The sequence below is a fragment of the Odontesthes bonariensis genome, chromosome 6 (genome assembly GCF_027942865.1).
Source record: "Odontesthes bonariensis isolate fOdoBon6 chromosome 6, fOdoBon6.hap1, whole genome shotgun sequence".
Lineage (NCBI taxonomy): Eukaryota > Metazoa > Chordata > Actinopteri > Atheriniformes > Atherinopsidae > Odontesthes > Odontesthes bonariensis.
The window spans coordinates 18,482,547-18,543,494 of NC_134511.1; the positions used below are offsets into that span (position 1 = coordinate 18,482,547).

At 42.6% G+C, this 60,948-nt stretch overlaps 1 protein-coding gene and 1 non-coding gene across 3 annotated transcripts; one reads left to right on the top strand and one right to left on the bottom strand.

The window, feature by feature from the left end:
* Positions 1–4,309: 4,309 nt before the first annotated feature.
* On the top strand, positions 4,310–60,243 carry ptch1 (patched 1). Of its 2 annotated transcripts, none has more exons than XM_075467740.1 (24): positions 4,310–4,460; positions 7,375–7,567; positions 24,545–24,734; positions 25,066–25,135; positions 25,254–25,345; positions 26,728–26,926; positions 27,071–27,192; positions 29,277–29,424; positions 31,436–31,567; positions 31,766–31,921; positions 35,662–35,760; positions 36,860–36,985; positions 40,088–40,206; positions 40,629–41,316; positions 41,936–42,245; positions 43,284–43,426; positions 48,573–48,756; positions 50,392–50,672; positions 52,200–52,337; positions 52,564–52,706; positions 56,252–56,351; positions 56,478–56,834; positions 56,930–57,476; positions 57,577–60,243. In XM_075467740.1, exons 1-23 carry the CDS (start codon positions 4,458–4,460, stop codon positions 57,473–57,475), a joined length of 4,539 nt encoding a protein of 1,512 aa, XP_075323855.1. In that variant the 5' UTR covers positions 4,310–4,457; the 3' UTR covers position 57,476; positions 57,577–60,243. The 2 variants fall into 2 exon arrangements, with proteins under 2 accessions (XP_075323855.1, XP_075323854.1); XM_075467739.1 differs by lacking the exon at positions 4,310–4,460 and adding an exon at positions 5,362–5,911.
* trnas-cga (transfer RNA serine (anticodon CGA)) lies at positions 9,237–9,318 on the bottom strand. The gene has a single exon. It is a non-coding gene; the product is annotated as a tRNA-Ser (tRNA).
* Positions 60,244–60,948: the final 705 nt, after the last annotated feature.

Consider the following 60,948-nt stretch of genomic DNA (forward strand, 5'->3'; position numbering starts at 1 on the left):
AACTAAAATACATTCTAGTTGGAAAAGTATTTTGCAGACGGGACCTGACTTGTCACCCACTAAACTATAAATGCAGTTGATATCCTGAAAGAGTCTTTAAGGCGAGTCATGTTTTTCTAACTAAATGGCTTTTAATGACCTGACTTAACCATGGCGTTTGGGTGTTTCAACATAACCAACAAAAGTGAAACCAAACGTTAAGTTTAAAAACACCTCATTGGTCTTGTGGATAGCAATCATATGTGCAACCATACCCCTCAACCTGCTGATATAGGCTTTTGAGCCTTTTAAAACCGGTAAAGATGCTTTGTGATGCTTTTACCAAATGCCTCATACAACTAGCTACTTCTGTGGCGATGTACACAAACAAACAGGAGAAAGTTGTGTCCTGTCACATGAAAAATAAGATTACTTTTCGTGACATATAAATAAATAGCTGTGAAACTATTGCTCTCAAAAAATTGCTCGTTTGGGTGAAGAGCGAAATTGTGCATGAATTATCCGCATGAATGCTGTTACTTTTTTAAACGGAAAACTATTTCCATGTTCAGGCCTAGCATTCATATTAATCCAGCATTTAGTCACCTTTTTGGAAAAGGTATGTTTGCAAACTATAGTAATACAAACACTGATACTTTTGGGCACAAAAATGGAGACACTAGTTTTTTTTTAAAAATGCACAATTCACCTTGGTCTCCAAGCAGAGAGGTTACCCCTGCTTCCCGGTTATACAGCCAAATTTATACAAATGCTCATATGATGTGAGCTCAAACACCCACCTAGACACACAATCCGTTTCCATCTGCAAGGATCAAATTATTTAAGTTTCGTGATCATTTTTCCAATTTACCATGAGATCAGTCAGCAAAGAGTCTCATACACGCAGACAAAGATCTGTGTCCTCATTGCAATGGTGTGATGCATATTTCTTACCACCAGCACTGTGCTGCTTAAGTCACATGGGTTCCATATAAGCAATCTGCTTCACTTAATGAATAGAACACATCACAAAGCACAAAAACCCCTCACTCCTTCTCCTCTCCTCTCTTATTTATTGGTGTAATGAAGGAGAGACAGAAAGAGGGAGAGAAGACATTCTTACTTAATTGGGATCTTGAGCACATTTGTTTTCAATAAAGAGGTGTGCTTTGTTTGCATTCTCTCACTCGCTTTTTCTGTTGTTTCCTGCCCTTTTCTGTATTTATTTTTTAAATGCACTTCACCGAGTGGCTTGAAATGAGAGTGATGGGCTGCACCAACACTTAGTCTTACTGGCAAATGCAAACAGTTCCATTCATAAATGCTTGAGTAGTCATCTTCATTTGGAGCTTCATCTCAACAATGTTTTATAGCTTTACAACTAACTTTCCTTTACAATGGAAATTCATTTGACTCCAAATGCAGAAAAAGAATATATTCAAATGATTAATGTGAGTCAAACGTTAATCATTGGTTCAAGCAATCGAAGTGGTTAGGAAGAGGACTGGATAATCATGACAAACAATCGTGCACTGTAATGCTTTGCACTCTTTCACTGATATTGTAAATCCATGTTGTACTGTTCTCAACACAGTCATCGCCACAGATAGGTAGGATGCCTAATTCTCTTGACCTCATGCACTGTAAACAACACTTTATGATTACTATCGCATATTGTTGCATTATGTGCTGCCACCTCTGTTGAATGTTTTGCCACTCAGGGAACGTATCTTGTGCGAACATAAATACAAGGTAACATTCAGAACTTTTCAGTATCTCATGAAAATAAGAAGGGTTGTGTTTTTGTTAACTTAGAATGAGTGATTTCTATACAGAAAGCTGCTTTTCTTTCTCATGGTCCACCGTGTCACACCATCGTGTTTCTATGGTATCCTAGAGGGGAAAAATGGAACAGTTTGGCTGACACTTGGGCTGTGTTCATAATGTCCACTTGTTCAGTATATGGTGTACCATGTAGTAAGCCAACCATTTTCAAGTTCAGTCTAAAATTTCAACTAAAACTTTTTATTCACTATAGTGCATAACACACTCGTCAAGTAGCATACCAAAGGTTGTGTAAAGAAGCTGTATTCTTCATTGATCGACATGGACCGCCATGCATTGGGACCTGAAGTTAGGAGCTGCACAAGTGTGCAGTCACTAGCTCGTGCTGACAATTGCAGCTTCTTATTTGAATTTTCTAACCCAGTGAGAACGCCTGCTGATAAAAAGATTCATTAGACTTCTCGACATGGCTTGTCTCTTTTTCTGCGTCTGAGACACAGGACTTGGAAAATTTTAGGTGTTTACTAATATATTTGAAAATTAAGGTTTTCAGTCTAACAAGTACACATGTATGGGGTAAGCTGTAATGTAGCTCAATTTTGAACTATTTTCACGTGTGGTACGATCCACCGTTGTTTACCAACAATTGTTATGTGTTGATATGTCGAACTGCATTTTGGGGTAATATGAATAATAAATATATTGATCTTTATAATTGGGTTGCATGGTGGTGTAGTGGTTAGCACCATTGCTCTAGGTTAAATTCCCAGCTGGGGCCTATAGTTGTGGAGTTTGCATGTTCTCCTGTGTATGCATTGTGTCTCTCTGGGTACTCTGGCTTCCTCCCACTGTCCAAAAGCATGCATGTTAGGTTCATTGGTGGCTCTAAATTGTCCCTCGGAGTGTGTGTGTGTGTGTGTGTGTATGTGGTCATTCGTCTTGTTTGTCTCTATGTGGCCCTGTGATGGACTGGCGACCTGTCCAGGGTGTACCCTGGCTCTCGCCCATTGACGGCTATCCTAGCCGTCATTGGAAGGAAGGTTTTTCACTTGGTTGAAACCTGCAAATTCACAACAAATACACAATTCTTATTTCTATAGTCAATAAGACTAATACTTACAGTAGACCTCGGGTTAACCTATACTTAATCATTCACAGTATATTACTATGCATTTGAATATTAGGCTTCAGAGTGTGTGGGGTGATTAAGATGCAGAGTTAAAAAAACAACAACAAAGAAGTATTTCATGGTAGATGCAAACATTAAACAGCTGATGAGTTGACCTTAAAGAAAATAACTCACAGACTTGTTCTTTTTACAGTCCTGCCTGTACTACTCACAAAACGACTGTGTTCCCGATATAAAAAAATAATAAGATTATTTGGAGTTGTTTCTCCCTAAAGTAAGCAATTAGTCCATCTGATCCATATGGTAAATGAAAAGGAAATATCCTCATGTTTGGTCAAGGGTGTTTTGGCATCATATGTGCATACGTGTTTCATTAGTTCACACAGATGCTTGCAATATAATCTCCCAGAACATTTTTACAGGCATATCTTTACAGCCCCTACACTACAGTATTTGAAGGGGTGGACCATTTTTCACAATGACCCACGGCACTTTAATGGAGTCCTACAGCGTTACTGTCATGACAACAACATGAACATGTCTAGTTCAGGATCTCGTGCAGGAGTTATGACTCTTGCTTCCAGTAAAAGCTTGTTCCGCCGAGACGAGCTTAATTCTATTCAGGGGCATTAGGGGGCATCGCAGCTTTACTTTGTTCCTCCTTTGGATACTTTTCCCCACTCAGACACCAGTGATCTCTGACGTCAGTGAAGTGATATTATTGCTTCCTCCAGGTGGTGGCTTCACCGTGCCAAGCCTTGCAAAGAAAATAAGAAAAATAAACAATGTTGACAGAACTGAAAAGATAAAAATCAAAGGATTTATCTGCCCTTTTCTGAGCTTTCCCGGAAGAAAAACATGTTTTCACCTGAGTGGTGTCAATCAAAACAAAAGGCTACCAAATTAGAAAAAGAAAAAAAAAAAAGATCTGCGGGTGATCAGTTTAATGTCTTCATGTTTATGATAGCACATGTAATTTTAGAAATGGTGACTTGATTGAGCAGTGCGCGTCTGTTTGTGCTTGCCTCACATGATTTCCAGTGTAATCTACATTTGTGAACAAGCAGCTTTATGGTATTGGCACATCTGTCAGAGCCTTTATGCACCCCGTGCGCATTCACAATGTGGATACCCGTAAATGAATGCATGCACTCATAAGCAGCCTACACAAATAAAATGTGCAAGTCAGAGTGCGCCTATACATGTACAAGTGTATGACGCCCAAGCTGCAGTCTATGCATGAAAGGCTCCTGCGTATGCACTGATAAGCTACAGTTTACAAGTTTGGAAATGATCAGGAGGCAGTCAAAAGGCCCTGTCTAGGGAGCGAATGGGACCACCCACGTGGCCAAAAAGAAACAGCCGTGATTGAGCGTGAACCCTTTCCGACGCAGATCAAAATGACTCCGATCAAGACGGACAACACTGCGTCATTCTTCATCCCTACCGAACTGAGCTGTTTTTTTTTTAAAATTTTTATCCCATCTCAACTGACTCCCTTTTTACACTCCGCGGGGGCGGATATCAGGGATTTCCTTTGGAAGCTCTCCCCACCTGGAACGTGATGGTAAGGCTGGCACGCAGTCGAGCCGCTGCTGAGCTCTTTTGGGTCGGGCGTGCGCTTTTGTTGGTCCGTGAAGTGGCTATACCTTTAAAGTGTTAAACGGTCAGCTTTGTTAAACCACTGTCCTCTATAGCAAAATATTTTGCCTGTTTTAAAGATTTGATTAAGTTTTCAACTTGCACTCATTCTGGCAGCTTGAAACTAAAGCGTGCGTCAATCAAATGGCAACCTGGCTGCTTACATTGATCAGGTATGTCTACTAGTGAGGGTGTTTCTCCACTTGGTCTTCATTCAAATGCACGTGCATGCATGGTTATCTCCACGAACGACTTCATGAAAAAAAAAGTCAAATAAATATATTTTTGCAAACTCTAAAGATCAGCCCTCTCCCTATAGAGCGTCTGACATTGTAATGACAATATAGCCTGCTATAGGACCTCCCCTTGCACCGCTGTAATTTGAGGCTCAACTGCCATAATGGTGGTGGTAGAGGGGGGAAAAAAAGTTAAAAACTTCTCTTCTGACATTCCTCGGCGCTCCTCCAACACACAGACCGAGAACCTCAGATCTCAGGTCCTCTCGGGGAAACGCTTTATTCGAGCTACGGGCTGCTCTGCTGGAACCCAAACGCGCCAAGCGGTTCGGGCTCTCAGAGCGCCTCCCCTGAAGTCGGAGATGCACTCATGAGGTCTGTCTGCCTGGGTGGTCTCTCTACTTTAGTGAGCTGTTGCTAAGCAGCTAATAATAGTCGTGTTTGCTGAGTAATTTTTGCCCTTCTGCAACCAATCAGATGCAAGAAAGTCCGGCAATCTGACAGCCCAGAGGCGGGATCTCGAGCCTTTTCTCTTTTTTTTTCTTCTCACCCCTCCTCCTTCTCTGCCTCCAAATGGAGAGAGGTCTTTTTCTCCCCTTCTATTGAATCTCAGAGTTGGCCGTGACGCGCGGCCCTGGGGAAGACCACATAGATCTCACCAGAATGCTACGACCATCGAGGTTTCTTACCCGCGACTCGTGTATGGGAATCACTTTGCGCACGTAGCTTTTTGAAAGAAACTTACTTTTTTTTTAAGAGACACGGTGAATGCGGTGAAAGCGGTGGAGACCTCCGGATCACGAAATGTGGGGATGGAAGGCGCAGACTTTGACTCGCCGTCTCCAACAGGAGTATGAAGCCCTACTTCACGGGTGTGAGAGTGAAACTCTGTTGCCTTGGGATATCGCTACACGCTTTCGGGGAAATACTATAAAGTGGGAAACGGTAACCACATCGCTGTCCCCGCAACATGGCCTCGGCTGCTAATGCGCCCTCCGAACAGGAAAACAGAGACCCCGATCGGCCGAGGATAACGCGGAGGAACAGGGGGGACTATACCCGCAACACACCGCTGGATTTGGAGTATTTGCAACGGCCAAGTTACTGCGATGCGGGCTTTGCTCTGGAGCAAATCTTAGAGGTGCTTATTTCTCGTCTTTCGCCAGGCAAGAGCTGCATGGTGCTGGTTTCATTGTATCTCCCGAAAAAAAGTGGCCAAACTGTGTCTAGTGCTCGCTAGATAACGGGACGTGCTGAACAGGAGGGGGGGAGCATAGGAGTTAGGCAAGGTTGTTGAAAGTCCAAAGTTAGGCTTAATTCATCTTATTCAGGCTCCCCTCGAGCGGCTCTCTTCAGCTTCAGCATGTGTAACAAGTTGCTGGTCCTGTTTCCCATTGCAGACACTGCCGCATCCCAAACACTCACACACACACAAGGCAAAACATGCAGTTTTCACTCTAACTCTAACTCTACCGCCGACCGTTTCATAACTTCTTTCCCGGCGAGCCGCGTTAAAGCTGGAAACGGAAAGGTTGTTGTGACGGTATCAACTTGGGTGACTCGCGAAAGGAGAGAGGAGGGAAGAAAAAAAAACATGTGGCTGTACTCTTCCGTTCACAAATATTGTGTGTCCCCCTGTGATGGCTTCTCCATCGGAACACACGGGCAGCAGGACGCGGTTCAGGGGTTGTCTGTGCATGTGTGTGTGTGTGTGTGTGTGTGTGTGTGTGTGTGTGTGTGTGGTGATATTTGGGAGTCTTACCACACTAATCTTTTCTGAGTGTTTAATGTCACCGCTTGATGTGTGGGGTGTGAGTGGAAGCCCCTTCTTTGACTGCCACCCCCCAAATCTAAGAGTCTGTGTGCATTTGGGAAGCATTAAAGACTTTATGGACATTTTTCAGTTTATTTATAGGAACTGTGTGTTTATTACTCAAGCATTACGCCTCTAACTCAGAATCTTAAGACCTTGAAGGTTATTTTGTGTCGTGAAGTTGGCTCATACACAAGACAGGCATATTATCAAAATTCCAGCAAGTGATTTTGACAGTTATCTCCTGTTGTTTACCTCCGTCCAGCCGCAGACCAGTTTTAACTCATCACTGTCGTGGTCAAATGACAGATCTGGCCCATGCTACATACAGAGGATAAAGTTATCGTTTCTTTGCATCTGTCGAGCTAAGGTTGCAGTCTATATGTTTCACTGATGTGACAAAAACCCGTGGCTCTCACTCCTGGGAGCCCTCTGTGGTTTCTAAGCGGTCCCCAGCACAGCAGATGCATGTTTCAGGCACTTCAAGTTTCAGGTTAGCACAGTCGGACGGTGAATGAATGTGTTCACTATTTTTGATCACAGCTCTTGTTCTGCTTAAAATTTTTGCGTTCAGTCTTATAGTACAGCTCAGCAGTTAGTGTGCACGGTTTCCTCAGGGGAACTATTTGAAAGCTTTTTGACATGAATACATTTTGGACCACGTGTGGGAGTCATTTCTTTGCAAGCATGATCTCTCTAATCTAATTCCACAGCCTCACCTGCTCAGGTAAGTGAAGTGTTTTTGTTGTGCTTTAACTGATAGTAACATTAGGACTCTTGTCTTATCATAGGGGAAGGCAACTGGGAGGAAAGCACCTCTGTGGCTGAGAGCGAAGTTCCAGAGACTTTTATTTAGGCTTGGCTGTTACATACAAAAGAACTGCGGAAAGTTTTTGGTCGTGGGCCTCATGATTTTTGGAGCTTTTGCCGTGGGCTTAAGGGCAGCTAATTTGGAAACAGACGTGGAGAAACTCTGGGTGGAAGGTAAGACACTGATTTATCATTGGCTTTTTTGATATGTTGTTCATTTTATCTGCATCTCCAGGATGTGTTTGAATTTAACCTGCTGAGTGTGTTCTTCATTTCAGTGCCTCTGAAGCCGTACAGTTTCCCATTTTGTGCTTGAATGGCTATTTCATGATTTAGATTGGAGAAAGAAATGGATAGTGCTACTACACAAATCTAATGGGATTGTTTATCTTTCAGGCCCTGGAAAAAGGCCAAGCGAAACTCTGGAATAAGTTCATGGTTCTCTTTGTAGCTCCTCAAACTGCATTAGACGCACACACAAGATCTGTAAGAAGTGACTGAAGAAGGTTGTAATTAAGCTCATAAGCAGCTCTTGGGGTAGAGGAAATTTTTTGTCAAAGCCGCCATTTTGTGAGAGTGTGTGTGTGAGTGTGTGTCCGCCTGCCCCCAGCAGTTGAAGGCTCAGAGGCTGTGTGTGGTCCCGTTTTGGACAGCTCTCAACTTTCCAAAAAGATTTGTCTCCGGCTGCAGGGAAAAAGCGGAGTGAGGACAGGAGCTTGTGTTAGAAGGGTGAATGTGCCACTCGTTTCTTTTTCTTTTTTTCTTTTTTTCTATCCCGAACAACTTACAAAGAATGAAAAATTGAAAGGAGGAAAGAGACTGTGCATATGGGTGGTGCTCTGGGGGGGTAAGGATAAGGGGCTGAGCTTTTTTTCCTTTCCTTTGATCTGCATTCCTGTACTTATGGCTCGAGTCGGCTGCAGGAGTCATGAATGGACGAGCAGATTTTGCCAACGAGAAATGGAACTGAATTTGAAGAAAGTTCTCAGATTTATTTATGTCCATCTGTTTGCCTTTTTTTTACTCGCTCCACATTTCAACCATCCACTCGAGTAAAAAAGGGAAAAAAAAAACATGTAGTTTGTGAGCTCAAGCATCAAAGCAGACAGATCAAACACCCCACCTCCTCCGCGGGTTGGCTGTTCTCTCCTTGCGTGCTGCTGCAGGGGTCTGACAGACAGCGTGTACTTCTAATCTGTGGCGCAGGCGCAGTTGGCAACAGTTTCAGCAGAGTGGAGTCTCTTCAGCATCGGATTCCGGATTGTACTGAGGGGATCACTTTGTTTTCACACCCTTTACGCATGCCAGACCGTGGTCAGATTGACTACGGCAAGGGGCACCGTATGAAACAGGATATTATAACAGAGTCAGCAGTGCATCCTTTACAACTGCACCCTGGAGTTATAGCTGAAATTGATTGACAGAAAAGCAATGGCTAACTAATTGAATAATTATTGCTATTTATTAAGTGTAATAAACTAAGATTTGCTTGAATTTGTTTTGTGTATTTGAGAGACACTTTTATCCAAAGTGCCTTACACTGGTAGGCAGGCAGAGCAGGGGGTCTTGCCTGAGGACCCCTACTGGAGGTAGTACCACAAAGGGGATTTGAACTCAGGTCGCCCACATGAAAGATAGCAATCTTACCACTACACTATCTGACTGGAGGTAGTAGCAGTTAGTCTGCACATTTGTTTCCTCAGGTGAACTATGAATCACTCCTCAGATAGTCCCAAGCAGGGGATTTTAACTTTTTCTCATTATATTTGAAGAGTTTTAGCATCTACTGTCATAAGAAGCCTGAAATTTTAATGGTCTTGGGTGAAAACTTTAACATTTTGTTCGCTGTGAGCAGGGTTTGAACCTGCGCGGGGAAACCCCATTGGATTTCGAGTCCAACGCCTTAACCTCTCGGCCATCACAGCTGTGTCTATGGCAGGTTTTTATCAGAAAATCGATTAAAGCTACGGTAACTGGTCAGCGGTCAGCTTTTCTCTTACTCTCCTGAGTCACCCTATTGCCATTTTTGGAAAAGTGCATTTGGCAAAAGCATGCTGGACATGCAAAAGGACATGCTTTTTCTACAGTTTCCAAGGATGCTTTGATCCTTTTTGGCACCAGAAGTACACTGGAAGTGTCACAAATATAAGCTGCACGTGGCAGAAATTGTGTTATTGCAGTTCCAGGTTTGCCTGTTTTTTTAATCAAAATATACCTGTCCAAAGTTTGTTCACTTGTAATTGTTTTTGTTAGTATTCTTATATGACTGATGTACAAAATGGCCCTATTATACAGATGGCCAAAATCAAGTAGTTTATCGCCTTTCTTGTTGCTGGCTTGCACCTTTTATTCTATTGTCACTAATGTTACACCAGTAAGCTGCATTGTCAGGACTTGGCTGACACTTTCAGACTAGTGACCTCTGGGAGAGTTTTACGATATACTGTTATACTGGTTCATAGCGATAAACAGAAACCTGCTCACGCACACACATAGATGCTGTCAAAGAGACTGGGCTGCGGTGGTTTCCTAGGTGCCGGTACATGAGGGGTTCCAGATGCTGGTGGGGAGAGATCTGTTTGTTTAGATTAGACTGCACAGCTGAGGGATAGCTTAGTTCTGCCTGGACCATGGAACGCTGTGCTGGGCTGTGCTGGGGGACTGGCCCAACGTCTGAGAGGAAAAAGAGGAGCGAGGAAGAGAAGATAGAGCGACTGTTTATGTTTCATCTGGAACTGCCCTCCACAAGCAACTAGTTGACGACCCCTCCTGGAAGCTGTGTGGCCTCTGGATGTAGATACAACACAACCAGCTCATATTAGATCTCTCAGTTCCTTCGGAATTGACTGGAGCCACTTTTGTGATCTCATTTCGTGTCCGTCGTCACCTGCTCTGTGGTTGTGCCAGAGCGGCTGAGGCCTGCAGCAGACCACCGTTAGTTGCATACCGGAGTTGTCTAGTATGTTTATTCTACAAGCTGTCACGTACTACAGCGTTCGCAGGAATTGTCTCTACTCACTCTGTGCTCACTCAGCAATGTTTAGATATACTTAGACACAGGAAGGTTTGTTTATTAGACAACGTGACAGAGATCAATTGGGAGTGAGACACATGCCTGCACAAAGAAGCAATTATGTCAAACTTCTGAGGATGCATGGAGGGTTTTACTCTGTTAAACAATTAGGGACCCATAGTTATAGTTTTTAAGTCCTTTTTGCTACTCAGAAAACAGTAATGTGACGGCGGTGTGAATTTAAAGAGGATTGCATCCACACTGCAGAGATTCCGTGTTTATAGTCACTGCGATGCTCACAGGAAGTGATTAGCTCAAACAGGAAGCTGTAGTATTGTGGTGTCCTGTCTTGAGTTCCATACACAAATGAGGGTCGAAGTCCTCTGTAGGCTTTGCTCACCGGCCTGTCGGCTTGGGTTGGACTTCACATACATCCTCAATTTAGAATTCCAGATGATTCTAGATGATCTTGCGATGATTAACTGTAAGCCACTTTCAGGGAACGGAGATGTGGACTCGAGGAACAAGAGCCCTTTACGGTTCCTCCTGGCTGCACATGGAAAGCGGAGCCATCCCTTGGCATTCTGGGTTAAGGCAAACACAGGCCAAATTGTAAAGAAAATAAGAGCACTGCCTGCCTCTAATTAAAACAGTATCACATAAACACAGGCCTTCCTGTAGGACAGCCCCTCACTCTTTTGCTCCTGGAGGGGGAAGATTATGTGGCTGGGTTGATGGAGAAGAGAAGGTATGGTAAGGAAAATGTTTAAAAGATTTGGGCAAGAACTGATGTTGAATCTAGAGGTGAAGAGGATGAGCTGGCAATGTGTTGTTATCTGTGCTAAGTCTCTGTTCGTCAACATCAGAAAGAGGACAGGGGCTACAGCTTTTATCTTGAACAGTTATGGACATGTGCTTTAAGGAAATGCATATGAACGATTGCTGAAATGAGTTTATTGTCCCCTGATTTATGGGCTGGACTGGGGCACAGGGCTATGGATTGTAGTCTTGAGGCCACAGACAGAGGGGAGGCCCTGGGTCCCGGAGCACTTTCTTGGGGTGCATAAGTGCAGAGGCCAGGGGCCACGGGCATGGACCCCAGGGACCCTGAGGTCATCACGTAGAGGCCCCGCTATTTAAAACCTCACCTGATACTCACCCTGTGGCCTGGGTGCAGAGTGAAGACTCGCAGCAGAGAAGAGCGGGGGAGTGTGTGTTGGGGGGCTGGCTGGAAGAAATGCAGAGGTCGCAGCTGTCACCAGTTGCTGTTTGCCTCCTGTGTTATGTTCACATGTGTGCACATGGATGCCTACTGTACATGAGACCATCTCACGAGCCAGATGCTGTTGGTAGTAAATGCATTGTTTCCGAGTTGTGTCACCTTTTCATTTAATAAGTATGTGTTTAACCATTTGGAATTACTTCACCAGCAGAGGGCAGTGAATCTGTGGCATTTTTTTTAAATTTCACATCTGACCAAATTCTACATTTGTGTGTCATCTTTCATGTTTTAATGACAGAATATATTGACACGACAAAGAAAAGACATTACAGACATATTCCAGAATTGTCACTGCTTGTGGTCCCTTGCACTGGAAATTTATGGTCATCAGCTTTTTCCTGAAATCTGTTTGGCAACAGTTAAAATGGTGCCAGCTGATGTTTGTGTGCATCCCGAGCTTGATTTATTCCAGTCATGATGGAACCACAGATCTCTTTTTTTTTCAATGGCAGCTCTTTCCCTCTCTTGCCTGTCTGTTTTGTATCTAGTGTGATTAAGAGAGTTGAACGAGTTGGTGGTTGTTTTGCTCACGATGGCAGAGAAGAAGGGAGCAGTATGATACGAATTGCATGCAGACGAAGCTTCAACATCCTTTCTTGTGGATGAAGATGAGACGGAGGACGAGTGCTCTGAATTTTGCGTCCTGAGAGGATTGTGGTTTGTGCGATTGAAAATATTCAGCTATTGATGTATGGAAGCAGCGATACATGTATGTGCACACAAACACACACAAATACACACATAGGGCCACGTGTAGAGAGGCTTTGGAGTTTTTGGTTTTGTGAATGAGTATATGGTTGAGCAGGCCTGGCCCTGGCTGGCTAATTTGATGTGCCTCTCTGTGCTATTTTCTCGTCTTTATTCATCTCTTTACGCCTCTTCTCTTGCACTTTTATTCACTGTCACACTTTTTCCCCAGCAGCTTTCATTCATCGGCAGTGAGCAGTCAAACACACCCAAAAATCTTTTTACCAGTTAGCAGAGAATATGTTACATAGCCATTCCTCTGTCCCTCTTCCTCTGTTTCACTCTCTCACGCAGTAGTAAGCAGTTCGCACACACATGGACACATGTACAAACTGCACTCAGTTAAGTGTGTGTTTATCAGTTAGCTACAAACAGGATTAAACCTCTGTTTAAGGAAAAACATTCCAGTCTGTTGTGTTAAACTTTACGAGTTGATGAAAAGTGCAGGCTAACTGGTGAAGGATTTAGTGTGTAGAAACACCGTGCCTCCGGTACTGTACACAGACTTGCAGTGCTGTTTTCTCAGCTCTCAGCTCTCCAGTTTTTCGAAAACACTGTTGTGCATATTAGCCCTACCTGGTGAATGTAAAAGTGCATCAATGTTTAAGCCTTGAAATTATCTGTATTGAGTATCTGTGTGTGTGTGTGTGTGTGTGCTCTCAAGGCGAGCGCACTCCCATTCACAAACAACTTCTTGAGATGCCTCCAAGCTCTCTGTTTACATTTTGCATTCTTTCAGGCGCTCTTATTCAAAAACCAGAGCCCTGCGAATGACCGACCACAGGAGACTGTGGAGAGAATTACCCTCCCCCTCTACCTCCTTCTTTTTCTCCTCTATCCCTCTCTTTTCCCCTCTGCCAGAAAGGTCTCTCTCTTTACCCAAGCCCCCCCATCCTGCCTTCCCTCCACCACCACTCCCCCGTCCCTGGCTGGAGAGAGTGGCCTCAGAATGCCAGATGTATTACAGAGTGAGCCACGGCAATGTAAACACTCAGCCCTGCCATGAGAGCAGGGTGGTCTGGCCTCCCTCCCTCCCTCTCTCTTCCCCTTTCCTCTCTCCCCTCCCTCACAGCACTGGCTGCCAGAAGGGTGGAGAAAGTACAAAACAGCAGAGAGAGACTATGTGTGTGTGTGTTGGAGTGGAGACAGAGTGAGGGAAGAGGCAGGAGCATAGTAGCGGTAGTGTGTTTGTGTTTTGGCTGTCGTACCAACCGTACACTAGGAGAGATTGGGGTGTTGATTGATGCTTCTCAGACTGCAGCGCAGAAAACTTTTCTTGAAAGCATATCCAAAATCTATGGGTGCGTGTGTGTGCGTGCGTGTCTCTGGAAATTTTCAGCCCCTTTGGCTTACCGCAGTTACATATGTAGCCATATAGTTCATTGCAATTCCTCCAGCACGTCGTCATAGAATCTGGCAGTAACAGCAAGTACCACACACGCACACACAAGGCATAAAGGGAGACAGCATCTCCTATCATAGATGATTGAGAAGTTTGGAGCTCGAAAATATTGATTCTTCCAAGGCTTGATGTCGTTAAAAAAGATAGTAAGGGACACATTCTGACATTGCTATATTTTCACGAGATCCAGGATACCAAATTTAAGTGTGTTCGTGTGTGAATCAGCGGGGAGTCCATTTTTTATCCCAAAGGGTCCTTTGTGCATTGCAGGAAGAAAATGAAACAAAATTTAGGTTAAAAGAACATGCAACATTTAGCGTTTGTGAGCCCAGTTGCATGTGAGATGTAAAAATGGCGTTTATTAAGGGGACTTGGTGTGGTACAAAGAATGTATATGGAAAAGAAACACTTGAGAATGACATGTGGTCCGACGTTGAAACTCATATGAGTAGGGTTTCCCTTCTGCCACTTGCAGGGGCGGTATTTTACAGGACACCATTGTGGGTTGTATTTAGAGATAAGAACAAATGACCTATTTGGTCATTTTTATTGGAGGACTTATTGTTTTGAACATGTTCTTGTGAAAAGTTCATACTCATGCAAATATTCCATAACACCGGATCCGAAAGCTGCTAAAATGGGCTTTTCCCATTGCTGCAGTGAAATTTTCATCCAACTGAAAATAAATTAATTTCAACAAGTTTAATTCCAGGAGAACTGTGTAAAATATATGTACAAGATATAAATAAGAAGACTGTGTATGGACTCACTTTGTCCGACAGCCATATACACCAGTCTGATCCTGGTTCCTCTCAATGGGCCTCATGCAAGAACATTTTCGTATTTTTATTCTAAATTTCTCTTACTTTTTTCGTACAAAGGTCTCGTACGAACACGCCACGTCAGATTCAACAAGCGCTCTTAACTTCGGAAAAAGTGTGTAAAGGACCTGCGTAAATGATGAATCCCACTCGTGCATATCTAAGTTCACGTGCACGAGGATAGTAGATTTGCATACTCCACGCCCTAAATTACACCATATAAGGCTGTGCTTCCTCGCTTCTGTGCCAGGAAGTGTTGAGTGTTGAGTCATGAGAATGGCATCAAGGTGCAAAAAGAACAACTTTACGGGCTCTGAGATTGAAGTTCTGCTTTCAGAGATCCAAAAAGGAAAATCTGTCATTTAGCAGTGTCAGCAGTGGAATTACGGAAACTGCTAAAGCGAAGAAATGGGAAGCAATTACGAGTGCTGTTAATACCATGTCACCGAAATAAAAAAATAAATGGTTTGATATGAAAATGGCTTAAAAAAAATGTCTCGCCCTTGGCAGGCGATCGATAACTGCAACTAAAGCCGTGCAATCAGTTGTTGCCTCATCATGATGGCACTTTGATGGGGTGGTCCATGAGGGGGGTCTTCTGGCACCACAGCTTCTGGTCTGCCTGGGCTGGTTCAGGTGGAGATCCTCGTTCATGGCGCCATGAACGAGGTATCGAGACACACCCACCTGGCCTTCAGCTCAGTGCGCTCCACGACAGGAGCACGGGTGTTTTGATGCGTATATGTGGCTTATGCTCCAATTATGATTGGCAGTCCACTCACGGGATGAAAGTCCCTCTTAATTTGTACTTGTTGGACAGCGGTGTGTGGGAATTTGATGTACCATGGGTGATAAACTGATGAGAACTTTGATGACCAAGGGGAGCGCACGACTCACAGAGGACTGGGACACCCCCAATCTGTCTCCAATCTCGCTCTGAAAGGTTCCTGTGGCCAAAAATCCAAGGGTGGTGAGGACCTGGGCGTGTGGTGGAATTGGGTTTGATCGGCGTGTTTTTCTCTGGAGTTGTGGCTCTAGCAAGCTCCATATTTGTAGCAGTACAGTCCTTAGCAATCTTAATCGCGATGTCAGCCATTCGTCTGTCTCCACACGGTCTCTTCCAAGAGCCTGACGCGCTAAGGCATCCAAAAGTAGCAAGTCAGCCTCTGGTTACGCTTCCCATTGACCTTGTTATACACAGATTCAAATGAACCTTCAATTAGTGCGTAATTTAAGTCAAACAGAATAATGTCAGCATAATTATGGGGTATAATGTATATTTATTTATGTTTTCTTCAAAGTAATTAAATATACAATCCATTTGTCAAGCAAACTTGATTTGAATAACAGCGGACTATTTTACGAAACTCCTACGACAGGTCTGGATCACTCGTGAATTCTGTTCGTATCTGAAAGAAAACGTAAAATACGAAAAGATTGGTGAATGCGCAAATTCTCTTAAATCACTCGTACGGACGATTTAAGAACAAATCTGTGCGTACGAACGGTTGTTGCATGAGGCCCACTGGCTCTACTCTTTCATTTTGTAGGTAAAACGGCTCTTTTCTTTTTGGGATAAAGGTGTCATCTGGCTCATTTCTTGGTGGCCATTTGGATAGCCACATGACCACAACAACTCTATATTCAGAAAAAAAGGGGCACCTTACCTCTGGAAGACATGGGCCAAGGGGCGAAATGGTGATTGGGCGACCATCTTCCACAGCATCTTCCATGTATGTCTCCCGTATAGGTCAGTTATGTAGGCTCTGCCATAGAAACATAAATCAGGCTTCACTTCCTGAGTCTTATCTTATCTAAAGCCAGTGCTTTAGATTGTGTGTGCTATCGTGTGCTGTTTCCTCTGCTTGGAGATCAGCTGTCATTAAATAAATCCCAAAAAGTCGATAATAATAATTTGGAGGCAGAAACAAAAATGACAGATGTCCTCTACTGATATTTCTTGTTTTTATGTTTCTGATTGTTTTGTTTGTTGTTTATATACAGTATACAAAACAAACATACCGTGTGCATATTGTAGTGTGTATATATATATATATATATATATATATACATTCAGATGAACACTTATGACACTGTTGTGTCGTAAGTGTTGATCGAGTTGCTACCCATGTTGGCCAGGACACTCATGTAAAAGAGAATTTTAAATCACAAGAGTTCTCACGTGCACCAGAGGCAGCACACCTCCACCTCTCTGACACTCCCCTGTGCGGATGTTTTTTTAAGTGGGATGAAGTTTATGTCAGTGTTGTATTTGAAACTTGTTGCATTCATCCCAGCAAAGCAAACCCTAAGTACAGAAAAAAGCATTGGTGTTGGTCTCATGCACCGATTTCACATTTAAAATTCTTTATATGAAACCCTTTTTTTGGTTTGTTTTTATTATTCTCGCCAGTCTTTCATTCACATTCTGTGTGCTTCTGCCGTTGTGCTTTCTGTTCCACAATAAAGAATGTGTGATTTTTGGATACCTGGAATCATGGGCCATCTTTACAGGAAATGACAAAGAGATGGCTCGCTGAGATTGGCTGCTCAGGGTCATGTCACGGTCTGTTATGGCTGGGCGGTGGGCCAATCACAAGAATATAAATCCAGCAGAGGTGGGGTGGGGGCCTCACCTGGCTTGTATTTGACAGTAACTGACAGGCTTGCCCTTCAGTAATGCTTTGATTAATAGAGGAATTGCACAATATTGATTTTTAATGTTTCTCATTTCACGGAACATAAGGATATACCATTCGTGGAGATGTTGTAAAGCCTTTGCATTGTTTACAATGTCAGTCGCATCTACTTTTATTTGTCCGCCTGGCTGCAATAATATGCCATTTTTGTATCCAACTGGAACCACAGCACGCATGCATGCATATGCTACAGACTTTTTCTGTCAGTGTTTTCTTCTCCAACTACTCTTTCCACTGCTCTGTGAATCCATTGGCATTGAATAGGATTTTCTTTTTTTCAGGTTGGAGGTGGGGGGTTGGTAGGGGAGAGAGGGATCTGAATGAAGGCAGCAACGTGGAAGAATCTTTCCATTGAGAACTGTGTGAATGTACACCTCGGGCCCAGGGGAAGCTGCATTGGGAGCCAGCCGACTGCTAAATACACCCATTTTAGGGGCTGCAGGGGCCGGACAGGTGATTAGCATAATCAGGGGCGAGGGGACCCATACATATGGTAATGCTGTTGTTGGAGGGGGGGGGGGGGGGGGGGGGGGGGCATGAGGGTTGGTGGTATGGGTGGGGATTCAGGGGAGCAGCGGTTGACAGCTGGGGTGTCACTGTCGTGTCAGGGGATGTGGCGCTCGCAAGGGTGGTGCATGAGGAGCCACCTGGTTGCAGCTGCACGTCAAAGCCCTTCCACTCTCTGTTCTCATTATTTCCTACTCTCTCCTTTCTGTCATCCTCTCATTTTTTCCTCTTTCTTACAAAGTCACCCTGTCTCTACCTTGCTTGTTTTACCCTGCCTCTGTGTGACAGACCCCTCCTCTGTGAAAGCTGACAGGGCAGAGGGAGGGAGAGCACAAGGGGGGAGAGCGCATGAGAGCTAGGGGGGGGGGGGCTCATCGTGGGTCAGATCAGGTCTCGGCTCTCAGTGAGGCCTTTCATCACATATTTGTGGCTGTGTGCACACCTGCATTGTAGAGCTCAGATTCAGAACCGCTGTGTATGCTGTTGCCACAGTTCAGCTACAGCTATTACTGCTACTGCTCCCACTGCTGCAATGACAGAGCGCAAGTCTAATAAAAAATACAGTATTCGTGTGAAAGAATGGATATGCAGTGGAACACACGGATGGTAAATGAGGAAACCTATGAACATCAAAATCTTAGACCAGTTATACTTTGGGTTATTTTGCTTTTACAACCTATGTTCTTTGAGACTAGTGGAAAGAAAACATGGAAATGATACATTTAAATGTTAGCTTTATTACATTTTATCACTGGGAAATGCAAATCAGAGCATTTTCGTGAGGTAATGCTTTGTATACAAACACATGAAATTTAAGAAAACCTAAAAAGTAGCTATCTCAATGTCATTAAGTAATTACAGGTTTTTATGGCAATACCTGCTAATAGAAATGTATGGAATTTTACATCCCAAAAGCATCTGGCTATTGACATCGTCTAAACCTGCCGTGAATACACCCTTTGACTCAAAAAAAGAGCTCGCTGAACATTATGGGCAAAGTATGTTCGAAAGTGACTCTCGGGACTGACGGAGAGGGATCCAAGGTTTCAAGAGATTCAAAGGTTCATTATCATATGTGCAGTTAGAAACATGTTTCCCTGTACAATGAAATTCTTTACTTTGCTGCCCGCACTGGATGTCCAAATATAATAAAAGATAAGATAAAATAAGCATGCAACAACAATAAATATAGAAATAAAAATATAGATATATTGTTGCTGTACTCATAGCTGTAAGCAAGAGATTTTCTCTGAAGGACAAATCCTTTGAGTTTGAATTCAGCTTTTTACAGGATGTAATTTCCCTTAAATTGTAGGAGTGTGAAAACAACCTTGTTAAAACTCCACATCACGTCATATGAATCTTTTATTGTGGCCAAGGAATCAGTTGCATTCAGTCTTTCGAATATAGCCACAGGTGTCCCACACCTCCTCTTAATGTGGCTTGAGCAGTTGGATCAGAATGCATCCTCAGTCGTTCACACTGGTACTAAGAGCTGTCCACTTATCATTGTATCACCCTGGACCATGTTAGCATTAGGTCTGGGCCAAAGACATCTTAAGACAGATTTTGTTAACTTTGATTGTTACTTTCAAAAGTTGTTACTTTGGCAGAAACCGATTCTTATCATCATTGGTGTTGATAGTTTTAAGGGATACACACATCTGGTTTTCACATGCTGTATACTAGATTGTGGGTATCTCAAGTTGCGCCTCTTTTCATCGAGTTTTTGACATTTTTAAGAGTTTTGAGTGGGTCTATCATGATGTAGCAACATTAATTTGAAGCAGAAAATGATCATTTTACTGGAAAATCATTAGATTAGTTGAGAGATGAGCAGACACAATAACAGTAGATGGTCCAAAGAAGACAGGACTGGTGGAGGTAGGCAAGAGATGGGTTGTTCTTGGCGATCAAAGCTCCACAGGATGATTGGCAGCAGGAGCTTAGACTGTAGCCTCTTTCACATAAAAGCTTTTCAATCCAGGACTGATGTGCCCTCACTGCGAACTGTGTCATTTGCGAAAGTACACAGGCAGAACTTCCTGTTCCAGTTATGGTGTGGGACTCACCACATTCAGAAGGTGACATCATAATTCTACAAGAGGTACGACCGTGAAGTCACTTCTGAGCTCTCCAAAACAATACCAGCAATGAGAACAACCAATATGGACGCCTTCGTTATTTGTGTCGTGTTAGGCTCTACTGTGGATTTTATGTCATCGACTATTTTGAAGGAGAAGAGGAGCTGTTAGTCATCTTGCACATACAACGTTGCTGAATCACCAAGTTTAAAAAATATAACTTTCCAAGGTAGATAAACATATCCAAACATTTCCAATTGCAGTTGCCTACGCATAACCAGTCCACATCTGACTTTGTTGAAGTAGCTTTTCTGTTACCTTTTTTTCAGTCTGCAGTTTGCTGGTTGTCTTACATTGGACAGTACTGGGGGCTCAGGGTATGGGAGGTTGCTGTACTGGTAACACAGAGGTGACCTGGTTTTGTGGAGGCTTCCTCCTCACCATAGGGGTTCCTTTCTGAAAGGGGGCCCTAATCCAGCTAATCCATCCTCTGCACGCATATGGACACACGTGCACACACGCAAAGATGGGTTTAGACGCATGCATGTACATATACTGTAGTATACTTGTATGCACACACACAAATGAGCATGTTGTTTGAGGCGATGTAGAAAGTCACTGTGGCTTTTAATAGATTCTTCAGCAGATGAAGTGAGGTGAAATGTATTTTTAGCCTTTCTGTGCTGTCATGTCCCAGTGAAAATCCTCTGTTTCTGTTCCTGTCATAGTTAAACATGCTTTGATAAAAAAGGATCATGCACAAGAGTTTTAGAGCGTGCTTGCTTGTTGTGATACATGTGTTCATTGAAATTTAGGGGTGGTTTTTCAAATTTAAGAGATGTGCCTGGGGTGGAGCTACGGTGTTGTGTGTGCTGCTTGGAAAAGAGAAAGTTGGAAAGGAGAAAGGGGGCTGGGCTGGCTTTGACAGAGGGGCTGGGCTGATTGCCATCATGATCTAACCAATCAGAGAGTAGAGCTGAATAGCGCAAAGAGAGAAAATGAGAGTACAAAGAGGAGGGGGAGTTCAGAACTAAAAGAAAGAAGGGGGTGATGTCAGTTCCTTAGAAACCTACTTTCTATCCTTTCATGCACATCGCCCCCCTCCATTCTTTCACTTTGAGAATAGGGGGGACCAGGGGTTAATGTTATGCAACATGCTGAATACCCACAGAGGGCTCCACTACAGTGGCATACACAGGCTTCGTCTCTTCTCTTCTCCTCTCTTCTCCTCTCTGTCTAATTATAAGAGAAATTATTTTGAATGTGGAATTGTTCACCAGTCATTAGTTATACTCACACAAGAAACACACATGCGCGTGCACAGGTGCCAGGTTGCAGTATCAATAAGATTTCTGAAAATGTTTTGAAAAATGCATATTTCACAGGTGGATGTTCACCCTGTGCTCAAGTTAATTATTATGGAAAACAGCAGATGCATTCTCTGTAGCCAGCAAACTTTAAGAATAATCTTAAATAAAGAAAAAAGACAGTCAATTAGCAGAAATACAATGCAACCAAATATAATGATTGGACCTATATTTGTTTGTTTAGAAACCACAGACAATAAGAGGAATTTTCATTACTTTTGAGCTACCTATTTATACCGAATGCTGCACCTTCTTTCTCTCTATCTCCCACGTCGCACCTCTACGTAACTGCCGAATCCTAAATGAGACAAACAAAGCAATAGCTCTTGAACAAGTGTTCTGCATTCTACTTAATTGGTTGCAATATAAAATATGTAGTACTAAACTGCATGAAGTCCAACACACTGGACTTTTGAATGATGGGTTTAGTGGAAGTTGATCTGTTACCCTAAGTGATTGAAACTGAAACTATATTAAAACTGTTAAAACAATGCATTTCAGCTTTCGGTTGAAAAGTTAAATGGTCTAATCAAAGAAAGGACAATTCACTCATTCATTTCATGTGATAACAACTCTCATATTTGAATTTTTTTCAAAATGTACAAGCCCCTCATAAGTGGTAGATGGGCATTCTTGTGACACCCCAAGCCTCTATCTTGTTTTCTTTCTTGTCCCTGCTGAAAAAGCCATTCTTGATGCAGCTAACTTTCTCTGCTCGTGCGACAGCCGAGCTCCCCCTCCTGTTGCCGTTTCTCATGTATATAATGGTGGATCATGAGAGGCTAATTGTTGAGGTCAAGGTATGTGACCCACAGCTCTGTCATAATAAACATAATAGCAATGAGTACATTGCCAAAGGAGGTAGATGTCTGGACATGGATTGTTCAGTAAGTGAGTAAAGACAATACAACTTTAGTAAGATGACAGAATGCTTGGCTAAGGTTTCGAGGTTTTTGTATGCTAGAGGTTACAGTTGCTGCGTGTCGTATGAAGTCTCGCAATGTTGGAGCGGTGGCGTGCTTTCAGCTCAAGGATGAAAACCCAAGTGAGGGAGAAAGTAGGCTGCTGTGGGAAGTACTTTAATGTCAGTGACACTTTGTTTTGGTCACAGCAGCTGAGCTTGAAGCGGGACACCTTCGAGTTATCAACACACGCTGGGGTCAGCCAGTTTTCTTAGGAGAAGGAATATAGGAATATGTGTCATTGAAGAAACACAGCTGTGTGTACACATGCTGATATGCACATACTTGCACGTAGGCAAAAGTGTGCACACACTCGTGCATTTTCTTGGTCCAGCTGGGGTGTTAATTTCACCCCAAGGCTGTGTGAGTGTTGACCCCAAAACTTTGTAACCTCGTGAAGTGTGGAATTCTCTAAGCCTGAGGCTGTAATGTGCTGTTTCCTGTAGAGGGAGAGTACATTCCTTTGACTTGTCCCATTCCACACTGCTCGCTGTAAGCTCAAGGTCTTTGGGTGGCAGTCCACAACTTGGAGACTGCTCCAACCAGTTCTTTTTAAGCATGACCCTGCGATCTTTTTTCAATCAGACCTTTCTTCATCTCCTCACATGTGTACAAGCAGGCTGAGAATGGATGTGCCTCTACCTCTGTACCTGTGTTCCTCTTGGCTGTGCACTTAAACCAAGCCTCAGGCTAGATTTGCCTTTGAGCGCTGAGTGTATCAGACAAGTTGACTTGTTAGTGCACTGTCAGTACGCGTCAGGTCTTAATCAGTTCCATGCATGCTCCTTTGAAGGCAGGACTGGTGAAACGTAGCCGTGTAGCCAGCCTAGCAATGGAAAGCATGTCGCTCCAGTTAGCCTGGGCCTGCTATTAATGATGAGTAGTATTATAAACATGCCCTGAGACAGGATCAGATGGGAATGCTGTTTGGGTCCAGGAAAAAAGAAATCAAGTGTGTTTTCTTAATGCCCCAAGACATGATCCCCTCCCTCCCTGTTCCATTGGTCTGACTAGGTGGTCCAGCCCAGCAGAACAGGCATGCTTATGTTCAACTTTAATGCCATTACAATGGAGTAAAAACATTCAGTCTATGCCTGCTGTTGCACGAATTGAACAGAATTGTTAAATTGGATTAAGGCAAAATAAAATGTTACAGATTTTTCACACAGTCAACTCTCTCACTGGACATTTTTCATGTTGTGTGTGTGAGAGGGAGACCAAGTGAAAGAAGATGACTATAAATTGCCTGAGCCTTCACTGAGCGTTTAGTCTCTGATGATGGAAGGGCTCAAATCCTCTGCTTGTAAATCAGGCACACTGAACTGCAGGGTGCATGCGGGCACACACTGAAATCGCTGACTTTAGTACGAACTTTGCAAAAAAATCCCAAAAAACGACAACCTTTCATTTTTTTAGGCAAAATTTTGTCGCCCTTTCAACTTGAAATTTAGATATTTGCCAATCCTCACACGACTTCAGTTTCTTGGATTTGTTTGTGCAGATATGTTCATTTGTGGAAGACACTTTGCCAGACTTTTCCCTGGCTGCACTGGGGTGGAGCAGGGCAGCTAAATAGCCTGAAAGGCAGCTTTTGTGGCTTGGGCAAGCTCAGAGAGCACGCACAGGGCTTAGTCTCACTACAATACTGAGTGCAGAGCCTGGAAGAGAGCCCCTCTCAATCAAAAACACACACATGTAGTCTCACACACATATGCACCTAATGTGGATATGTGCTGCTAACTTGTTTGCAAATTTGGGTTGAAACATTGTATTGTTTCAATGTGGATTTGATGGAGTGATGTTTTAGTTCTGGATTTAAAAAAAAAAAAGCTGTCACATTTGCCATATAGGGTTACAAGATCCCTGTTAGCAAATGGCTGTTATCAAGTCTAAGAATGTCTTCGTCTGGTTGACCCTTTTTTGAGTCACAGATATTTAAACACTGCAAACACTCAGGCTGTGTTTTATAGATACTTGTGCCCGGAAAATACTGTCTTACGAAGAGTTTGAAATAGAGATTTGTTGTTTGTATTTGATAACAGCCGGATGTTGTCAGACATCTGATCTCTTGCATCAAGGCTGGTTTTACTTCAAGGACCACTGGAAATATAAGTTGTGTATATTTATTGTTGTCATTGACATTTAGCAGTTGTGTATATCTGTAAAAAGGGTAAATTCATTGTATGTACAAAATGATTATGTTATGGATTACATTAATGGTGTGTTCAAATATGCAGCTCTCACATTGTTCACCCCATTTTGTTCAGTTGGCGGGCGTGTGAACCAGGAACTGAAGTACACGCGGCAGAAGATCGGCGAGGAGGCCATGTTTAACCCTCAGCTGATGATTCAGACGCCACGAGAGGAGGGAGCCAGTGTTCTAACAGTGGAGGCACTCCTGCAGCACCTGGAGTCAGCTATTCAAGCCAGCAGAGTTCATGTTTTCCTTTATGACAGGTAGCTAACTGTTCAATGTCTGCTTCTGTTCCTGTCGTACAAAAGCATCAGATCATGCAGTTTTTACAAGTACAGGTCTTGCCAGTTTTCTTAACACCATAGGTTTGAAGCGAAGTGTTGATTTAATTTTTTTTACATTTCGTCTCGGAATTGTGTTTTGTTTTGTTTTTCCATGAAACACATTAACCATGGTTTTTCGCTTACAGACTTCATTATGAAGAAAGATTTGTCGTTACTTTTTGTGATGTTAGGGCAGTTCAGCCTGAGGGGCTCAGAGCGTTTTGCTATAGTTAGGAAAACTTAACACGTGGTGTTTTGATTTCCTTTTCAGACATTGGACATTGGAACACTTATGCTACAAATCAGGAGAATTAGTCACAGAAACACATTACATGGATCAGGTGAGATTCAAATGCTGCAATTTGATTGCTCTTTTTTCTTTGGAAACATAACCAGCACAGTCTGTGTCTTCCAGTTGTCAATTTGTTTAAATCCTGCTTTTTGTGCTTATGACATTAGATTATAGAAAAGCTTCATCCCTGCCTCGTCATCACCCCTTTAGACTGTTTCTGGGAAGGGGCAAAGCTCCATTCTGGAATGGTCTATCTCCCGTAAGTACAAGACACTTCAGAATTCAGAAGAATCACATAATCACAGCAAGTCAGTGCAGCATATCATTAGTTTGACCAGTTTCTTTTAAGTATATGGGCCACTGATCAAATGCTTAAAAATATCCTAATTAGTCTCACATAATGGCCTCCCTTTTTGTCAGGCCTGGTGCCAAATTGACTCAGAGCGAGAGCGCTGAGCTCATCAGTGGCGGTTATGCCATTAACTTACATGTAAGCATTACCAGGATGCTCAAGATAGAGAGAGAAGTGGGGATCCGAATCTCTGAAGTCTTGATTTTACCCCTTTACTAAAAGCAACTCTAACATACTGAGTTCATGCAAATAGACACCACAGAGAAGCGAGCATGTATGTGAGTGTGTTTGTGTACCGCACTCGTCCCCTCTGAAGGCTCTATTGTAGTGGTTGCTGGCATGCGTATCGCTGGCGATAGTTTCTCTCCAGCCCTGGGCCTCACACTATTGTCTGGCCATTCTGTTGCTAATGGCCTGCTGCTACAGTAATACTCAACAGACTTTTACCTCCGCATGGGTTTGTGCATGCACATAGTGTGTGCCTTCGCTGGTGGTGCATACATGTGTTTTGTCGATGTGTGAAAGCGTATCAGGCTTGAATCGCTGTCATCAGAGTCGGCGTGCATGTGTGTTTCTTGCCTGTTGGTTTAAGATGGCAAATAAGGGTTTTTACTATGTTCTGGTTGGAAGGCTTGGAATAATAACCCAAGCCTGGTTAAGCACATACAATGTAGTCTGAGAACAGAGAGAAAGAAAGATTCAGAGAAAGAGAGATTGGAATGTGTGAGGAATAGAATGCAAAGAGAGAAAGAGACTGGAGCAGCCGTTCAGCTGTTGCATGATGGGAAATGGTTGCTTAACAAGAAAGAGATAATTTGCTACTTTTAGAAGTTTGACTGATGTTGTGGAGTAACATGTGCAGGTAATTGCAACAAAAAAATCTTACAGAGATACCCTTCTTTTGCCTTTTTTATATGACTAGTAAAGCAAGTGTACTGCACACAGAGTTTAAGAGAATAAATAGCATTAAATGATACATCAAACACACACGGTGATAGCAAAACAAGACCTAAGAATACGCTCTACAATGTAACTAGCTCTTCAATAACATTTGCTTTTTAACATAAACACATACTGTAGAAAAAAATCAATAAAACTGCATCTTTTTACACAATTTTAGACACCAATAATTCTCTTTATCAGCACTGTTGATAATCCAAAATAGTATGATAGCTCAAACAATGTTATGGTTTTTCCTCATGTTGTTAACCTCAAACCTTTAAATGAATTGCCCAGAAATAGCTGCATTAGACATGGAAAAGTTAAATTTTTTTTTTTTACCTTTGCAGAGGTAAGGACCCTATACAGTGGACCAACTTTGACCCAAAGGAGTTCCTTGAGGACTTAAAAAAGACAAACATCCCCGTGGAAAGCTTTGAGGACATGTTGGAGAAGGCAGATGTTGGCCACGGCTACATGGATAGACCCTGTCTGAACCCCGCTGACCCTGACTGTCCCCTCACTGCACCTAATAAGAACTCAACTAAGGTAGGCACACGACTAGCCTCAAGCTTTTGGCTTGGAATATTTGTGTACACACATCCATCATTTATATGTTCTAAAACACAAAGTCTTAAGTTTGAGCCTAGCTGCTGACAGTTATTTTCTCGGCTGCTGCATTTATTACACCAGCCATTCAATGTGGCGCGGGCCCTGAGCGGCGGCTGCCATGGTCTGTCCAGGAAGTACATGCACTGGCAGGAGGAACTGATTGTAGGGGGGACCACCAAGAACGGCAGCGGACCCCTGCTCAGGTAACATACCCACGCTTCCACATACACTCTTCCATAAACACTGCAGCAATCACGACAGGGCTTATTCTGGAGACACTGTGTGTTTTTTGTTCTCTTACGCTCTCCAAAGCTGTACATGCACGTGCGCGCTGTGTACTATAAATCTTGCAGTCATTAGCAGATTCCAGTGAAATCTTAAGAGCTCCAGCTGTTCCTGCTCAGCTCTGGCTGCTCTGCTTGGACACTGCCCACTCACACACAAATACGCACTCGTGGACCAAGTGATCTATTGCCTGACTAGTTTGTTCAAATATACAGCGATTTGGGTTACACAGACTTAATTCTGACACAATCACTGGGTCAAAGCCTCTAGATTATGTGGTAAACTTACAGTGGCTTTTGATGTGCGCAGTTTTATGAGTGTTCCATAAGGTAACGAGAGAAAACATTAGATTTACACAGGAATTTAAAAATGTTTTCTTTGCAGCTTTAAAAGTAATCCCCCATTTTGCTTGCAGTCTTTGCACATGCACTTACACACAAAGGCACATATCCACAGTCACACACACACTGGTCACAGAGTACAGTGGGCTGCGTTGTTTGTGTTTTGTGGTTGTGTGTTTTCCTGGCAAGGTAGGGTCATTAGAGTGTCTGTGCGTGCCTGCATGCCCGTATGTGTGTGCGTTGGCCTAATGCTGCTGGCACTCTGTTTCTGCATCTTGTTTACTAACTGCCACCATTACGGTGATTATCACCATATTACAGAGATCACATTCATAAAGAGAATGACAGGCTAATGTCTACTCCATTGCCTCGTAACATTTTGATGATGTGAAAATACACAGACTGACTCAACCACTGTTCATAAGTTGCTCTCTAGTCCAGACTCATTTGTTGAAAACTACTCAGTTATATTACTTTATTGCCTTGTTAATGTTCTCATTAAGAATTGTGCACTGCTCGTTGTACTTGATATCATGGCCTTTGTAATCAGAACGGAGATAGGAGAGGAGAGCATGTTAGTTTGGACTTGTAGAAATGTAAGCCCACTTTTTGATTGCCATGTTTAGTGTATGAGATCATTGAAGAAGGGGATGCAAATTCCTTATATGTTTTGGTTGTGTGAAAAAAGTCAGGTTTGCATACTGTTATACAGATTAATCGGTTAGTAGTAAAGAAACTGTCCACAAACTGTGTTTGGAGGACCTGTGTACGACGGAGCAAAATTAGACCAACATTTTAAAATTCCTAGCAAAGACTCAGATGACAGATGACTTCATATTACCCATTAAAAACTATAGAGCCTGCCTACAACAAGCACACCTGACACAATGAATTGAATGGAAACCTGTTTCCAAGATGAGCCTTTTCTCTCAAGCTCCCAACACAAATATAAACTTCTGGCAAATAAGTGAGGGAATTGAAACTAACTACAGTTTAAGCTGTTTCCTTGTTGTTCTTTCTGCTGAAAAGTTCACTCAGGAGAACTGTGCGTTTTGAACAACAATGCAACAAACCATCATTGCATGGTTTACGTCATTGGAAATGTGTTTCAGAGCACAGCCCTGCAGATAACACATTGTTTTGTACCAGATTTTTTTCTTTCTGTGCTGGTTAAATTTGCACCGTAGCTGCGCTGGTACCTCCTGCATTGGAAAAATGGTCTATTTTTAAAAATTTTTTTTTAGCTTTTTGGGTTGATGTGTTTATGGGATGATTTCTCTTTTTCCTGTTTCCCTCTTGTGTCTTTTGGTTTGATGCTCCCAATAAACTGGCATGTTGATGAACACATCGCCACCTTTCAAGCCACAAGAGTTAAATCGTACCCAAGATACAGCATCTGCACTTCCTATCTGGTGCTTAGTGCTTGTCAATCGTGGAATTCAAACAAAAATACTCACCGTTGTGTTTTGCACATTTACAAATCCCATTTTCAGCGTTATTTGCCCAAACCAGAAAGCCAGCTCATCGCCTTGTTGTTTCTCTTGTGTAAACTGAAGATTTGCACCTCGTTGACCTCCCTCTTTTTTTTCCTCTTTCATCCTCTCCTTGTTTTTCCTCCCCCTCGCTCTGCCATCCTCCCTCCCTTCCTCCTCCCTCTCCAGTGCCCAGGCCTTACAGACCATGTTCCAGCTGATGACTCCCAAGCAGATGTTTGAGCACTTTCAGGGCTACCTAGATGTTTCCCGCATCAACTGGAACAAAGAAAAGGCTGCAGCTATACTGGAAGCCTGGCAGAGGAGATATTCTGAGGTAAGGGCCCCCAAAAATAACAAAAAAAAAAGCAGAAATATGAGAAATGGAGAGATTCAGAAAAAAAAAGAAAAAATTAAAGAGATGAGCAAACTAGCCTAAATCTCAACAAGCATACATTAAATCATTGAACGGATACAGGTAAAGGCCTCATCTAAAGCCAGACCCCTGATAGATAGTAGATCCACTTCTGGTGTGTGGTAAAGGGCTGAAGCTGTCTCTCGCTGCTCAGTGGAGAGGAGCAATAGAGTAACAGGGTGAGCATGTCTGGAATACATTAAGAGAGTGCTAGATATCTCTTTTTTTTTCTTCTCTCTCACTCTAGCTCTCTTTGTCTTTACCTTGCACACAAACACACACACACACCCAAAAGCTCACACACAATTGCTTTTCCAGCTGTGGCCCCTTTGGTGGCTCATGTGTGACATCATCTGGTCTTTGTTTTGGGGGCCCCCAACCTCCGTTCCACATAGTGCGACCCTGTGTGTATGTGTGTGTTTGTATAAATTATGTACAAGTGTGTGTGCACCATTGATCCTTTGGCCAGTAATCACTGATGGTAAAAAAATTACAAAAAGATGCCAAATATTGTCAGTGTGAGCGTTTGTGGCATGTATTACTGATGTTTAGGCATATTTGTAAGGATACGCCTGCCCGTCGGTATATGTTTGACACATGTGTGAGTTTACACATGGTTGCGAATGTGTGTGTGTGTGTGTGTGATATAGTGTGTGTTTCCTAATGTGTGTCAGCCAACATTGCTCCCCGTTGAGCTGTAACTGTATTTCAATGTTGAAGCCATCTGTCTACCCTGAGATAGCAAAACAGAGAGGAAGGATGGTTCGTGGTACAGTCTGCGAATTCTCCTACAACAGGGGCTGAGGTCATTATTCAGGGATGAATTTTGTTCTTTAAGACACACAAGATGACATTTAGTTATTCTATACCCAGACAGTCACTTTATATTACTAGGTATTCATTAATCAGGTTCGAAGTATCTTTAGACTGTCAGCTAAAGGGAAGCTTGCATTGAATAAGGGAAACTCACCTTCTCCCTTCAGGAATGCACACTTTGGTTACAGAGATAGAAGAAGTAGCCAATGAGTTGTTTGTGTATGCCGCTGAAACTCAGGACCCTCATCTCTACATGTAGCCTTGCTTGAAACTTTGTGTCACTTTGTCTCATTTTAGAGCCGTCCTACTAAAATGGAGTGTCGAGGAGTCAAAGTAACATCTGTTTAGCTAAAAGTGATGAGCTTTAACAATGTTCCTGACATCATGTATGCTTTCTTTTAATTCAGCTCGAAAGTGGCATAAAGACCACAGCAAAGTATACCTGTGGATCCTTACTCATAGCGCCTCTGTCAAACCTTTTCTCTCCTCTATCCTTGAAATCAGCTTTTAATGCGTGAGATTTTGTTGAGATTGATATTCAGGAGAGTGAAGAGGAGCGAAGATGCTCAAATTAAAAAGAAATTAGAATAGCCTAGTTCCATATGGAAAATTGGAGCAGAATTGCACGAGAACATTTAGGGAAGAATGCAGTGGAGAAGAGAATATATCATTCGTCTTTATTTTGTGGAGACCTGCAGGGATTTAAGATTAGCAGAAATGAAATTCTTTTGATAACAGCTCAGAGGGCATTTTTGTGGGAAACATTTTATTTATAAGCAATCAGTTAGACTGCTTGTTTTTTTCTTTTTCATCTCATTTAATTCTTAAAGTTCTGTTCAAAGACCCATATCATATGTAGAAGAGATTATTCTCCAGCAGTTGTATTCTGCCTCGTGCACTGATTAAAGATGGACTACCAACAAAACCTGAAGGATTCTGGTATTGAAATATTGTCCCTGCAGATTGTCCAGATAGTTTTTTAGTATCTTCTACCTTAAATCATCAGAGACGTTTTCAGTTCTTAGGCTTACTTATTGATTGTTATGTTTTCCTCCAACATTTTTATTGATTCTTTTCTTGTGTTTCATTGTATTTCTGTTTATCCCCCTCTCTTTAGGTAGTGCTGCAGAGTGTGGCGGCGAATTCGTCTCAGAAGGTCTTGTCTTTCACCACCACCACCCTGGAGGATATTCTCAAGTCTTTTTCTGACGTCAGTGTTATTCGCGTGGCCAGTGGATACCTGCTGATGGTGAGAGCACAGACATAACAAAAAAGAAAATGTTTTTTTGGGGGGCACTAAACTAAACTAGATTTTACTGGTCTTGGATCAAGACGGAAGCATGTTTTAGGAATCCAAAAAAAAAAAAAAAAGTTTGCTAATTTTAACAACTGACTTAAGAGGCTGGTTAGATAATCAATGGTCTGCTTGTTTGATTTTTGTGCTCAGCTGGCCTACGCGTGTCTGACTATGCTGCGGTGGGACTGTGCCAAGTCTCAGGGTGCCGTGGGGCTAGCAGGTGTCCTTCTGGTGACACTGTCTGTGGCAGCTGGTCTGGGCCTCTGTTCTCTCCTGGGTATCTCCTTCAATGCTGCCTCCACGCAGGTAACTCACACACATGAGACCAGGCAGCTCCTTTGAGCGGTCACTTAGTAAAGGTCAAGACTTACAGACTCACAAAAGACCCTAAAAACAGACAGATGCCCAGCCCCAATCTCCACACTCTTAACTTTTATGCTGCATTAAGCCTGAATCCATGCAGGTTCAGACACGTCAAATGCCTCTTTGCTATTCACTTAGCTGTTTCGCTTTTTTTTACTTTTTCCCAAACAGCGAGTGATTAAAAGACACAAAATATGCAATCCTAGAGCAGCTGTCACTTACAAACTGAAAGTGAGGTTTTCTTCTATTTATGGGATGATGCAATATCGTAGAGCGAGGTATGGAGTCCCTGATGTGTGGCCCATTCCTCCTATTTGTACCATTTCACAAACGAACACACTCAAGCTCTACAGCTACGACATCAGTTTAAGATGTGAGGATTTAGTTATTATATTTTTGTGGGATTGGGCCTGAGAGAGTGAGCACATGGACCTGCTTTTATATCCCGGAAGCTGAATTAGTTTACAGCCCTCTCATGTTGGCTTGTAAAGCCTGGTTTATAGTCGGTAACGCAAGACGCAACGCAAGACGCAAGCCGCAAGCCGCAACGCAAGCCCTTGCGCGGTTGCAAGCCCCCCCTTGCGTGCTTGCGTGTGTCACCTCAATTTTCTAAACTTCACGCAAGACGCAAGCGCAAGCCACTGGCTGTGGTCGAAACCGCCTACTACTTGATCGATTTGACAGTATGCAGAGCGTTTACACACAGTGCACTTCACTCCTGCCCGAGCCGAAATCAGCCGGCCTGAAAAGCTGATTTCCCTTAAGCTATAGGCTAAACTCTGTAAATATATAACTTTAGCAACATTTGAAACATTTTCAGGCGAGAAAGTAGTCGTTTAGACCCCCAAGGTGTTGAAAATCTGACAAAATACCGGCTATTTACAAGAAGAAGAAGAAGCATGAATCTATGGAAGAGAGACTTGCCAAACAGCTCCTGGCGGTGAATTTCCTTTCATCGTAGTAGGCTTGTCATTGAAAAAACCCGCTACTCCACCTACTGTCCTGGCGGTGAATCGCCACGCAGCACACGCAACCGCCGACAAAGCAAAATGAAGTATTAACGTCTCGAGCCATTAACATACGCGCAAGACGCAAGCGCAAGGGCAGTTAAAAGAAGTATAACTCAGCCTTAACCGTCTTCAGAACAGTGGGTGGGGCATTACAGCTGCAGGGATTGGATACTTACTTTCTTCCTCAGACTTTCCCTTAAACAATGTTTTGACCAAAAAAAATAGGAGATATTTGCCAGGAACCCCCTTTTTTTTGGACCAAAATGGTTTCAGTGCTGGTTCATGGCTCCTTCATTATAGAACCAACTAAAAGCTGGTTTGATGCTCCACAATCAGAGAGCCAGTTCAGAGCCCCATCACTACGTTGATTTAAAACTCTCTTTCAATGCAGGTTTGAACCTCCCATTAGTGTACTATGAATTTAGACGGTTAGTCTACAACAATCACAATGTTTGTCTAAATTTCTCTACATATCAGTGTCTGAATTTCAAGGAAAGGCAATTTTATTTATAGAGCACAATTCGTACACAGGGCAATTCAAAGTGCTTCACAGCTACATAAAATCACAAGAAGGCAATAAAATCATTAAAAATAAAAAAATAAATGAAGAAAATAAATTAATTAATTTAAATTAAAAAATTAAAAAATTAAAAAATTAAAAAATTAAAAATTAAAAATTAAAAAATTAAAAAATTAAAAAATTAAAAAATTAAGTAATAATAAAAATTAAAATTAAAATTAATTAAAAAAAAAAACATTAAAAATAATCATTAATCAATTAATTTAAAAGTGAAGAGAGCAGATAAAATACTTTCAGGTGTCATATGCACAGCTAAATAGAACTCTTTTCAGCCTGGATTTAAACATTGTCAGAGTTGAGGCCTGTCTCACATCTTCTGGAAGACTGTTCCAGATTTTAGGAGGATAAAACTGAAACGCAGCCTCACCTTGTTTAGTCCTGACTCTGGGCACCAGCAGGAGACCCTTCCCTGAGGTTCTCAGAGCCCGAGTTGGTTCATATGGCTTTAACATGTCAGAGATGTACTTTGGCGCTTGACCATGAAGAGACTTGTACACAAGTAGAGCTGTTTTAAAGTCTATTCTCTGAGCGACAGGAAGCCAGTGCAGAGACCTGAGCACTGGACTAATATTATCGTATTTCCTGGTTCTAGTCAGGACTCGAGCAGCAGCATTCTGGATGTACTGCAGCTTTCTTACAGCCCGTTTAGAGAGCCCAGTGAGCAGGCCGTTACAGTAGTCTAACCTGCTGGAGACAAACGCATGGATCAGTCTTTCTAAGTCTGATTTAGACACTATTCCTTTGATTCTGGCAATGTTTTTTAGATGGTAAAAAGCTGCTGATGTTACTGATTTAATGTGGCTGTTAAAGTTCAGGTCTGAGTCCAATATTACCCCGAAATTTCTAACTTGATTATTAGGTTTAAGAGAGAGAGTCTCAAGGTGACTAATAACACTTTCTCTTTGTTTCTGTGGGCCACAGACAATGATTTCAGTTTTGTCTGAATTTAGCTGGAGGAAATTGTTTTGCATCCACACACTGACTCTTTGCTGGAGCAAATTAAAACACTGTTTTAAACTGTTTTCTACAGTATGTAGAAATGATGCCGGAAATGGGATTCATACATGCTGTTTCAGTTGGGGTCTATAACTGCCAGCTGGTGATGTTGAACACTCAACAATGGTTTTAAGCAAATTTCTTGCAGTTATTGTTCATTAATTAAGTTGAGAACTGTAATCTCAAATGCCACTCTGAGGGATGCATTGGGTTGAGTTCACAAACTACTTTGACTTAAAATCCAAGTTGAAGCAATTTTTTATTCTTGTTTTTTTACTTTTTAAAGAACAAGCTGGTTCTCAGTTTTCCAACATGGTTGTCATAACATTTGATATGGTCCGGGATGGTCTCTATAATCCTGCACCCAGCCTCTGACATAAGTGCTCCAGCAAAGAGTCGGTGCTGCTGCAACAGCAGTTTTAGGCTCTTGTTCTGAACCTGCTCTGTAACTGCTTTGGTGGGGAAAAAAAAAAATTAAAATTAGCTGAAATTGCCACGGACAAATATTTCGAAAATATTTGTCAAATAGTACTTTTGAGATGTTGAACAGAGGATGGAAAAAAATAGAGAATTCTATTTGGACCCCACTTATTCAATAGCTCCGTGATTTGTTCTCCCTTAGCTCCCCAGAGTCCAACTTCTTTCCAAGAAAAACCAGACCAAACTCAGGAAAAGATGAATAACAAGATGCCAGATTGTGCCAGTAGATGGTATGGATACACATTTTGCCACTCAGTTCATGTAGAGCGTTCTGGTGGTGATGGGTGTTTATGACTAAGGGGTGTAAACGAGCTCTTTCAGGTATCTATCATAACCCTGAATTATTTAACCCTTGAAATAGAAATCTGGTTTTATTGCACAATATTCTAACATTGTCAATGAAGAAAATCTGTAAAACCTTATATGGTATTATTATCATATTTAAAATGAGTTTATGATATTTTTCCAATTTTTTTCTGTAAAACATATACATATTATATATATGTTACGCCATCATATCATATATCTGGTTGTTCTGCTCTTCCATTCTACCCCAGAACAGCAAATGATTAGAGAGGACACCCAAGAGCTCATGAGGTTTTTTTTGTGTGCTACAGGTTCTCCCCTTCTTGGCTCTGGGAGTTGGGGTGGATGATGTCTTCCTTCTCGCTCATGCCTTCAGTGAGACCGGACAGAATAAGAGGATCCCATTTGAGGTGAGACAAACATCCACATTTACGCCGTACAGAATCCCCTTTTATGTCTTATCTCTGCCATCGAGGAATGTGTAAAAGCTTGACTGTGCCTGCGGTGTAGCTTCACGCAGCTCATGTGCCACACACTCAGCCCAATTATCTAAGCAATGCTCCAGAAAAATGTCTCCTTTTTTTTGTGCTGTTGTTTGTTTTTGTTTTTGTTTTTTTGACATATCATAACATAAGCTTGTGTTTAAAGGCTTTTAGTATGAAGTTGCATGTATTCCAGAGTTTCCATAGTCTGCATAACAGTCATTTTGTGTCACTTAATCCAAATAAAGAATATTTCTTGCACGTTCTCAGGCATTTCTAAGAATAGCATGGAACAACAGATCATTTAAGAGCAGATCATGCCCATGCAACATTAAACAACAAAACTAAAAACTGTTTGAACAGTTTCCAGAGGTGTAAATAAAGCATATATTTCTCAACCTTTAGTGGGTTGCGAGTGTTTGGATTTCATTTCCAGAGGGGCGGGGGGGTCCACGGGCATGTATTTGCTTGTTTTTGTTTTCCACTGTTTCCCTTCGCTTCCAGCTCTTGTCTCTCTGTCTCCCTCATCCCCCAGCTTCCTTTGTGTGACAGAGATGAAAACTAAACAGAGCTGAACTTGATCTCCCCTGTCTGACACACACACAAACACACACACACACACACACACACACACACACACAGATGCACACGCCTGCAGATACTCCCTGTGTGGTCCTGCACGTCCTCAAATCTTCACACAGTCGCCGCCAAATCTTCCAGAGTTGTGTGCATTCTTATCTCTGCTCTGTGTGTATCTACTGTTGAGAGAAAAAAAGGTTTTCGGGGCAACAGTGATCCTACGAAAAGTTTTTGTTCTTTCTGCTTTTTCCTCAACACTTCAAAGAGAACTAGACAGGCTCAGGTGGATTATCTAAGCACTTCAGGGCTTCAAAATACAAAGCAATCACTGTCAGTCATGCTACTATTACGATAATTGTTCATAATCTCAAGTATTACATATTTGCCGTTGGCTGAAAACTGATCAAAAGCTTTTCCTTTAATTCTCCACTCTTTTTGTGTCTGTCAGGATCGTACGGGGGAGTGTCTGAAGAGGACAGGGGCCAGTGTGGCCCTCACCTCCATCAGTAACGTCACAGCATTCTTCATGGCAGCCCTCATCCCCATCCCAGCACTCAGAGCTTTTTCTCTACAGGTATGCTGTGGAGTGAGTGTGTGAGAGAGTTCAGCCATGTGGGGCCTCACTCCAACTCATAGTGGTGTTCCTACCCTCACTGACGCCAGATTTCAGTGTATTAAAGGTGTACAGTGAACCCTCGTTTTTCGCGGGGGTTACGTTCCAAAAAGAACCCGTGATAGGCGAAATCCGTGAAGTAGTAACCTTTATTTTTTTTTACAATTATTATACAATGAAATACTCCATAATACATTGAAACCAAAGAACAAAACCTTTTTACAGGCCCAAGCATTTGTTTAACAAATAAAAGTACCGTATAAACGTTTTTTTTAACAAATAACTACTGTACTGTAAAATAATCATTTTAATCATCAATACGAACTGAAGGCTTCAAATTGCGGAGATCAGCGCCGCCCCACCGCGACCCGAGTCATTGGATTAGAACGGGAGAAAATGAAAAATGATTATGAAAAGAAATACAAAGTACAGTAGGACAAATAGTGACTCGCGTGTATTTCACAGCTCTTCTGACTGAGCCGCTGCATCCTGACTCCGCTCTGTAGCGTTTTTTTCTTCTAAAGCCCGCGGTGCAGGTGTGTTTTTTCGAGAGAAGAACAGTTATCGGTAGTTGTTGTCGCTCTTTTTTTTTCTTCTGGGCAAAAAGATTTTTATATACCGACATGCCACCATCGATTATGTTTGAGAACTGTAATGAACGTGTACGTGTACATATTAAACCGCAACATTATTGACACACAGGTAGAGAAGAAGCGGAGAGACTGTTTAGCCAATCAGAATGCAGAACACAATGCACGATGCAAATCCGTGAAGCAGCGAGACCGTGAAAGGTGAACCGCGTTATAGCGAGGGTTCACTGTATTTTGTTAAAAGCACCCACCTTCCTTCTTCTTTGAGGCCAATTGGTGGTGGGCCCGGTGTCTGTCCAGATTGTGGCTGAGGTTCATGTAACTGTATCCAACTGTGTGAGCACATGGGGGTTCTTGGATATCCTCGTGTTCATGTGGATGTGTGAGCGTGGAGGCTTGTAGTGTCTGTGTTGGTCGTTTGAAAAGCAATGATCGAGTGTTTGTGTGTGTGCGTGTGTGTGTGTGTGTGCATACACAAAGGCTGGAGATTCAGAGGGGAGCTCTGACTTCTCTAACATCTGTCAGTAATTACAGAAGTCACCAGAGCAGTGTCGAACAAAATGGAACTCTATAATGACTGAATTCATTTAAACACTTTTGATTCATGTCTGTTGGCTGAGTGTTTCACACAGTATAATAGTACAGTTTTTATTCTAATTGTATTCTTGATGTTTCTTTTTTTTTTTTTAGAGAATTTCTATCAGGGCTGCTGTAATTTTCATTGAATATAAGGGTCAAACAAAAGAAATGCAAACATTCAGTAATTTGAACATGGGAACCTATGTATGGAATGATAGCGTATTCAGGTATATCTGGACAGATTTGACTATTTTTTATGAGCAAAATAATTATCTTCCTCTCCCCTTCCTCTCACTGTCCTACTCTATTCCACACAAACGCGGGCACTCAGAGTGAGATAAGATGTCACCACTTTGAGTACAATATTAGCATGTGTGGATAGATGGTTTTAGTACAGCGAGTCTGTCAAACATGATCCATTTACCCCACGGGTCTAATCCATGCTGCCTCGTTTTAAACACACACATACACATGCCAAGCATACTTTAGTTGTGGTTTTGTGACGGGTAGAGGGCAAATTTCATGGACAAGACATGATAACCATCTTTTATTGTGGAAAACACATCCACACAGGACAAGCACAACCAGTGGTGGTCATATCTCAGCCTCATATTAGCACAGAGATATGTTTTGCTGTTCATGTGTGTGTCCCTGTCAGGATTAAATGCTTCCTGTGGTCAACTCCTGCATGGATTCATGTTCCAGTCTTTTCTTTGTTACGTCCCTCATTCACTTCCCCTCCGAAAGCATTGACTTAAAAAACGTAACCTTGCCTTAATAACGAAGCAAAAACACACACAGGGAAGCGCATGTTCATGTACAAAAGACAGATTTAAAGATATCTCCACTTTGGGTTCAGCTAGCGGTCAGTATGTTTGTGCGTGTGTGCGTGTGTTTGTGTGTTTGTGTGTTTGTGTGGGGTCACACACTGGCCCAGTTGAGAATTAATTGTCCGAGTCCACATACAGACGTTTTTCTGTCTCTTACATGATTTCTCTCAATGTCTGGGCAGCAAGCTGAGGAATGAGGGAGGGTGAGGATGTGTGAGTGTGGGTGTACTGCTTGGTGTTAAGGTGTGGTTTAAATGGGAGCCTGCCTTTTTTTTTTCTTTTTTTCTTTTAAGCTGGCAGTAGATACGTGTGTTTTATTTGTGTGTGAGTAAGTACGAGGCGTGCGTGTGTGCGTTGTCTGTACAGCCGCAGCGCCTGCTCATCACTTCAGGCCCCGCGGGCCTCTGGCTCGTTGGGTGGTCTGGCACACACATGCGATTGTGTGCAAGTTTTCGCATGTGTTTCTGTGTGCACGTGTGTGTAGTGGTCTGGCAACTACGCAACATCCAGATTGTGCTCTGGGCAGGGCCCCAACCTAACCCCAACCCCCACCCTCTGCTCCAGTGCACCACCTTCAAATACTTAACCACAACATTGTACTGGCTTCTATTTCTTACAGGCACATGCCTCGCCTTTTCCCTGCACATTCAGTGTTTTTGTCTTGAAAAGCACTGCAAATGTGTTATGTGTCAGTTGTTATTTTTTTCTTTCTTAATGTTGATTTATTGAAATTATTTGATTGTGATCTATATTCAAGGCATTCCAGTGTTTGTAGCATACTTCTTTAAGGCTATACATCCATACAATCATTTTGCTTACTTGAATACTGTTTGAGCTTATACATGAATTATGAAGAACATCAATACAGATAATCTCATTTTATTTTTCTACATATTACTTGTCTAACTTAGAATTTTAAGATCTTTTTATAAAGAAATTTGCTCGGTCAATTATTTCTTTCTGTTGGGTTTTACTCTCACCCAGACTTTTAAACCGCAATTTCTGAAGACTTTTCCTCAGCAGTTTCTGTGTACCACCAACAACATTATCTGTGTTTCTTTCAGGCTGCAGTGGTGGTGGTGTTCAACTTTGCCATGGTGCTGCTTATCTTTCCTGCCATCCTCAGCATGGATCTCTACAGACGAGAAGACAGGCGTTTTGACATTTTCTGCTGCTTCCACAGGTGTGCACACATATACAAAGAAGTTCTTTCAATTCTGTTCAGGGTTATTGCGTTGCCGTTCTTTAGATCTCTAATCTGATAATATATTACTTAAACACAGTTATCTCCCAAGGTGTTTTTACATTATTCCCTCTCAGTCAAAACCTAATTGCTAAAGTTGTCTCTTTCTGTCTGGGTGCTTGGTTATTTCAATATTTACCTGTCACAGTTCTCATTTAACTTTGCCAGTCTGGGCATGCTTGTTGGCTCAGCAATAGTATGGATGTGCTTGATTGTTGGATCTTAGTTCTGTATAATTTCACAAAGAATGTAGATATTGTGCTATAATGTCCCCCGTCCCATTTTTTTTGTTACTTTGCATATTTTCTCTTGTAGCATTCCACTGTCTTACCGTTTTTTTTCCACTGTGTTTATCACGACAGCCCCTGTGCTAACCGTGTGATTCAGATTGAGCCTCAGGCATACTTGGATGGGGCAGACGCAAGCCACTACAGCCCTCCGCCATCATATCGCACATCTCCTCCCTCTTATCATACTCCTCCCCCCAGCTACAGTAGCCCCCCTCCAACCTACAGTAGCCACGGCTTTGCCCAGCAGACCCAAATCACCATGCAATCCACTGTACAGCTCAGGACAGAGTATGACCCCCGGACTCAAGCCTTCTACACCACAGCCGAGCCTAGATCTCAAATCTCTGTGCAGCCCATCAACCCAGCTCCTACTAGGGTCAACCCTAATAGTGACTATTACAACAACAACAACAACAGCAGCAGCATGAATGGCAGCGGCAGCAATCATGGCAATCTTAGCAACAACAACAATGGCAACAGAAATAATGGGGGCTCTCGGGACTCTGCCGTATTCTCCCATCTTTACCCCACATCTCCTGCTGCTGCACCCACCTCTGGTGCCTGCTCAGTCCCTCAGGGTGATGCCCCCTCATCGACTGGTCAGAGTCCAGAAAACAACAGCTCAACACGGGACCTGTTGTCCCAGATCGGGGAGGCCACCCTGGGCCTGCACTGCCTGGAACCCCCCTGCTCTCGCTGGACCCTAGCCTCTTTTGCTGAGAAGCACTACGCTCCATTCCTTCTGCAGCCCACCACCAAGGTGAGTTTGGTTTCTGTATGTGTTTTTATAGAAAAGGGAGACAGAGGAAAAGGGTTGAATAGCTTCTGTGTGAGGTAAAGGGGTATTCGTGAGCAAAACTGACTCACTGTGGTGATCATTTGACTGGGAAAGTTAGTCCCCGAAGTGAATAGAGGAGAAGGAGGAAGTCTGGGGTGGAGGTTGTGGTCATGTCCTATCTGAGTCACACACGCACACACACAGTCTGACCTCAGTCTTGTGGGTGGCCTATCATTTCAAAGCCCTCCAGAGCTGAAATCATCCGGTGGCCTGTACTTGACATTACAAAGTGTACAAAGTGTTTCTGTATTCAGTTTCAGTATACTGTTTCTACATCTGACCAAATTGCTTCATGCAGCTCTGCGATGCCTTTATCCAACACCTCCCTTACTGCTGAAAATTTAGATAGTATATTTACTTTTTAATTGTGTTGTTTTAAGCTACTTAAATTCATTCAGATTTTGTATATTTTTGAACATGTTGCTACAATCCTCTATTCATCACGCATCAGTCATTCATATTTGTGCACCTCAGTGGTTCAGAATATGCATCTTGCAGTGATTTCATAGATTCAGCCGTGTGTTCATCCCTCTGATTCCAGGTGGTTGTGATTGTACTGTTCCTCTGCCTGCTGGGAGTCAGTTTGTACGGGACCACTCAGGTTAGAGATGGCCTGGAGTTGACAGACATCGTACCCAGAGAGACCAACGAGTATGACTTCATCGGTGCCCAGTTCAAGTTCTTCTCCTTCTACAACATGTATGTGGTGACGCAGCGGGCCGATTATGCCCAGATCCAGCCACTGCTGCACCAGCTTCACCAAAGGTTCCACACTGTTCGCTATGTACTGAAGGAGGACAACGGTCAGCTGCCCCGCATGTGGCTTCACTATTTCAGGGACTGGCTGCAAGGTAAAGTCAACCCTGATTTCTAATTGCAAGAAAAACAATGTATCTGTCCATTTTTGACAACATTGGTCAGGAGTAGAATTGTGATTTAGAGTCAGGGTGTCGAGTGTTTATACATTTTTTACAGAACGCCCCTCTCTCTATTTCCAGCTGTGAGCGCACACAGATAATCTTTCGCTGTCGAGTACATGTGTGAACAGCGACTGCAGAAAAACTCCAGACCAAATTGTCAGCACATTCTTCTTAAGATCTCTGGTATTCATGTGTGAAACAGCTTGCCACCTCTGAGACAGACTCAATACTCATCACAAAAATCATATAACATGCAGAGCATGGGACTGCCCAATTCTTTTCCAGGCACCAAGCAGAAGTGCCACTCTTTTACATGTCAACAAAGTCCAAGAATGGCTTTATTTTCATCGAGGAAACAGTCCCTGACTCGTTCCTAATGATAAAACACACTGTGAGAGTCTGTGTGTGAGCCGGCTGGGAACCACACAGAGAGAGTGTGTGTGTGTGCGTGTGTGTGTGTGTGTGTGTGTGTGTGAGAGTGAGAGAGGGAAGACTGTGTCTGATATTGCTTTCTGCAATGGTGGGACAAATTGGAGCCAGACAGGCCAAGGAACGAGACCCAAAACAACATCTCCCACAGACAGACCACAGCATGGGCCTTGGGGGGGAGAGCAGAGAGGAGGGGAGGAATACACATATGGATTAGAAAGCAGTATAGAATGGGAGAAACATGTTACTGATATAGTTCGTAACGATCGTTTTGAATTAGAAGCAGCAGATTTTAGGCTTTTGAAGTCTTGCTTGGTGGTTGAAAATGGAGTTCTATGAAATCAATGACGCTTATTATGGGGTTTGGGTAAGGTTGCAGTGTTGTCTTAAGCTCTGTTTTTACTGTGGTAGGTTATTACATGTTGTGTTTTCCTGTGAACCGTACTTTGTAATTGTCAGAGGAAGAATGAAGATAACAGAGCAAGTAACCTTTTTCAACATCCACATCTCACCAATCTGTCTTGTTGTGGTTTACTACAGGACTCCAGCAGGCATTTGACAAGGACTGGGAGGCTGGTCGCATCACACTCGCCAGCTACAGAAATGGCTCTGATGATGGCGTCCTGGCTTATAAACTTTTGGTGCAGACAGGACGTAGGGAAAAACCCATCAATTTCAACCAGGTATGCTTGGGATTTTTGCCCATTTTTCTCAGTCCCATGAATGTAAGTGAAACAAAGGTTTTTGGGAGTATACAGAGACTTTGCTGAAGAACAGACTATAGCCGCTTTCGGACTGTAGGAACCTTTGGCAGTTCTAATAACCTTTTAATCCGCGGGGCCGTTTTCTCCCGTGTTCGGACATACAGGAACTCGGGGCTTTCTCCCTTAGTTCCTATATTTAGCTCCTTCTCCAAGGTCGGGTCTTTTCATAGTTCTTATAGAACGAATATGACGGAGGTGTGTGGTGGTCGGTAGCTACGCCCCATGTCATGCTATCACGGCTGAAATGTTTCCTCATAGACACAGACACAACCGGTGGGTGTTTAATAAGTTAAACTTACACTTTGTCTCCTTTGTCTGCAGCGCTCTGCTCTCCTTTCTTCCTTCATGAAATAAAAAAGTATCGTCTCCTGACTCTCTCTGTGAGCTTTTCCAGCCTCGATATTAGACGCCTGATGTGATTGTCCATGATTAATATCACCATCATGCAGACCATGAATACAGTGGCCTCCCCGCTCTCCATATTAGCTTCTTGGTGGTGTTTTTTCTACTCTCCTTACTTTTACCGTTTTGTTTTGTGTTTGAATGTAGCTAAACGGCTAACACGTCACTGAAGCAGACGGCTGCGCGCGGCGCATCAGTCCCTATCAGGTCCCGACTCATGTGTGAATGCAGACTGAAACAGTTCTGCTGGGGAAGGATAGTTATCAGAACGAAATTCGAGGAGGGTAGTTCTGATAACTACTTTCTTAGAACGGTCTGTCCGAAAGCGGCTTATGTGCACTCATCTTGAGATTGTTTTGTGTGATTCGGCCCAGACTAGCCACGCCCTGCTGTTACAAGTTTTCTCTCTCTTTACTCATCTGTCTTCATCTTCTCTCTGTGATGACTTTACCGAGCTCAGAAATTTAAAGCTCTCACTGGAGCTTCGGCCTGCCTCTGAAAAACCAATCAGCTCTGCATTTCAACCATTTGTCAGTTTGTGAGGTGCCCCAACAGTGAGTGGCTCCTTGCAAAGATGTTGCCTGTGTTACTGTCTTGCTGTGGAAGGTGTGCACACTATTTGCATTGAGAGGCATCATTCTGCTCTCTAGCAGTCTAGAGAGCACCCATATTTGATCACCAGTACTGGCAGGGTCACCAGAAGTCCATTACATTGTGCTGAAATGGTGTGCCTAGACAATAGGGCTGTTTAGATTTCCACCTCAGCCTAAGTCAAAAAGTTCAAATAAAGGCATGCAACAAAAGTATGCAACAAAAGATGTTATCTTAATCATCTTACAATTTCCAGTTCAGCTGCTTAAGTGAGCCCCGTCTCCAGTCTGGAATTGTAGGAGATTTTGATATCCAGCAAGGACTCAAGTCAACCAAGTGAGAAGCTTGGATCTCAGAAGGAGGTCGAGAGAGGAAATACGCAGAAATCAAGTCTCCTACATGTCAGCAGAAAGATACCTGCTGATAAATGAGATAGGGTAGGGGGAGAAACAAGAGGATATGAGGGGAAAGATTGACTTTGTAGGGACGGGAGAATTTGCTCGGCTTCAACGGGGCATTGCATGTTTTTTATTTTAAAGTTGTACCACCCCCAAAGAAACAACAGATGTGGATGCATGGCTGCATTCTTTGGCAGGAAAAAGTGAAAACAGAAGATAAGAAACTGAAGAAATATAAAAACAAAATTCTTGGCAAGGATTACTAAAAAACCTCAAACACAAAACAATCCATATTTCTTTCAACACTGAGGTCATTTTAATCAAAGTTAATCCACACTGCTGTATCTCGTGTTTATTTTTGTTTATCATTTGTCTGTGAATATGTTCAAGTCACGCATGTCTACAGTTGAGACTGTAAGGCTTTCACCACTCTTTTTACTCTCGTGTTTGTTTTGACGATTTATCTTACCCAATAAACTATTGCAACAGCATACTAGTCCTCCCTATAGCTCTCTGTAGCTGCCAGGAAGCTGAGACAAGCCTAGTGTGCGGCCGTGTGACATCACTTCCTCTGCCTTTGAGGGAACTGTACTCTCAGGGAGTCATAGGCGCTGCCAGCAGAGCTGCCTGGGCTTCCCATGACAGCTTGAAGACTTACAGTTGTTGCGTATCCCGCTGTTAAATTCAATCCAGATCCTCTGGAATCCAGCTCTCGCGCTTGCTCCTTCACTCTATCTCTCCTTCGCTAACTCCTGACCTCTGCGCTCCGCTGCGGTGTTCACTTTCATTAAGGGGATCTGAAACACGTGGTTTCTTTGAGCCAGCTCTGTGTTCGTTTGTATGTTGTGAATATGGGTTCTGCAGTTGCAGTAGCTGTTTTCTGCATCTCAAAATGAGGACCAGATCTTTTGCTGACCCTGACAAATTGCAAAGCTAGATATTTTATTTGGATATGCCACTCTATGGGTCTGTGCAAAGGAGCTCTCCATTTGATCTGCCCCAACTAATAATTCTTTGTGCCTGGTGGCTGTTCATTCTTTGTGTGTGGTTGGAAAACGAGGTAACAGAGAGGTAAAGTTGTGATGGCTGAATACAGAAGGACATGAGTATCGAGAGGAGAATTTGATTGAAGGATTTAAAGTCCAAAGAAAGGCCATGCTAACTCTATATCAAAAGCCCTTTTCTTTTTAGGCCCGGGTGACTCTGTGGCGCCAGGCATTTTGGGTACCCATAGGGGTCAGAAGAACCCAGTGTGAGCAACATTTGTACAGATGTTGTGTTATTTTTATAGCTCTACTCCATTTGCTGGGTGGCATTTCCTTCAGTGTTAACAACCAGGTTAACTGCACACAGACGCGCTCAGGGACTCCAGCCAATTTTTTTATTGTTACGCTAACTCAAGCAATTTTTCTCTCGCCACCTTACTACTACAAATTATTCATCCACCTAACCCCATGAGTCCAGCTTCACCCCTGAAAGCTCTCCCTGCCTCTGAGAAATAGGGATTTATAGTTCCTAGAAGGGAGAGTGGCAGAGCAGTACAGTAATGGTTTTACCTCTCGGGAAGTAGCAATGCTAGGTTTCACTAAAAGTAGAAAAAAAAAAGCTCTGAGTGAGACAGTGAGACATTCATGTACTGATTACAGCCATTAAATCCAACTGAAAATGTCTGGGGAAAAAATGCACAAAAGAAAAAGTTACTCATCATTTGTTTTTATCATATTTAATCATAAATTTCAAGAGCTATCCACTAATAGAAGGTAAAATATTGCAATATTGTATTTTTTTTTGCTTTAAACTTTGGGCTTCATTCTTACTAGCATCCATGCTCGCAAGCACTTGCTAAAGTGCAAACATAGCATCAAAAAAGAAGTGTGTGACGTTTGTACTTCATAGAAGCTTCAAATATGATCCAGACAATTTTAAATGCACCGTAAACTACACCTCTTGGGGTTTATTGTTTTATCCTATTTAGCATGCATCTATTTGCATGACAGCACATGAGACTGGTGGGTAGTTTTTTTTGAAGGTATATGATCAATAATTGATTTCATTTTATTTATTCATTTGCATTTATAAAAATACAGGAAATTTTGGAAGACAGTAAGGGAATGATGTGAACTCCCAGAGTCCAGCCAGGCAGGTAATAATGACTCAGCTATGAGGTCACCCCTGCAACCTAAAGATCTAAAAACCAAAAGAATCCATAGTTGGAATAAACCATCAAATCTGTACCAAATTGTCAACATGCTGTTGACATGTTTTTTTGTTTTTTGACATGTCTTCTTACGCCTTAAAGGTGGGGTAGGGGATCTTTTTCTGGAACATTTTTTTACATATTGCGTGAAATACTCTTCACACCCCCATTGCAACCAATTAATTAAAAGTTTTGACACAAATATGAAAAGTTTTAGTGGCCTCTAGAACGTACAATCTAGGAAAAACACTATCCAAACATTGTGAACGGACCGTTCACAATGATTGGATACTGATGCTGTCTATCAAACTGCAATCTGCTCCTCCCTCCCCCTCCTTCCCCCTGTGCGCGTACCCTGCTCCGTGAACGAATTACGCGTCCAGAAGCTTGGCAGGAAGCTAAACTAGAGCCAGCTTGGCTAGCACCTAGCATTATTAAATGTATAGTTATCATATACTAAATACGGCAATGATCGATGCATGCTGTCAGAACAGCGCTCGTTGTGTTTGTAAGCTGTATGTCTGTTATTGAAAAGCTGCAAAATAAAGTTTAAAAAAAAAAAAAAAAAAAAAAAAAAAAGAACAGCGCTCGTGCACCTTCGTGCTCGTGCGCGTTCATGTACTCTAGAGGCGTGCCTTCGGGGGGAAAGTGAAGAAAGAGGTTGGGACTTTTTACCTGTGTATTTTCAAAATGCAGCTTCGCTGGACTCAAAATCCAGGATCTCCTACCCTACCTATAAGAGACCCACACTGACACCATATCCATTCTATTAGCATGGTCAAAAATACTGAAGTTCAATATTGATCAATTCACTCAGGTCTGAATACAGCTTTTTATGTAAAATAAAGTCATTACATCTTCTCTCTTGTTGCAAACTAAGTTTAATATAGATATAATAAAACTAACTTCACTCCATATCAACTGCAGCATTTTAACAGGAGTGCTGCAAGGCTTCCTTTATAAATTCATTCAGTGGTCAGGATGGTAGGCCTGAGGTTGGCCAGCCAGTATCTACTGTATGTAAAGGGAGACGCTGATTCAACGTTTTCCATGTTTTAATGTGGCATGGTAATTCTGGGAAACTGCGATCAGAAATATTTTCAGAAAGGTAACCAGTGTTTGACTTGTTGATTTTTCTTTGGTTGGAAAGAGAGAGGGGCAGACATTTGACTCAGATTTTGAAAGGTGCTTCGTTTTCTTGCACTCATGCATGTGTGCAAAGAAGAATTTCTGTGGTCAGCTCACCTGTAGAATGTTATGGGCAAAAATGCCTTATTTTCACAATGCCTTTTCATTTCCAGAACATACTTAACAGCTGTCAGCACCACAATCTTCTTTTTTTTTTTTCATAACCACAGTGCCAAGTTTTCAATTTCAAAAGTTCTAGCCTGTGTGTACCATAGCAGAGCAGATTTTTTTAACTGTCTGTTTGCTAATTATTACCATCATTAATTAATCTCTTTTGTGGCTTTTGCAGCTGACTCGTCAGAGGCTTGTCGATGCAGATGGGATCATCAACCCTGGGGCTTTTTACATCTACCTAACCGCCTGGGTTAGCAATGATCCTGTAGCGTATGCTGCCTCGCAGGCCAACATCCGTCCACACCCTCCTGAGTGGCTCCACGACCGCACCGACTCCATGCCTGAGACACGCCTCAGCAGTAAGTTGGCAGACCAAAAGTCCACAAATCATCTTACAATTGAGAGCGGGATGCCTTATAGCAAAAGAGGATAGAGTCTGGTGCATATAAGGTTGAAAACTGAAGTAGTACTGTTGTAATCTCCAACATATCTAGCAATCTGCCATTTCAATAATAGGAAAATTTAGAGTTCGTACTTACAATGTTTTTACCCGTATGTCATTTTCGCGAGGCTCACTGGCATCAGCTTTGCTTTTAAGTTCCATAAGTCGTGAGTTGCGTTTACCTCTTGTGGTCTAATTATTGCGCCTCGTCTGCCTCTTAGCCCAAAGTGAGGTAATAGACTTTACTGTACTGGTGCAGTGTGGGTATATGTGTGAGCTCATGTTGCAAAGCTGAGGACCAAACACAAATCAACGTACTGCCTGTGGTGAATGCTATAATGCTGACTGCCATGGGGCCCCAGCATTACGCACACACATGTTGACACACGAACAAACGCGTGCATTATTAAAACCCAGTGACCCCAAACAAGACGCACGCACCGTTCTCTTTTATGTAGCACAAACACACTCTGTAAAGTCACATAAAAAAAGTATGGCCATGTTGTTATTTAAGTTTGGCTTGTGATTCGGTGTGAGTCAGTAGGATCTCCACAGGGGAGGAAGATGATTGGATAACAAAGAGAAACTGGGTTTCAGTGGGATGAACAACTGGATAACAAGCAGGACGTCCGTGACAGGGGGAATGTTATTGGATAAGCAGAATGAAGTGCTTTGGTGTGTGGGAGTCTCCTGGAGCAGATCTATGTTACCTAGAAGCCAGCTGCTTTTAATGGGAATTTATTGTTGAGATTATAATTGGCCATACCGTGTTAGCATGCGCTCCTGTTTGACTTTACTCTTACTGTGGAACACACACTCACACCAAAACCACTGCCAAAAACGTTTCTTTTTATGACAAAAAAAAAGTTAGGTAGCTTGGTAGATGTGGAGTTGCTCAGAAATCCTTTGATTCTGCCATGTGCAGCAACGAGCTGACAGCAAAATGCTGAACAAAAAAGGTGTTTGTCAGCACCAAGTATGACTCATTGATGAGTGACAGGCAGGTATATGTGTTTATGCATCTACATTATGCTGTATATGGTGGTGCTAAGTTTAGGGTGTGGTAATAGCAGTTATTCTGACATTGTAATTACCGTGAATCAACGTTAGGTCTGACAGTCTGCTGTGTCTGGAACTGATAGGCCCTCATTAGCCAGTTTTGACCACAGACTGGTGAGGTTTGAGTGAATGGAGCTCTGTTTCACAAGCCTCCCCCACCATCACACGCACAGAAACTTGCCCACAGATGTAGCTTCTCTTGGACCGAGGTTGGATTGGAACCAAACGCTAGTTTAATCTGGACAGACAAGTATCATGTTGTTGCCAATGCTGAGTTATCTGATTATTTCGTTAATATTTCTAAGCTACATGTTTTACTGAATTAGAAGTTCATCAACTATGAAAAGATTGGCGGCCTAATGTGACAGACCTGATTGGATGCTGCTCGTGGTTGAAAACAAACAAAAACGATGTAATGATTTCAGCTAAATTCAAATCCAATTCTCTCTTTTTATTTTAATTTCCCATCCTTCTCCTTTTTATCTCCACCCAGTTCCTGCTGCTGAGCCAATTGAATATGCACAGTTTCCCTTCTACCTCAACGGGCTCCGGGAGACGCCACAGTTTGTGGAGGCCATCGAGAGCGTGCGGGCTATCTGCAGCAATTACAGTCGACAAGGCCTGCCCTCCTATCCCAACGGCTACCCTTTCCTGTTCTGGGAACAGTACGTTAGTCTGCGCCACTGGCTTCTGCTGTCCATCAGTGTTGTGCTCGCCTGCACCTTCCTGGTCTGTGCCCTTTTTCTGCTCAACCCATGGACCGCTGGCATTATAGTAAGTGTTGAAAACAAAGAGAGTTCAGTCAACTGTACTAGAATAACAGACATATATCCATTAAATGCAGAACTTTTATCTTCCAGATTTGGTTAATAGTTTTTTTTTTGTTTGTTTTTTTTAAAAATTAGTCTTCTCTTAACCAGTTAATAAAAGTACAATTTGCTTGTGCTCCTTGAGTTATATCCTGTTTTTGTGTGGTCTAAAATGTATGTCAGAGGGAGAGCCTCAGGAAGTTAAGTGCTGCTGTATGTTACTAAAGCCTCAGCCACCAATGTTTATCTTATACTGCTTTGTTAGGACCAGTCTGTTTAGTCTATTCCAACACTCCCAGACATCGATGCTAAAATAACTGGGGAGAGGACAAAAAGTTACCCCAGCAACTAGCTCCCACTCGAAACCTCGAAAAAGTCAGGATCATTTTCCACCACCCCCCCAACTCATGTCCTCTTCTGCTCCTCTCACACGATGAGTTTCCAAGGATACAAGCAAGCAAGCACCCATTCACATACACACTTTGAGCGTTCACGGGCTTGTATATACTTGTACAAATACTGCATGGACGTGTAAACATGCAGGGACATAATTCACACAGAAACACATACACAGAGCACTCTGGTTTCTCTCTGGTGGGTTGTATTTTATAACAAGCAGTAACCAGGCCACCTGAGCCCTTAAAACAAGGAAGGAGGGGAATTCATGTTCATCCTTCAGGCTTTACAAGCTAGATCAAAAGGCTGGTTATAGAGAGGCGTCAAGGACCAGACCCCAGCCAGTGCTACTAACATCAAACCCTCATAGCTGTTTGCATTAAAATCCATCTTCACCTTGTAGAGAGAGGTTTTGTTTCAATCTTGTGTTTATATTTACAGAGATTTGTTTCGAATCCACTCGATATTTATTGTTGTAGAAAGTAAGAATTGTGTGATCAATTGTGATCTTTGTGCTTCCTGATCAAGTTCCTAACATTTATGTAGCAAATTAAAACAGATACATGTTTTACATGCTGAATGGTGCATACAAAAACTCTTAATTTCCCAAAGTAGCCAATTCTATTTCCAAGTTTTACTTCCTGAATACGATAAGGGCCAAATTTTCTCTCAGTATATCTGCCAATTTATAATCAGATTACCCAAGATGGACTTGAGAATAAAGTGTAGACACTACCACACACAAATACCCCTTGTGGACACCTACTCACAGACACACAGCTACCTCCCTGGCCCACATCAGCCCTGTTCAAAGGATTTGGGCCCCATGTAACCTGACACCTGTCAGCTGATATTGGCATTTACTCTCACCTCCTGTCCTGCTCCGCTCAAGATCTTCCACACATTCACACACTCACCAACTCACATCATATTTCACCCACGTCTGTGGTAACTACTTAACGCATCTATATAATGGAGACACCCTCACATTATATTCCCAGGTATTATTGCCCCCCGTTGTCTGACTTGTGTACAGTAAACGATCAGGGCGACTGTAAATTCAGACCTCTTAAAGAATCCTCTTCTTCATCCCCAGGTGCTGGTGCTTTCTCTCATGACTGTAGAGCTGTTTGGCTTCATGGGCCTGATGGGAATCAAGCTGAGCGCCGTCCCCGTTGTCATTCTCATTGCCTCTGTAGGCATCGGAGTGGAGTTCACTGTCCATGTGGCTCTGGTAGGCATAAAAATTTTTTTAAATAGATTGTCCCAATCACTGTGTCCTCTCTATCTAATTCTAAAGGTCGGCCATTAAAATAGCTGAAATGGTGAAATTTATTTCTGAATAATCTCAAGAAATCTAGTCTTTTTTTCTTCTTCTTCTGTTTTTTGTGACTGAATAATTCTGGAATGAGCGAATATCATTGAGAGTGAGATGTCAAGTGTATTTTTGTGTTTTATAGGCGTTCCTGACAGCCATAGGGGATCGTCACAAGCGGGCAGTGCTGGCATTGGAGCACATGTTTGCTCCAGTACTCGATGGAGCCTTTTCCACTTTATTAGGCGTCCTAATGCTCGCAGGCTCTGAGTTCGACTTTATCGTCAGGTGAGTGCAAAATCAAGCCTTAGAAGAAGCCTTGACTTTGAGTTCCAGCATAGCACTTAAAAGGTTATCATATGGCACCACAGTCCATCAAGACCATGCCTCTACCTGCATGTCACAGTAATCTACTTGGTATGCCAGTCATGCATGAAGGTCTCTCCTCTCCCTGTTTCGTCCCTCTATTTCTTTGTTTTCCACCCACATCTCTATTTCTTACTCCCTCTCTGTAAACCTCATCCTTTTCCCAGCTAGACATACCTGTTTTTATTTCCATTTCGGGCTGGTGATCTCCAAAAAGCTTCATAAAAAAAGATTTTATCTTTCTACATCCTTTCTGCTCATGTGTTTCCTTTCATCCTGTTCCTCTCTCCTCTAATGTTTCTCATGCCTGACAGTTTAGAGAAAACCAGGGGAAGGATATAGGGCTCAAGGTCAGGAGAAGTTGGAGGAGGAAGACAGCTTGGAGGGAGCAAACAGAGAAGTAGAGAGAAATGAAAGAAAGTGAGGAAATGGAGGGGGAAAAAAAGCAGGAAAATCCTCTGGCTTTTGTAATATCCTTCAACTAGTTTAACTGCCCTCATATGACATTTATAAGCATGGGAAGGAGTATTAGGGTATGGGGCAGAAGAGTAGTTGTGGAAAGACAGGATAATTGGAAATTAAAACAGACATACTATGGAGGCTGTGTTGGTGGCTTCTCTTGTGGGTCTTTGTGAGCCACACACATGGGACAAAAATGAATAATTTTAAACACTGACAACCTTGGACTATCATGAGGAATTGTGCTCCGTGCACAATTTAAAGGGTCTACACATCCACACATTCTTGGTTGCAATTTGCTGTATAATTAGGTTGACCTGCTCCTTCAGGAACTATGAGCACTGAACTCTGTGTGATCTGCAATCACACAATCTGTGCCATGTGCAGAGGCCTCTGTTCCTATATGTACACTTAGACAATTACACACAGTGCCCGACATATGGACGCAAACTCAACAACCTGCTCCCTGACCCTGTAATCATTGGGGTCAGTGGTGGCATGCCTGCAAGTGAGAGCACACACACACACACGCGCGCGCACTGAATAAGACTCATACAAACACAAACTGAAGAGGCCTACAGACCTTCTCTCCTCACCTCCAGTGGTGTGCTGTGCTCTGGTTTCTGGCTCAGTCCGGGACCTCCATTTAAAGGTTCTGCTGTTGTCTGAGCAAACAAAGCAGCGCCCCAAGACAGTGCAATAACAACAGGCCAAGTTCATATTTTGCTGCTTGTGCCGAAAGAAATGTTTCCCTGACTTTCTCCATCAGCCCTGTGAATATTTTCACTGTAAACAGCCAAGGCGGCCTGGTATGTGGCATGCATGCGTGCGTGTGTACTGTACATGTGTGTGCATACATTTGTGTCCAAAGGTGACGTAGCGTTTAGCCACGCTGGTGTCCATGAAAAGGCTGACCATAGTGATGACACACAATGATTTGCAGAAGTAGTTATGATGATGTACTTAAAGCAGATGAAAGCTGGATGGGCTTTTGTTTCTCCGGACAGAGTTTTAACAGTGAGCAGTCAAAGGTGTAATCTGTCAGTACCCATTTGCCAACAAAGGCTGGTATTTGGCACGTTTTCAAAAGCTGTTGAACACTGAGTACAATTTTTTGTCCAGAAAAATCTCCCCATTATCCAGCAAAAAAAAAGCGTTTAACAATATCAAAACATTTATGACAAATGTAATGTACTTAATTCTATCATTGTTGTTTTTGGATGTAAATTTGTTTAGTTTGTTTACTCTGTAGTTTATATATATCGGACATAAATTAAGTAAAACATTCAGTCCTTCTTGGTCTCTATTGATTACTAGCATTTCCTTTCCAATTACACTCGACATTCTTTGATCCTTAATGGGTCAACACCTGCGGCCATCATAAAACAAGCTGAATTATCTAAATTTGTCCACCTGATTTTCTTAAAAAGTTGCGTGAAAATTGCCAGCAAAGAATTGCACTTACTGTGTGGATTGTTGTAATGTTCTTTCTATATTTTTGAATTACTAAACTACTTCATTCAGTTAATGTAATCTTTTCCAAGTATCCTAGAGTTGATTAATCTTGTGATGGTTCATCTACTTATTCACTGTATTTACAGATGAATACAACCCGTCCCACACACACATTCCAGTCTTTTCAAAGTCCTGTAAAGATTCCTACAATAGCATTTAGCCGTAGCTATTATGTTATTTTACGAACAGATGTGACATGCAAAGGTCAGATCTGACTGAAAACTTGCTGTGACTAGAAATGTCCATTAATTAACTCTACTGTGGCCACAACCATAATGATCCACATCAATATAATATAAAAGGGTCAGTTATATGAAAATGTACCTCCTATAGATTTTTCATCGAGGTGGAAATTCACCTCACCTCAATTCGTCCCTATTTACACCCACACAGAATCACAACATCATATTCAAGAGTGAAGCAAAAGGGTTAATGGTTTATCAAGGTGTCCCTGATAACCTGAGGGCTTCCTCTGGTAGAACCAATGAGGAGGAGAGCCCTCCAGTAATGAAGGAGGCTGGCCTGGAGAGAGGGAGAGGTTTAGAGTGGAGGGGTCTTACCTGATACATTGGAGATTTAATTAGACAGAGGGGATTGTGGAGCGGCCGGGAATTTCACAGGAGCTTAGCAAGAAGGAAGGGAGAGAAAAGTGAGGTGCAGAAGATAGAAAAAGAAATAAAAGAGAGGGAGAGAGGCCAGGGAGGGGTGATGATCTAAGGGTCCCCTTCTCTTCTTCCTAGACTAAATTGTTTAAATTCTATACCCTTCACTTCATCTGTTTGCTTCTCGCTTTTTTTTTTGCCAGAGAGGGGAGAGAGGCCCCTGTTTTCTTGCCCCCCCCCATATACCCACTATGTCCCCCTCTCTACCCTCTCTTACCCCCTCCCTTCACATTCCTCTCTGCTTTGTTTTCTGTTTGCTTTTACACCACACACACCCAAAGAGTACCCTCACCCCCAATAACCCCCCCCCCCTTTCTTTTTTTCCTTTCCTCCCGTGCCTTTGAATTAACCAGCTCTGGCTAATTATGCTCACCCTTTCTTTTTCTCTCTGCGGCTTCTTAAAGACTAACCCTCTTTGGCAGGCCTTAGACACATCCAAGGTACCGTCCTGCCTTGCTCATCAAAACCACAGTGCATGCCTGCTTGTCTGTGGGGGGGGGGGGGGTGTTATACATGTGTGTTTGTTTGGAGAGTGGCTTTCTGTGGAAGTATCAATTTGGGCATGTATTGATCTTGCACATGTTTCCCTATGTCTAAAGCTCTGTGGTTGGCACAAGTATTTCCTTTGTTTCATCACACCTGTCTGTGTTGGTCAGAGCCACAATTTCTTTTCATGATTTCTTTCTGTTTGTTACATCTTGAAGTTTTAGTAAAGATTTTATCATAGACTAGTTGGAGAGACGTTTTCAGCCTCACTTTAATACTTAATTGTCCTGATATAGGATTATATTCCAACTTTTAAACTCTCTATGTATGGGTGTTGTATTGCAGGTATTTCTTTGCAGTGTTAGCCATCCTAACAGTTCTTGGAGTTCTGAATGGATTGGTCCTCCTCCCAGTATTACTGTCATACTTTGGACCCTATCCAGAGGTAAGATCTCAAATAATGCAACTGCATGAAAATAGATGAGGACTAGGAGATTAGGAGAATTGGCTTTTTAAAATAATTTTTCAGCTATTCATAGTGCCTAAACTGCTCTCTCCTCTCCCTGCTCAGGTATCACCGGCCGATGGTCGTAGTCGTTTACCTACCCCCTCTCCAGAGGCCCCTCCTCAGGTGGTTCACTTCTCAGTCCGTCCTCACCACACCACTGGGGCCACCACCACCTCTGGTGCAGCTTCAGACTCATCAGACTCAGAGTACAGCTCTAACACCACAGTGTCTGGAATCAGCCAGGAGGTGCAAAATTACAATTTACACCCGCAAAGAGGACAAACTCGACCAGAGGAGCAGCAGTACCACCTTCAGACCAGCAGGGGCAGAGCAGCAAGGATGGAGGAAGGAAGGAGAGCAGGATCAGGACACAGGCGCGCAGCCAGACAGCCTGACCCTCCAGCCTATACTGTGTCTTCGGTAAGAAAATATCCCTCATTGCGTTGTATGTAAGATTTTTTTAATAGCTCATTTTCATATATTCTATATTAATTTCTTATTGTCTTGTTCTACAGTCTGTGTCCTCTCAGGGTTGTGATTCTGGACTCCAGCATGGGTCAACTCAGCGCAACAGTAGTAGGGACCCCAGGACCCAGCTGCACCGGCAGGCCCCGCCCCCAGCCCGCCCGCGCATGGACGCTTTTGAAACTGCTACTGAGGCTGGGGGCAACCATGGCTCACACACCCATAGAGAACACACAGCAGGCCACAGAGGCCGCTCGTCCCACAACCCACAGCCGAATCACAACCTCCCACATCACCATCCCAACCCCACCCCATTTTGCCAACCCATAACCACGGTAACAGCATCAGCCTCAGTAACTGTCGCTGTTCATCCAGCCCCCTTGTCCAACCAGAGCCCAGCTTCCTCTTACCCAGAATACACTGCAACGGACAGTTACTGTCCACCAGGGCCGGAGGAACCAGAGCCCGCCTTCCAGGACCCACATGTCCCACTGTACACCCACACAGCAGCCAGAGGAGTAAAGGTGGAGGCCATGGAGCTCCAAGATTTGGAGTTTGAGGCAGCTGAGAGCAACAGTGGCAGACGGGCTAGCTGAGGTGAGATTTCTACTCTCTGCAAAAATCCAGAAATTATGCTGTCATTTGTTCCTGTTTTATCTTAAAGTACTGAAAATACACTCTTTGTTTTTTTTTCTAGTTCTGGAGAACAGAAGCACTATGGCCAAAGATGGATTCCCCTGTATAATGAAGCAGCTGACTCAGCTTGGCACAGCCCAACCCAACGTAGTCCAACCTTGCTTGCCCTGACCAGTGGGAAGCTTCCCAGTGTTGCCATAATGGTGCTCATTGTTACTGTAACCCAGTGGACTATTGTCTTAGATATTTCTATATATTTAAAAGATGTATACAAATGTAAATATGAACAAAAAGTAGGTATAATTTTAGGAACTGTACAACTCCTCATCTTAACAGACTGGGGCTGCCATTCTATATGGTGCGTGTCTACGTGTGCGTGTGTTTATGTAAATGAGTGCATGTGTGTGAGGGAAATGGATATCTGATTACTGTTCATTTATCTGTGGATATGTGCCATTAGGAAGCTTCATCTAGGCAAATTACCTGTCAGCATTCACTGTTGCTGCTCGAAAGATTTTTAGAATAGTATACATTTATAATTCTATGCAAATGTCTCTTTAGACAAAAGAAGTGATATGTCTAGGTATATGTACGTGTGTGCATGTGTGTGCATGTGAGGAGGGTATGTGTAGGGCTATATGATGAATGTGAATTAGTCCCATCGTTTTCTGGCCTTTTCTTCAGATACATCCTCAGAACAGTCTTAACATTTACACTCATTTAGAACATGAGGGAAATCGTTATCGAACAAAGCTATGGTATATATGTGGGTGTGTGTGTGTGAGAGTTTTATTATTGTATAAAGGTACGTTTGTAAAACTATTAATTTTTTTTTTTATCACAAACCTGTGGTAGTTATGAAACAATTACTGTTTTAACTTGACACGCCATGCGTGCTATTTAAGATGAGCTGATATGAAGAAATTTTAAAAGCTGTTTTGTTTCTTTCTTTTTTGTTTTGTTTGTTGTTGTTGTTTTTATTTGTTTGTTTGTTTGTTTTCTTTTTTGTGTTATCACTTAGAAACCTGTTTCTGCACTCAGCTTTGTATCACTGTCTGTTAGGCTGGTTATATTTTACTGTAAGAGGTTATGTATTGTCTAACCACGGCAGGCTCAAAACAGGTTCTGTCCTGTATACTGACATAAGAGCAGTAAACCCACCTCAGAAAAATCACTCTACCTTTACAGGGACCTTCACATTACTGATTTTTGGAACAGGGTCAAAACTGGGTGCTTACTCTGTATCATAAGTGTCTTGTGGATAAGCTAAAGCCCAGACTGTATACTGTATGACCCGATTCAACATGGCACTTGACTGCATTTCATTCACAGGAATATTTCGCCTGAAGTAGCTCTTTCTGTTTATCCAATAAGCTAGACCAAGCAGGTGGCTGTGGCCTGAGTCTGATATGGCCTGACATTGTGCTTTGTGTGTGTCAAAATATGTGTGTGTAATCATTTATATGTGCAAGTCCATCTTTTCAGTCTGTCTGAGCCCACTCTTAGTGACAGTAAAGACAACTGGTGCTAGTTTGGCCACAGCTGTCCCCACTGACCTCAGCTCATAAAAATCCACAACATAATGCCATGACACTAATTGGACATCTCCCCTCAGCTGCTAAATTGCACAGGCCAGCGCCTCAGGGGGGGTCAATGTTTTTACCCCGCCAGCCCCTCTCTCCACCAGCAACGGCCAGTTTATTGTCTTCATGTTTCAGTGCCAGCAGGCATACCTGTAACCTCCACAGGCCCCTTTGGCCTGTCCACACACTCCCTCCACACCACCATTTTTACACTCTCACTTTCCCGGTTGAATACTTTTAGCTCTTCCCAGGGGTCTTTGCAGTTTTCCTCCTCTTGCTCACCAAGTTACATCAGCTGCTTGCATGAAATAGGTCATTCTGTTTGTTTTGTATGGATTTCTCCCATTGTCACATTGGCAGTAGCGGGGAGAATCCTAGCTGGCAACTATTTTATTAATTTCTAAATGTTTTTTTTGTTTGTTTTTGTTCAGTTGCGATATTTATATTTTTGTAACATAAAATATGTTTTTGTTTTTTTTTCATTGTTGTGATGCCAGTGGATAACAAATGCAGGGATTTTTACGTCTATTGAAAAAAAAAACACTATTACAGTTTAATGTTTTTTTTACAATAATGGTGTCTGATCTGTATAAAGTGCTTACTAATGTTAAATAGGAAAAAAAAAGAGTATATAACATTTTACACTACAGGTCTCATCATGGCTCTTAGAGGATTTTAAAAGGAAAAAAAAAAATCTGTTTTTCTTCCAGACTGCCATTTTGGTCTTGGTTGGCGTGGATTTATGCTGTTTTCAGTTACAAAGATAAATGTATGCCATATAATTTATTTATATGAAAATTTATTTTTGTAGTGTACATAGTAGTTGTCAAGGTATTTGACAGAAGTATATTTCTAAAGAGTTTATATGTAATGATATACCATAACAGAAAAAAGCCTTAAGGTGCACACTTTCATTGCTAACTGTCTTGTGAGACAACATTGACACCTCCTCTTCAGTATTATGGTCTGATCCTTGGAGAGAGACAGCTGTTTTCTATGGGTCTGTCAGAAGCTAGCCATGAAAGTAGAAAATTGTACTAGCTCTCTAAATATTAATGTTCAAACACTGATAGATTTCTAACAAATAAAAATATAACTTATTTGTCTCTTTGTTCATAACTTTAATAAATTGAAACTTAAAAAGATTTCCTTGTTTGTCTCTTGAGTTGAGTCTTCAACAGGTAAAAATTACCTCCACCTCCTCACATGCCTCTTTCCTCCCATCTCCCTCCCCTTCCTCCAACACATCCTGCAGTGTAAAATTCTGACATTTGGTCTGGAGCCCTGCAGTCCTCCCCCCCAAAGCCCACCCAGCTCCGCCCCTGCCGCCCCCCCACCTCCACTCCCTATTCTGTATGATTTTGATTGACAGCTTTATAGACTGCAAGGAAATTGGTTGTAGTTACAATACAGCTGGCCTGTTCAGAGTAATGAAAAAGGGCATGTGGCCTTGAGCTTGCCGCTCTGACAGTGAAAGAGTGAGAGTGCCTTGTCAGCTGCATGGGTGGCAGCGATTTATTTTCATACTCGAGGGTTGTGAGAGAAAAAGTTTTAGGCACCCTGCAGAAAAGTGCCTCGGTCAAAATGCAAGTACTTTCTGTTGTTCCTCATCACAATTAAAAGAGCAGCTTTCCCAAGCCACAATCTCGCCCTGAACCTCCGTAAGGCTAACAAACTCGCTGACCCTGGTTCAAGAAGAAGAAGCTGGCAGTAGGCATGTAATTATCTTTTAAAGGCAATAAAAGCACCCAAATCTCCTGCTTGCTGTCCAACCAGTGCAAAGAGGCAGGCTGACATCTCACAAAATACCGGGTGTGTTTGGAAAGCCCACTGCATGGGTGTTGTGTATC

Excerpts from the sequence above, each read along its gene's own strand:
- ptch1 (XM_075467739.1), top strand. The coding sequence starts at position 5,741 with ATGGCCTCGGCTGCTAATGCGCCCTCCGAACAGGAAAACAGAGACCCC. Across the intron at positions 7,568-24,544 it reads GGAGAAACTCTGGGTGGAAG|TTGGCGGGCGTGTGAACCAG; the intron begins GTAAGACACTGA and ends CATTTTGTTCAG. Across the intron at positions 35,761-36,859 it reads ATAAGAGGATCCCATTTGAG|GATCGTACGGGGGAGTGTCT; the intron begins GTGAGACAAACA and ends TGTGTCTGTCAG.